The 72,089-nt window shown below is 46.4% G+C and overlaps 1 long non-coding RNA gene across 1 annotated transcript; it reads left to right on the top strand.

Moving 5' to 3' along the window:
* Nucleotides 1–43,342: 43,342 nt before the first annotated feature.
* On the top strand, nucleotides 43,343–48,160 carry LOC129533653 (uncharacterized). The gene is made up of 3 exons (XR_008679950.2): nucleotides 43,343–43,493; nucleotides 46,553–46,609; nucleotides 47,051–48,160. It is a non-coding gene; the product is annotated as an uncharacterized lncRNA (long non-coding RNA).
* Nucleotides 48,161–72,089: the final 23,929 nt, after the last annotated feature.

Below are 72,089 nucleotides of genomic sequence, written 5' to 3'. Positions count from 1 at the left end.
GGGAGAAATGGAACATGAGGGGCTACTGTTTTTGGCTTCATGCAAAGCAGGGTGTAATTTTTCAGAAAAAAATACAATAGTGAAACACGAAGAACATAAGAAGGTCAGTGTCACTTCCTAGTTCACCCTGAGCTAGACTTCAAACAGTGAGTCCTTGTTTTCCATCTTTTCTATGGGGCAAGATGTGATTGCAACTGAAGTACATTGATTAACCCAAAATAACTTTCCCTCAATTTGCTGGATGCCTAGGAATACTCTGGAGACCCTGCTTTTGTTTTGAGTTAGCCATTTGGGAGCTTGGCACCGATCCCCGTGTAGCGATTCAAACTGAGTGAACCAGAAAAATGTCAGGAACTACACAAGGACATATAGTACAGTTTAATTAGTTTAGAGAGAGGGTGGGTCCCCCCCTTCTCCCTAAACATCACTCAAGCAAATTGTTTTCTTTATGGTCTTGTTAAAATAATTTCATGGTTGCAGTTTTGTTCTCATACTAACTAAGCAGGACCGCGTGGGTTATTAAAAAGGGTAGTCAGCCTGGAGAAGGTGGGTGCATTCTGTTTGCTTTTAAAAAACATAGGAGTTTAATCACCTGGCTTGTGCAATGACATATTAAAGAATGTCAGCGCAAGGCTGAAGCTCCTATTAATAATAGTCATTAGCTAGGAAATTCTTCTGCTGACTTTAATCAGGAATTTTCCATAGTAACCAAGGCTGCCCACGGGTAGCCAGGCAGTACGGATTTTCATTCCATCACGCACATTTTTCTGTTCATTGTGATACAGAGAACATTACTTACTGGAACATGTGAGCAGAGCTATGCTCTCTGGGAGTGGAAATCTTTTACTGCTCCTCTTTCTTGGAACGGTTCCTCAAAAAGATTGGAGAACTGTCGTCTTTCAAGGAAGACGAGCCACCTGTTTCAAAATACAGGCCTGTGCAGTTAATTCCAGGCTTCTGCATCTTTCTGGCATTTCTCTCTCTTCTGACATAAATCCTGTAGTCGTGACAAAGATGAGAAATCAGGGCAACCCTTCTACCTTTGGTGGGAACCAGATTCTGATTGCAGAGAGACGTCATTCCCCTGCTGAAGAAACTTCCATAGCTCCCCATGGCCCATGTGATAAAGTTTGGACTTTTTTAGCCTGATGTTCAAGGCTGTTCATAATCTGGCCACAAACAGTTTCTGGCTTTCTTTCCCTTTTCTCGTCCCACCAGGATAGACCTCAGTCACACTAAGCAGCTTTTGGGGCTTCCTTAACGTGGGCTCTTCTCTTCACCTTGGAACATCATTCTCCATGTCTGTTGGACAAAATCCTTCTTATCTTTTGAGGCAAAGCTCAAATGGCATCTCCTATAGGGAGTCTTCCTTAAAGTCTGCGTAGTAGGGACATTGAAGCTGCCTCAACAGCGCCTTGTGTAGCTACTCCCGGCTATGGCATTTAGAGATGGTATGTGTGTTTCTGTGTGTGAGTGTGTAACATAAAACTACTTTTTATGACATCTACCCTTCAGAGAAGATGGTGACTCCCCAGAGTATTGCTGCTCTAAATGAGGTTGACCGCATCAGCTTCCTCTGGGAGCATATTCGAAATGCACAATCTCAGGCCTCACCCCAGATCTACTGAGTCAGAATCTGCATTTCATCAGATCCCCAGGTGAATCCTTTGTGCATTCAAGCTTGAGAAGCACAGATCTACAGGGCCCAAACGTCTTAAGGGTCTTGAATTCCTCCACAGTACATGGCTGCATAGCAAAATCAGCAAGGAATGCTTTCAGTAGCACATCTACTTAGGCCTTCCTTGATTCAGTAGGTCTGGGGTAAGCCCTGTGCACGTTTGTATTTTTAAAGACCACAGGTGATCAAGGTGCACAGCCAAGATGGAGAACCACCGGCTGAGCCCAGTGATCCCTAAACTTGAGTGTTATATTGAAATCACCCAGAAGGCTTGCTAATATAGATTGCTGGGCCCCATCCCTGAGTTTCTGAACCATCAGGTCTGGGGTGGGCCTTAGAATTTGCATGTCTAACAAGCTTCTAACAAGGTGCTTATGTTGCTGATGTGGGGACCATGCTGCAAGCCATTGTCTTAACACATAGGTAGGACATATTTTTTGGATGTGTAAGTGGAAGAGACGATTAGAAAGAAAATTTAGATTCAAAAAAGTCTAGTGTTTTAGTTATCAATCGCTGCATAATGAACCATTCCAAAACACAGGGGCTTAAAACAACTCATGTGTTGTTTCTCCCAATCCTGTGGGTTGCCTGGGCTTAGCTGGTATGGTTCTCTTGTTTCATAAGGGGTAGCTGAGGGCACTAATGGAGCTGCCTTCCACTAGAAGCTTATCTGCAGCTGCAATGCCAAGGATGGCCTCTGATCTTCAAGGCCTCTTTCCACGCCGTCCCCTCCTACCCCTTAGCAGTCTGGCTTAAGCTTCTTTACAGCATGCAGTTGGCTTCAACGTGGGAGAAGGTAGAAGCTGTTGGTCATTTGAAGGCCTAGGCTGGAAAGCCCTAAAATGTCATTTTTGCCACATTCTATTGATATAAACCAAACAAGTCTAAAGGCAACTTTAGATTCAAGGGGAGGGGAAACGGAATTCACCTCTTAATGGGACAAACAGTAAATAATTTGTAGCTCGCTGCATTTAGTTTATTGTAGAGGAAAAAGCAAGGGAGCTAATGAGAAATACCTAAATTCTGCTAATCTGTCATTTGGCCAGATTAGCAAGATCTACTGCAGCCATCTGTTGCTCTCTATGCTGAGCCTCAATGGCTGGGAATTCAGAGGTGGGCGTTAGCTTTGCTTGGTCTTCCTGCTCTCCTTGTCATCTCTTTTTTTGAGGTGGGGGAGATCCAATCCTGTTTCATCTATTTTGCCAAAGATGGAAGGGGCTTGGAAGAATTGCTTTGTGGGTATTAAACAACACTTCACAGAGGGTTCTATAGGGCTCAGAGGCTGAGGTAGTGAAGGTCTCTATAAATAAAACACTGTGATGAATCTGTTTACCCTTGGTCATCAGGTAGATGGTTTTAAAAAAAAGTTTGGGAATGAATGAAAAATGGAATGACGGCAACATAAGACCCTCCCCACTGCCCATTCAATCAGGAGTTTTTATAGTAATGATATTATTATTTAACAACAAATGGCTTTAATAGCTGAACTTTTGGTACAGTCTGCAGAGCCCTTTTTCATGGGCATTTTCACATCTACTCTTTTGCAATCACCTGCCAGTGGATACTATTATCCTCATTCTGAAGATGAGGAAACTGAGTTTCTAAAAGTAGAAGTTGCCCAAGGTCATGAGAACTAAATGGTTGCTGAAATTCAAACCCAGGACTCTAGCCACAAGCCTTTTCCATGATTCTATTTCAGGAGATTCCTTCCTGGAAAAAATTTAACTGAACACCCTGCAGTCATCCTAACAGGTCAGAAGGAACAATAGGGTGATCTAGATCAACATGGCTTAAAGTGTCTGCTCAGACCGGTTAGCATCAACATGATGTGAACACTTCTTTGAAATGCTAGATCTTAGGCCCCAACCCAAATCTACTGAATCAGCACTTGCGTCAGGTTTTCAAAGTGATTTGTATGTACCAAAAAGTTCAAAGCACCAATTAAGGGTACAGTTTTGGAGTGGAACAGGCTAGAGTCAGATCCTGCCTTTGTCACTTACTAGTATTTGCATGACTTGGGCAAGTTATTCTCTAAGCTGCACTCTTACTGTCTGTAAAACAGTGATTTTCAAAAGCACCTGACTTCCCAAAGTTATTTAGAACATTCTACAAGTTAATTCACATAAAATGCTCAGCAGACTGCCTGGTTTATAGTAAATGCTCAGTAAATGTGAGCTTCTGCTATTATTGTTAAAAATAATAACCTTCTTGATCAGCCAGCCAGATGGCTCATGATTTCTTTCTGTGAAGAGCAAAAGCCTATACACACACACACACACACGCATGAGTACACACATACACACACGCACACACTGCAAAAGAAAGACAGTGACTTTGCTTTTGAGTTGGTCTCAGAGCGTTGAGGAAGGAAGGGCAGAATCACAGAAGAACAGACAAGACAGCTTCTCCCTCAGAAGCACCCCGCTGGAGCCCACACTCTCACTGGCTAGATGGGCTGTGTGATGAGATATCCCAAGGAGGAGGAACAGTTCTGGAGCTTGTTAACTAACTGATGAGTCAGGGGCGACAGCAACCGAAGCATGAAGGTGGAAATACACAAACAAGGCTCAGCGTGGCCAGGCCTGCCAGGGCACACTGCCCTCCCTTAGCTCCCCAGCCACTAGTGCACAGAGAGGGCAGGAGGTGGGGGACAAGCCCGGGGATGGCAGGGTAGTGTGCAGTCAGGCTGGTCCTACCTGGGCCCTGAGGGGCTGGCTAAGTCAGGATTTATAGGGGAATGCTGGGCTTCAAATTGCTGGGAGCAAAAAAAGGGATTTCAAATCTGTGGACACCTCTCTGAGATGCATGTGCTATGAGTACTATAAGCTGAAGTGGGCTCGGCATGAGGGGCAAGGTCCTGAGTCAGGATAATAATAAATAATCACAACAGCGTTTATCACGTGCTTGGTGTATGTCAGGATTGTCTATGAATGAACTCACTTCATTCTCACAAGCACAGTCCACACGAAGTGGGTACTATATGCAACAGATGAGAAAACAGAGACATAGAGATGTTAAACTATTTGCCCAAAATCACACAGCTAGTAAGTGGCAGAGCCGGGCAGTTTGGTTTTCAGAACTAGCACTCTGAACTATTAAACTAAGTTGAATCTCCTGAAATAGAATCATGGAAAAGGTTTGTGGTTTTTGTTGGGGGAAGAGATGTGTGGATGGGTCTGTTCAGCTGAAAGAACCTGGGAGAGAAAAAAATTGGGATGACCTGTGATCCTGTCTTTTGAGGAGGTGCCCACCCCAGAGGTGAGCTCACTCTAGTTTTGCTTTGTCTCAAATTTCAGTCCATACAGGGCAGATGCTGACTAAGGACCCATTCTGTGGCACACAGTGAGCCTGACTGTGAGAGAGTGGTTGAGTGAGACCCTGCAGTGGCCCTGAGGAGTTCAGGGCCTCCTGGATGCCTGTGGTGCAATGGAGTCAGATAGGTGCAGACCCTGGAGAGGCAGGAGAGGATGCTGGGGTTCCCACTTTCTTCTCAGACAATGAAACCAAGATGGTGGAAGGGTTGGCACCATCCTCCTGTTTGTAATTTCCTCCATGCCTTGTGTCTTTGTGAGTCTTTTCCCCAAGTTCAATTCATCCATACCATCTCTCAACTTTGCACCTTCTCCCATGTTCCTACATACCTCCTCAAGTCTTCTTGTTTCTGAAGATCATAGATCTGATTCCAAATAAGGAAGATTTGGCCAAATCTCAACTTTTCCAGCATGTGGTTAGAAATGACCCATAGGCCAAGAGAATCCTCTTGTGGGGATTGACTAGGGCCATTTGGTTGTAGAGGCAAATTGCCCTACACAGTGGTAGGAAGAGACTTGGACTCCACTTGAAGGATCTCTGCAAATCTCAGCTCTGACACCTATTAGCAGTAGGATTCTGGGTAGTGACTTACCTTCTTTAAACCTGAGCTTCCCTTTCCTATGTAAAATCCTTCACTTACCCCAGCTGCCTTTAAGGGCCCTGCATAATCTAGGCCCCGTTAACCCCTCCAGTCTCATTCCTCACAATTCCTTCATTAGTTAAGATTCGTGGAGCAAATAACAAAGGAGCAGCGGCTTAAATCGCAAGGATGTCTGTTGTTTCTGTATTGAGAAGTCTGAGGGGTACACCCTTGCAGCAGTAGCTCAGTGTCCAGATATCTGGATGGTCCATTGGGTCCATGTCTCTCCAGTTCTCTTGGTTTTCCCCTTGTTATCTCAAGATGGCTGCCATAGCTCCAGGCATTGCACCCACACGGGACAGTGACAAACTCTCTTCATGTACTTCTTTACTTTGATCTGAGGCTCCCCAGGAGACTTCTTCTGACACTTTTGTAGATGAGACCATATCATGTGGCCGCTCTAGCCGCAAGGGAAGCTGATGAAGCACACATCTTGCTTTTCTTCTGTAAGGTAAGGCTGGTGAGGGAGAAGTGGATTGCAAATGCCTGCTGAGTGGCTGAGCAACATTGGCTGCTACATCCCTAACCAACATCCCGTCCCTCTATCACACAAATCTGCTCAGTGCTCCCCCAAAACAGCATAGAATTTCAGGCCTCTCTATCATTTTATATGATGGTTTTCTCTGCCTATAATGCCCTTCCTTCCCTTCTTCATCTGGTAAACCCCTACTTAACTTCTAAGGTTCAACTCGGAGATGCCTTCTTTTAATATCACCTACACCCTCAAGTGTGTGTTAGATGGACCTCTGCTCTCTGGACAGAAAGTGTCCCTTTCCCAACTTCTGTATCCTATTGTCAAGCATATAACCATATAAAACAGGTGTTCATTAAATGTTCATTGAATAAATGAAGTTAATAGTCACTACCTTGCAGTCATTATGAAGTTGAAAATGAAATAAGAAATAATATACATTTTAATAATAATCGACATACTAATAATAACTTCAACTAGCATTAACTGTGTACTTAGCTAAGTGTCAGCCACTGGTCCAAACATCTAAAACGCCTAACTCATCAGATCCTAACAAAAACCCTATGAAGTAAGCCAATTTGTTGGCATGAGCTAGGTTTTGCTGAAGTAAATACCAAAGGTTTATTTCTCACTCCTGCTCAATATTCTCTGTGAGCTGAGGGGATCTCTCTTCACTGTAATCGCTTGGGAATCCAAGCTGGCCATCCTGTAGTTGCAACACTCAAATCACCTGGCCTGCCTCCTTGGTCAACATGGCAAGGTAGAGAGTGTGGAGAACCCATACCAGCTCTGAATGCTTCTATCTAGAAGTGATGTACACCACTTCCACTTATATTTCCTGGTCAGGGCAAGTCACATAGTCCAAGTTCACAGTCCATGCCCAAGTTCAAAAGATTATGTGTGCTGAAAAAGTTGTTGGTGAGCTCTAGTGTATCTACCACATAGGTGCTCTTATCAGCTTTACTTAACAGATGAAGAAACTGAAGAAGAAAATGAGGGTGAAACCATTTGCCCAAGGTCACATAGCTAGTAAGGGGTTAATGCGGAATTCAAATTTGGCCTTTGTGAATTAGGGCAGAGGTCATCAAACTCTTTCTGTAAAGGGTAGAAGAGTGAATATTTTAGGTTTTGCAAGCCATATGGTCTCTGTCACAGCTACTCAACTCTACTGTTATAGCACAAAAACAGCCACAGACAATATGTATATGAGCGGGTATGGCTATGTTCCAATAAAACTTTATTTACAGAAGTATGGGGTGGGCCAGGTTTGGCCAGTGGGCCATGGTTTGCTGACGCCTGAGTGAGAGTCCTTGCTCATGACCTCAAGGTTACCTTGAGCTCTGCAAATTGTGAGATAATGAACCAATGTGAGTTCTTACATCCATTTTCCACCAAATATCTGCTACAACATGACCTCCCTAGCTGCTCAGAGTTAAACGATTTCACAGACTTTAATGGGTCACTGAGCTTTCATCTAGCCAAGGTTAAGGGTAACCAGCTTCTCTTTGGGGCCTGGTTAATTATTACTGTGCAAGTTTAAAGGGAATGACAGACAGGTAATTTTCTTACTAAAAATGACAACAGGAACCATACCAAGGACCAAGCAAGCCACTATTAAACCCCCATTAGCTGGCGGGGTCATTTCTAATGGCACATTCACCGACGGGACAATCGTTCTGCTGGCCTATGCTAACCAGCAATTGAAATCAATGGGAGGCTCTGGGCACCAAAGCGGGTTTTTTTCTGGGCCACCTAACCCAGACCTTGTTTTTCCAGCTGACACTCTGCCTGTGTCAGCTAATTCCTGCTTTGGAAAATGCATTCCAGGGCTAATAAGGACTTTAAAGTCACACTATTTTCTCACCATGTTATTAAAACCCAAACGGCTTTGCTTATTCCTAACATGACCAGGAGGTTCTCTGGCTAGCTTAGAAATTGCCCGAATGTCACAGAAGCTGGGGTTTCAATTGGGAAGACAAATCATGAGGTTTATTTATTGATTTTATTAAATTAAGAATTTGTTTTTAAATTCTTCAAGTGCTGTAATAGCAAAGCAGTGAGTTAGGTGCCATAAGAGAATCACATGAAGACCACGATTGGACTAGAAGGCTGGTATGTTTGAAAATCTGCAAGGCAGTGTTCACCTGCACCACTTACTTACTTGTTGTAGGAAGCTGGGCAAACCTCTTCACCTCACTGAGCCTCAGTTTCCCCAAGTGTGAAATGGCAACAATGAGACCAATTTCACGGTGTTGTCATTGATGGTGGCAACGTGTAAGTGCCCCTGAGGCCACTCCTGAATTGCAGCTAGCATGGAAGCAGGAAGGTCGTAGGTCTGGCCAAGCCAGAAATAGCTGAGAACTGGCTCTGGAAAACTGGCAGAATCAAACCCAAGCTGTGCTCCCAAGTGCTAATTGGGAATTCATCAGGAGAAACAATGACCAGCCAGAATAATTAGGAGAATGAGCTAATGGAACCTGCCCACCCCAAGCTTTGTTCATTCTAGGATGGCAACCAGTCCTCCCCCAGGCTGGTCCACAGCTGTCTCGAGGGAGGAGGGCTGTGTGGGGGCAGAGGCAGAGTGTGCCTCATTTCAGCATGCCTATCTTTATCTCCACCATCAGTTCTCACGAATGCTGCGCTGAGCTCACCAGATGGGGCAGCCGGGGCCAATCATCCAAGGCTTAGGGAGACCTGTGGATGCCGGCAGCAAGGCAGGGCCATAGGATGCAGACTAGAGTCAGGCGTTTCCCGGGCCCCTGCTCCTCAGTGGTGCAGCCACAAGCAGAATTTTCAGAAGCATGGATGGGATTTCCGAGTTCATCTAGACTTCACATCCGCTTTGTTCAGAAAAGAAAACTCAGGCCCGGAAACGGATAGTTAGTGATTTGCCGAAGGTCGTCTAGACATCAATATTGCTGCCATCCCAGGATCCAGACTCAAATCTCCCTACTGACCTGTCTATCTCAACACCCTTTAGAAAGAGGGCCACCAACACTGGAGCTGGAGAGGCTAGGGGTTTGTTTGAACAGAGAAGGGATAGTGTGAGGTCAAGGATGCAAATTTCTAAAATTCTGAGCTGGGTTAAAAGAAAAATCTTTCTCTACTGTGGTAATATCCACATTGGAACAAGGGACCCTCCTCTCATCCCTTCATCACCAGACTCTATTCAAGTCACGTATCCCCACCCAGAGGGAAAGGTTAGCTGCAGATGAAGAAGATGGAGCACAAACACTATTATTGCCTGATTCACTTTGTGGACGATTTTCTAATCCTGGCCCTGCCATTTCCCGGCTGTGTGTCCTTGGGTAAGTTACTTCTCTGCTCTGAGCTCTGATTTCCCCACCTGCCAAAGTGGGGTAGTGGTAGAACTGAGAATCTTTCGTAAGCTGTAATTTATTAGAAGAATGGAAGGTTTTGACCAAGGGGGTTTTACATGTAAAGCAGACTGAGGCAGAGAATTCTTAGTTCATAGCTGCAGGTGTCCCTGCTCCTTAAAAGAAGGCAAAGAAAAATAATGCCAGGCAGCCACCCTGCAGAGCCTGGAACCTCCTTCCTGTTTTAACAACCTCCCTGTAAACAGTCCAGGGGGTGATAAAGTCTCCTTCACTGAAATTCGGTGGTAAATTGCATTCCAGGCAGACTCACCAATCATTAGCCATGCGATCTTGTTTATCCTGCCCCAGCCTGGAATTTGGCCTCTTACAAAATCCCAGCTACAAAAGGAAAACAGGTTGGACCAAAACTGCTTAGTGAGTAAAGGAAGGCTTCCAAGAGGAAGGCTGGGGGATGTTTACTAAACAGACGCCAGGCCCAGGCCCACGCACCAGACCCTGGCCTGAAAGTTCCAGCTGACCTTCCTGTTGACATTGATTTGAAAGTTTGAGGTATGATCTGGCCCCCAGAGAGGATAGCTCCCAAACTTGGGTAATTGACTAGGCTCTGCCAAAAGTCAGGTCTTCGCTGCCAGTCATGGCCACATTGCCTTCCATTTGCCCAATGGAGGGATCAACATTTGTCGGGTACCTTGTATGGGGCAGGGATTGTGCAGTTCTCATCATTTCCCTCAGAAGTTTTGACAGAAGCATAACTTGAGTCTCTTCTGATCTATTGAGTCATCTGCCCAAGGTCGTAGGGCCGGGAGGGTGAAATAGACAGGGGTGGCTGCTGTTTGTGTCGGCCGACACATTTCCTCCCCTCTCCACTTCTTAGGATAGCAGACCAAGATAGCCTGTCCACGGAGGCTGGGCGCAAGACCCAGGCTGATCCAATCCTAAGACCATATCCTCCTGGCAAAATCAGAGAGGAGTGTGCGACCAAGAGGGGCCATTCAGATGCTGTTTCAAACATTTAACGTATGTAACTACATTTATGCCTCACGCAATGGACTGAATATTTCTGTCTCCCCAGATTTGTATGTTAAAATCCTAACCTCCAATGTGGTGATATTTGGAGATGGGTCCTTTGGGAGACAACTGAGTCATGACAGTGGATCCCTCATGGAAGAGATTAGTGCCCTTGTAAGAGGGACTCCAGAGAGCTCTCTTTCCTCTTTCCACCCTGCAATGACACAATAACAATCTGCAGCCTGCAGCAGGGCCCTGGAGCCAAACCATGCTGGCACCCTGACCTCAGGCTCCCAGCCTCCAGAACTGTGAGAAATAAAGTTCTCTGGTTTATCGTACCTATTAGGTTGGTACAAAAGTAATTGCAGTTTTTGCCATTAGTTGGTTTTTTTTGTTTGTTTGTGTGTTTGTTTTGTTTTGTTTTTCTTTTTTTTTTTTTTTTTTGTGAGATGTAGTCTCACTCTGTCACCCAGGCTGGAGTGCAGTGGCATGATCTCGGCTCACTGCAAGCTCCGCCTCCTGGGTTCATGCCATTCTCCTGCCTCAGCCTCCCGAGTAGCTGGGACCACAGGCACCTGCCACCACGCCTGGCTAATTTTTTGTATTTTTAGTAGAGACGGGGTTTCACCGTGTTACCCGGGATGGTCTCGATCTCCTGACCTCATGATCCGCCCACCTCGGCCTCCCAGAGTGCTGGGATTACAGGCGTGAGCCACCACACCCTGCTTGCCATTAGTTTCAATGACAAGAACTGTAATTACTTTTGCATCAACCATATAGTTATTGCAGCCCAAACTAAGATACCTCTTAGCAACCCAATGATATAGATCCTTACTGTACAGACAAACCGAGTTGTTATGTAACTTACTGGAGCTCACACAGCTAGTTAGTGGGAGGGCTAAGATTCAAACTCCAGAGCCCACACTCTTAGCCACTAGGCTAGCCTGAGCCTAGTGACTGTCCTCTTTTTGTTCCACCACAAAGCTTCTTGCGGCTTTGTTTTTCGTGAGACCTTCTAGTCCCTCCCCAACTCTGCTTTGAGGTGTTATTTAAACAATGTAATCGGGCCAATCTGCTTCTCATAATGCCTGACTCATTCTCCATCTTCTACAGTGTCAAGTCCAAGTAGCATGTCTACTGTTGGGTCCGTGCTGCCTCCCCTCAATGGCTCACCCACACCCCCACACACACATACACACCCACACACACACACCCCACCCATGCTGACAGATCAGGCCACTGATGATTTCTGGAAAATGTCAGCTTCCTAGGGTGGCATCGTCCATACATATAATGCAAGTCACGTATGTAATTTTACATTTTCTAGCAGCTGCATTAAAAAAGTAAAAAGAGGCCAGGCGCACCTGTAATCCTAGCACTTTGGGAGGCCGCGGCAGGCGGATCACGAGGTCAGAAGTTCGAGACCAGCCTGACCAACATGGTGAAACCTCATCTCTACTAAAAATACAAAAATTATCCGGGCATGGTGGCACGCGCCTGTAATCTCAGCTACTCAGGAGGATGAGGCAAGAGGATTGCTTGAACCCGGGAGGCGGAGGTTGCAGTGAGCCGAGATCACACTATTGCACTCCAGCCTGAGCAACAGAGCAAGACTCCATCTCAAAAAAATAAAAAAGTAAAAAGAAACTGGTAAAATCCCTTTAGTAGCATATTAAATACATGTAAAATATTGACATTTCAACATGTAATCAACAGAAAACAAATTAGGAGTGAGTTTCTTGTTTTCGTTCTAAATTTTAGCAATCTGGCATATATCTTAAACTTATGGGCCATCTCAAATTGGAGTAGCTGCATGTTCCTAGTGGCTGCAGTACTGGACAGTGCAATTCACCAAATTTTTTAGGTCAGAGTCCATCTAGGAAATGACCATACTTGTATGGTGTCCCAGGGTAAATAGTCGAGCCTGTTAGGGGCCAGAGGCAACAGGCCAGATGCCCCAAGTTCCCATCGCCCCACGTTCTTCACTGTTCCAAAAGAAACCCCCCTTAAGGGCTGGACATTCAGAGGCTTTATGCATATTAGGAAAAGGCATCCTGTTTGGGGATTTCAGTCCCACTGCTCTTGAAGCTGAAGCTGGACGCCCTTGTTTTGTGCACAGCGTGTACAACTACCTTCAGGCGTCTGCTGAGGGATGAGGGATCCATTTCTGGGCGCACATGTATCTAGCCATGGTAGCACAGGCTGGGAAGCTCTGTGCTGGAAATTGCGAGTTTGTGTGTGTGTGTATGTGTGTGTGTGTATCTGTGTGTGTGTTACCTTTCTTCCTTCTCTTTACTCTCCTTTTCTGCCTTCTGTCAAGCACAGCCTGCCTGTGACCTCACAGCAATAAGTTAGGCCAGTGGTTTTCAAAGTGCAGTTCCCAGAATAGTAACAGCAGCATCACCTGGTTCCTGTTAGAAATGCAAATTCTCAGGCCCCACCCTAGAGCTACTGAATCAGAAACTCTGGGGGTGGGGCCCAGAGCTCTGTGTCTGACAAGCCCTCCCTGTGATCCCGATGCTGTCTACACAGAATAGAAATTCTGTGATAATAACACCACCACCACCTGCCTTTCACTGAGTGCTTTCTGTGAACACTTACTAAATGACTATGACCCTCATAGCCAATCTGATGAGGGTGCCATAACTTGCCCCATGTTACAGAAGGGAAACTGAGGTGTGGAGGCCAGTGGTTTGAACAGACCCCACAGCTGGTGTATGACAGTGCAGACACATGATTTGAATTGAGTTATCTTTACTCGAGCACCCATGGTTGCAACTGTTTGGCTATGCAGCTTCTTTTTCTACTTCAGCCCAACTGATGGCTTGAAGTCTTTGGCTTGGAAATATTCTGTCCTAATCTCTCCTTTGTTCATTCATTTATTCTGGATTGAGCTCCTAATCTGTGCCAGGTCCCATATTAGGCACTGGAGCTGCAAAGATAACTAGGATTTGCTCCTTACTCATAAGAAGCGTATAGAATAGTTAATTTGGGTCTTGGGAAGGCAAAACAAACCAAGAACAGTCCGGATTAAGATGAATTGGGGTCAATTGAATAATTGGAAATTTGGTAGTCATAGTGGTAATTTCTTAGTGGGAAACACATGTGCTTGGATTTTTCGGGATAGTATTGGTTATGATTCAACCCCTCCCCTTTCTCATGTAACCATTTCTTCATCATTGATTTCTCTGGAAGCAGAAATTTTATTTTATTGCTTTAGATAATAACTTGGCCTCACTCTATTTGTCAGCTGAGTTCTAATGGTGCAAAGTGGAATGATTTTCCTGGACCCACTTTTTAGGGGTATGGATGTTGTGACACTTTGGGAAACTAGAAGTGATTCTACATGACAGTTTTGTAGGTCAGAATATACATGCAACCTGGAAGTCCACTGGGACTTCTCTGCTCCTTGGAGATAGATAAGCATTATATCTGTTAGAAATGCCTTTGGATGCAAGTAACTAAAAACAAGGCCCAGTAGTTTACTCTTATTTATAACAAAAAGTCTAGAATGAACAGACTACAGCCTTGGTTCAGCAGCTTGTTAATGCCGGGGCCAGCGACTCTGATTCCCTTGGCCTCTCCCCTCATGCTTGTCTCTCAGAATCACAAGATGCCCTCATAGAACCAGACATCACATCTGTGTTCAAGGCAGGATGAAGCTGTGGGGAAAGTGTTGTTATAGACAGGTTTTCTTTATTTCTTTTATTTTTGCTGGGTGCTATAGTTTGAATGTGTCTTCCAAATTTCATGTGCTGGAAACTTAATCCCTGAATTCATATGTTGATTAGAGATGGGGCTTTTTGGAGGAAACTAGGACTAGATAAGGTCATTAGGGTGGGGCCCCCATGATGGGACTGGTGGCTTTATAAGAAGAGGAAGAGAGACCTGAACATACACGCAGTCTCTTGCCCTCTCTCCATGTGATGCCTTCTGCCACATTTTGACTCAGAACAAGGCCCTCCCCAGGGCCCATGCCATGGTCTTGGACTTCCCATCCTCCAGAACTGTGAGCTACATACATTTCTTTTCTTTATAATTTACTCAGTATGTGGTATTCTGTTATAGCAACAGAAAATGAACTAAGACACCACGTAAGCAAAGCTTTCCCAAAGCCCCCACAATAGGCTTCCTCTTAAGTCCTATTGGTCAAAACTGTGTCATGTGGCCTTAAGGGATGCTGGGAAAATATTTGTCACAATTGGCTCAGACTCATAGTGATTTATCACTGCAGCTGGGCATGGTTCTGTGAGCAAGAAAAAGGGGAGAATGGACAATCTGTAGGAGACTGAGAGTGTGTACTACAATCACCATCTCCACTATGGTTGTCTTCCTTCTTTTTGCCATGCTAGCAAACGATGCTTTTGCCATGTGCTGGCCGCTATAATAATTGTTTTGTAGATGTTTCCTCATCTAATTCTCAGAACAATCGTAGAGATTGTTCTTAGAGATAAAGGAGGGAGATTAAGAAAGGCCACGTGATCTGCCCAATATCACTCAGCTACTAAGTGGAAAAACTGGGATTTGGATCTAGGCTGTATGTTGCCAGAGCCCACATTTTATTATTATTGTTTTTTTGAAATGTAGTCTTGCTCTGTTGCCAGGCTGGAGTGCACTGGTGCAATTTCGGCTCACTGCAAACTCCGCCTCCCGGGTTCAAGAGATTCTCCCTGCCTCAGCCTCTCGAGTAGCTGGGACTACAGGCGCATGCCACCACACCCAGCTAATTTTTTATTTTTAGTAGAGAAGGGGTTTCACCTTGTTGCCCAGGATGGTCTCGATCTCCTGACCTCGTAATCCACCCACCTTGGCTTCCCAAAGTGCTGGGATTACAGGCGTGAGCCACCGTGCCCAGCCCAGAGCCCACATTACTTACTGCTTCAAGAGACTGTGCCCAGAGAGATGGGCATCTCTGGGCTGGAGCAACCCAGGGTTACAGGCTTGAAAGCCACAGCTCCTTTCCATCCTTTTTTGTGATTTCTCCAGGGCCATGTCCTCAAGGTCCCCAGTGTCTCCAGCTTTTCCATGCTGATCTGATGCCTATTTTAGATCCATGTGGGCTGGAAACTGAGGCTTCATTATTAGTTTTTACAAATTATCAACTGACAACAAGCAGTTAGTTGGCTGAGTAGCTTTTACTGAACATTTGGAGGGACCAAGAAAGGAGGATCACCTCAGAGTACACAGCCTTCCACCATCTTGCTGACTCATATTGTCTTTTCCCTTCCAATCTCTGTTACTTCCTCCCTCCTTTCCAGAATTCCTCAGGAATTACAAATTCTTTTCCTTCTGTGATGCCGAGTATTTGGGCGTCTTCTCCCAAATGTGCGTACCAGGAAGTAGCAGTTGGCGTCAGCGTGGATGGGAGCTTATAAGACCAGGAGTCCTCTGTATTATTCCTGGTGTCCATTCTGCTGTGGACTTCCTGTTCTAGTCTGAGGGTGACTGGTCTCAACTGGCCTTTGGGACATCATGTGGTCACCCATCGCTGAAATCCATGGTCCCAATCATTGGCTTCTGGTTCTAAAGTCTACTCACCATCAGCCCTCCTCAGTGTCTGAATGTCCCTCATGGGGAGCCTGGGAACTTGCAGAAAACTTGCATACTGTCTGCTGCCTAAGGCTCATTTACCCAGCAGTTTTCTTCTGAAAAGGCTGTATGTTGTCCCTGCACCTGCTGGACATGGCCTTGTCCACACTCCCTTTCAGCCATGCAGCCTGCTTTCCAGGTCCAGGGGAGCTGCCACAAGCTGCCCACCTCCCCAACCCCGTCCCATGTTCTCAGAATCCTCTTCCCACCTGGATGTTTCCACCACACCTCCTCCAGGCTCCTCCCTGATCTAGGAAAAACAGCTTCACATATGGCTGGTCTCTTCATCCCCCACCACCATCTTCTCTGCAGAACAGTCTCAGGGGAGCAGAAGGACCAGAGCTGCCCTTCCTCCCCTCTTCTCAGCCCAAGACTTCCTCTAAGTGGAACCCTCTTCTCTACCCTAAGGTGGCCTTCATCCTGCCCGCTTCCCTGAGTCCTTGACAGACAGGCTGCAGGCGAATAACAACAGCAACAAACCCAACAAGTTGCCAATCAATGATGGGAGATCCGCAAATGTGATTCTGGTTTTAGTTCCTTTTCCAAACCCTTCAAAGTGCTCAGCAGAATAAAGGGTCCCTATTTAACAGTCGCCACCCTTCTGAAAAGCCAGTCAGGGTTAGAAAAGACAATTTTTTTCCCTGTTACGTGCATTCAGTGGCGATGATTCTGGTGTTAATTATTGATTTAGTCAGTCATGGAAGAGAGGTAAAATACAAGCAATGCAATTAAGAAATGCAACTAGTGTCAGCATGTAGGTCTCCTCTTCCTGCATCTTAGTGAGACAAACCCCTCCCAAATCCACTACCTGCAGTCACAATTTCCTGCACTCTCTTGCCCTTACATCCATCCAAGATATTCATTTTATTCAGTTTTCCCTGCCAAACAACTCATCAAGGAAATGGAAATTAAAACAACATTGAAGTACCGGTTTTACCTGTTCTGACAAAATACATAAAATTATGGTAATATCCAGTGTGTGAACCCTTTGACAACAACTTGGCAGTGAGCTGTGGGAGCTATTAAAAAATGTTCATACCCTTTGACCTAGAATTTATCTTGCAGAAATAATTCCTGAAAGAAAAAACTGTCACATGCATGTTCATTGTAGCAATATCTGTAATAGCTCTAAATTGGTAACCTCAAAATCAAATGACAGGGAAAAGGTGAAGGAAAATACAGTACTTCGAAGCACTGTGATATTATGCAGTCATTAAAAATGACGGGAAGATTATGTAGCAACATCAGAAGTGCTTGTAATTTGATGTTCAGTGTGAAAAAGCAGAATACCAAATTGTGTCTCTGCAAGTTCTCCCAACCACTCACGGCCTGTGTTAACCAAATCCTGACCCGTTTGCTCTTTCCTTTCTATCTTCCTGGCCCAACTCAGTTCAGGCCTCATTGCTGCCAGCACACATGTGATGGGAGTCCTTCGTATACCGCACACTCACTGTCTGCTTATGTCCCCACCTCTGGCCCTAGGTGATGCATTTTTGGAGGACAGGCACTCTGTCTTATCCTCTGCTCTCTGGCACATGATAAAGGCTTGCTAAATGTTTGTTGAATTACAGGATCAATGGAAATAATTTTGGCTACTGTTTATTAAGCACCTACTATGCAGCGGGCACTGTCTTTGGCATTTTCCATATATTATGCCACATTATTTTATTCTGAAATAACCCTATGAAGTAGATACTATTATTACAGCCCTTGTACAAATGAAAACTGAAGTTCAGAGACATTTGTATAACCTAGGCCATGCATTTGTTAAGGTAGAGGGACAAGATTTGAATCCGAGTCTGTCTGACTTCAGAGCCAGTGATCTGCTCATTTCAAGATATATAAATGTGTGTGTGTGTGTGTGTATCTGCCTATGATGATACAAACAGGAGGAAAATATGGAAAAATAAAAAAGGATGATTTATTTGGCTGGTAAGGAGTGAGATGGTGGGTGGGTGAGTTTTTTTCCTGTTTTGTATTTCTTGAAATGTTAAGGTGGGTTGAAAAGAAAGGGATCCACTGAGGTTCCAAGTCCTTCTGAGGTTGTCTCCGGTAGACTGAACATCTTCAAGGGAGGCAAACCATGTTGGTCAGCTAACTCCCTTTCTGTCTCCTTTTCAGGGCCAAGGGGACATTCTGTTCCAGAGACACAATCATATGCAAGACCTGGGCCTGGGGAGCAGAAAATATCTGCTGCAGCGTAGCGTGCTGCGGAGCCAGCCTGGCCCACCTGGCCCGTGGCACAGGGGCAATTATTTTCTCCCCACTCCTGCCGTTCTGCTCTCACTGCCTTTAGGGGAAGTTGCACAGTTGTTGTTCCAGGTCCCAACTCACTGCCGGGGTGTGTGTGCTGGGTTGAGGCAGGGATGCGTGCAGGAGTGGACGGAAGCATAAACCATGGCCGCCATAGCAGTGGAAATCCTAACATTTAGAAGGCAGATATTATCTCTAAATGAATTGAGACCAAATTCAAAGAAGATATTCATCACACTGGTTTAAGCTTGCGTCACATTCCTGTATCACTCTGGCTGTGCGTTACGAATTAATACTTTTAATAAATCCTGTAATTATCTTGTGAATAGTGCATAATTATGGTGCTTTGTATTTTTTTCAGTGTTGAAAGCATACATTTGGTAAATGGAAATATTTAAAATATAGCTCAATTTTTCTAAATTTTGTTTCAGCATGTCTTCATTTGAAATATATATACTCAAATAAACTACAAAAAAAATTGAAGTGGCCCAGGTCCCTTTCACTCTCTGAGAAATCCAGGCCCCTGATGTCCGAACATGTGTGGGACAGAGGCAAGCTCTTCTGTCTCACTGCATTTTGGAGTATTCAATGTGCTTGGAGAAAGAACCTATTATTTATATTAAAAACAAACGAAATGGGGAAAAATCAGGAAATAAGATGAAAAGAGCAAAATCTGTCTTTTAAAAAGGGCACTGGGGAACTTGCATTTTAAAATGAAAATTACACTCATTCATTTATATCTGCTTCTTCCTCAAACCGCACTAAAATGACAATGATAATGGAAAAAGAAAGGTTTAAGTTTACAAAGACAAGGAGAATAGGAGATTAGGCAGGTCAATTACTCTTTTACTAAAAAAATTTGTGTGTGTGTGTGTGTGTGTGTGTGTGTGTGGTGGAGGGGTGAGCTTAAATAACATTTATTTCTTGCAGCTCTGGAAGCCAGAGGCCCAAGATCAAGATGTAGGCAGGGTTGGTTCCTTTCGAGGCCTCTCTCCTCGGTTTGCAGATGGCCACCTTCTCGCTGTCCCCTCTTATGGCCTGTCCTCTGTGTGTGAGCATTCCTGGTGCTTCTCTGTGTCTAAATTTCCTCTTCTTATAAGAACACCCGTCAAAGTGGATTAGGGCCTACCCTAACAACCTCATTTTAACTTAATTACCTCTTTAAAGGCTCTATTTCCAAATATAGTCACATTCTAAGGTAGTAGAGTTTGAGGTTTCAATATATGAATTTGGCAAGGGGTGTGGGATACACAAAATTTAGCCCCCAACACAAGCCTACCCTGAACCAGTGACTGCAGAATGTGCTGATTGACATACACACTCCCGCTCTGAAGCTAAGGGCGGGTGAGAGCCCTCCAATAACATAGAAATAAATGTTATTTAAGACACACACACACACACACACACACACACACACAGGTTGTGTGGGGTGGAGAGAACACTGGGTCCTACTGGGATGGAGGAAGTGAGAAATGGGACACTGGAGAGTCATCCAACAATGGCTGAAATAACTATTGCAGGCTCAAAGCTGACCCAGGGAACCCATAGTATTTCTCTGACTAAAAGCAGCAGAAACAAGGTACAAAATGAGTCTTCTACCTAGGAATGCAGGTGAAGGAGCTGTAGGGGATAGTGAAAAGGGTGGGGCTTCCATCAAATGAAGAAAGGTTTACCTGGCAGAAAAATTTCTCTCCTCTACTTACTGTCTCTTCCAAGTTGAATCTTCTTCCTTTTTTTTCCTGTTAAATTGTTTTTTTTCTCCTGTTTAAACTGTTATTTTTAGCTTGAGGGTACATGTGCAGGTTTGTTGCATGGGTATATTGCATGATGCTGAGGTTTGGGATACGAATTGTCTCATTAGCCAAGTTGTAAGCATAGGACCCAACAGTTAATTTTTCAACCTTCGACCCCTCCCTCCTTGCTCTATCAAGTAGTCCCCACTGTCTATTGTTCTCATCTTTATCCCCATGAATACCTAACGTTTAGCTCCCACTTATAAGTGAAAACATGCGGTATTTGGTTTTCTGTTTCTGTGTTAATTCACTTAGGATAATGGCTCCAGCTGCACCCATGTTGCTGCAAAGGAGATGATTTCATTCTTTTTATGGCTGTGTAGTACCCCGCGGTGTATATGTGCCACATTTTCTTTATCCAGTCCACTGTTGATGGACAGTAGGGTTGATTTTATGTTTTTGCTATTGTGAGAAGTGCTGTGATGAACATGTGAGTGAATGTGTCTTTTTGATAGAATGATTTGTTTTCTTTTGGATATATACCCAGTAATGGGATTGCTGGGTCAAATGGTAGTTCTAAGTTCTTTGAGAAATCTCTAAATTGCTTTCCACAATGGCTAAGCTAATTTACATTCCCACCAACAATGTGTTAGCATTCCCTTTTTCCACAGCCTCACCAACATCTGCTGTTTTTTGACTTTTTATTAATAGCCATTCTGACTGGTGTGAGTATCTCATTGTGGTTTAGATTTGCATTTCTCTGATGATTAGTGATGTAGAATATTTTTTTCTGTTTATTGGCCACTTGTATGTCTTCTTTTGAGAAGTGTCTGGTTATGTCTTTTGCCCATTTTTAATGAGGTTGTTTGGTTTTTTTCCTGTTAAATGGTTCACGTTCCTTGTAGATTCTGGATATCAGCCCTTTGTCAGATGCAAAGTTTGTAAATATTTTCTTCTAGTCTGTTTCTTCTGTGGATAGCTTCTTTTGCTGTGCAGAAGCTCTTTAGTTTAATTAGGTCCCAATTGTCAAATTGTTGTTTTTGTTGCAATTGCTTTTGAGGACTTAGTCATAAATTATTTCCCAAGACCAATGCCTAGAATGGTATTTCCTGGGTTTTTCCCTAGGATTCTTGCAGTTTGAGGTCTTACATTTAAATCTTTAACCCATCTTGAGTTAATTTTTGTATATAGTGAAAGGTAGTGCTCCAGTTTTATTCTTCTGCATATGGCTAGCCAATTGTCCCAGCACCATTTATTGAGTAGGAAGTCCTTTTCCCATTGCTTATTTTTGTCAACTTATTCAAGGATCAGATGGCTGTAAGTGTGAGGCTTCTTTTCTAGGTTCTCTATTCTGTTCCATGTGGTCTATGTGTCTGTTTTTGTACCAGTACCATGCTGTTTTGGTTACTGTAGCCTTATAGGGTAGTTTGAAGTAGGGTAACGTGATGCCTCTGGCTTTGGTCTTTTTGCTTACGTAGCTCTGTCTATTCAGGTTCTCTTTTGGTTCCATTTGAATTTTAAAATAATTTTTTCCAATTCTATGAAAAATGACATTGGTAGTTCAATACAGATAGCGTTGAATCTGTAGATTGCTTTGGACAGTATGGCCATTTTAACAATATTGATTCTTTCAATCCACGAGCATGGGCTGTTTTTTTTTAATTTGTTTGTGTCATCTATGATTTCTTTCAGCAGTGTTTTGTAGTTCTCCTTGCAGACCTTTCACCTTTTTGGTAAGGTGTATTCTCAGGTATTTTATTTTTTGTATGTGGCTATTTTAAATTAGATTGTGTTCTTGATTTGGCTCTCAGCTTGAACATTATTGGTGTATAGAAATACTACAAATTTTTGTACATTGATTTTAACCTGAAACTTTACTGAAGCCATCAATTAATTTTTAGAAAAATGAAAGCAGATGGGTGAATACTAATTCCTTTGGCAACTGGAGAAAGCACATAAGAGAGAAAGCAGAGGACCCTGAAACATCTCAGGAATTAGAGATATCAGGTGGCTCTGTGGTAGAGTGAGGAGTAGAACTGAAAACAGTAGGAGTCATTAAAGCAAAAGATAGCACCATCGATGTATTAGTCCATCCTCACATTGCCATAAAGAAATACCTGAGACTGGGTAATTTATAAAGGAAAGAGGTCGAATTGGCTCATGGTTCTGCAGGCTGTATAGGAAGCATCGTAGCAACTGCTTGGCTTCTGGGGAGGCCTCAGAAAACTTAAAATCATGGCAGAAGGCAAATGGGGAGCCAGCACTTCATGTGGCCAGAGCAGGAGGAAGAGAGAGAAGCCAGAGAGGTGCTACACACTTTTGAAACAACTAGATTTTATGATAACTCACTCATTCACTATCACGAGAATGGCACTGAAAGGATGATACTAAACCATTCATGAGGACTCCGCCCCCATGATCCAATCACCTCCCACCAGGCCCCACCTCCCATATTGGGGATTACAGTTGGACATGAGATTTGGATGGGTACACAGTTCCAGACTATATCATTCACTATCACTACTAGTGTCATCAACAGCACCACCACAACCAACACCACCTCCACCACCACTGTCACCACTACCACTTCCAACACCATCACCAACCACTATCACCACCTTCACCATCACCACCACCACCTCCACCACCATCACCACCACCACCACCATGACCATCATCACCTCCATCACTATCAACACTGCCACCACTACCATCACCATCACCACCTCCACCACCATTACCACCACCACCATCATCACAGTGACTATTGCCACCTCCATCACTATCACCACTGCCACTGCCACCATCACCATCACCACCTCCATCACTATCACCACTGCCACCACTACCATCACCACCACCACCTCCACCACCATAACCACCACCACCACCATCACCATCACCACCTCCACCACCATTACCACCACAATGATCACCACCATGACCATTGCCACCTCCATCACTATCACCACTGCCACCACCATCACCATCTTCACCACCATTACCACCACCACCACAACCACCACCATGACCATCGCCACCTCCATCACTATCACCATTGCCACTACCACCATCACCATCACCACCTCCACCACCGTTACCACCACCACCACCATGACCATCGCCACCTCCAGCACCATTACCACCACCACCACCATGACCATCATCACCTCCATCACTATCACCACTGCCACTGCCACCGTCACCATCACCACCTCCACCACCATTACCACCACCACCATCACCACAATGACTATTGCCACCTCCATCACTATCACCACTGCCACTGCCACCATCACCATCACCACCTCCATCACTATCACCACTGCCACCACTACCATCACCACCTCCACCTCCATTACCACCACAACCACCACCACAGTGACCATTGTCACCTCCATCACTATCACCACTGCCACTGCCACCATCACCATCACCACCTCCACCACCGTTACCACCACCACCACCATGACCATCATCACCCCCACCACCATTACCACCACCACCACCATGACCATCATCACCTCCATCACTATCACCACTGCCACTGTCACCGTCACCATCACCACCTCCGCCACCATTACCACCACCACCACAACCACCACCATGACCATCATCACCTCCATCACTATCACCACTGCCACCACTACCATCACCATCCGTTGATAGTGCCTCCACCACCATTACCACCACAACTATCACCACCATCATTACCACCACCATCATCACTTCTACACTGCTACTACCAGCATCACCACACCATCACCATCATCACCCTCACTCCTTCCCCAAACAGTGAATCCAAGAAAATGTTCCTCCTCTATCATAATAAAATACTGGATGCTTTTATTTGGTGGAAGATAAACCAGAAAAGACACGGGGCTCCACTGAGGACAGGGGCAAAAGTCTATTTTAGAGGGATATTAAATGAAAGTTTCATATTGAATAGTGAGACCCACACTGGCTCCCAGAGTAATAGCTCCCAAGCAGCAGACTGGAGAAGCACTTTCTAGGGAAGTTGACCAACCTAAGAGCAAAATCACTAACTTTTCATCCAATAGTAAAGCTCATCAGTCAACAAGATTATTCATGAGCTTCTAAACAGCTTTTTGGCTCTTAGATACGAACATCAGCCACAGTCACTGGGCAATCAAACAAAGCCTCTGGAACAAAACAGAGAAAAAGGAGCCCAAAGGTGATAGAGACATTACTGGGAGCAGAAGAAAACTGTGAACGATGGCTAAGAAGAACAATAACAGTATTAAGCTCAGAAAGAGTGGATATTACAGAGGCCAGGCATGGTGGCTCACGCCTATAATCCCAGCACTTTGGGAGGCCAGGGCAGGCGGATCACTTGAGGTCAGAGTTTGAGACAGCCTGGCCAACATGGTGAAACCCTGTCTCTACTAAAAATACAAAAAAATTAACCGGGCGTGATGGCTCATGCCTGTAATCCCAGCTACTCAGGAGGCTGAGGCACGAGAATCGCTTGAACCTGGGAAGTGGAGGTTACAGTGAGCCAAGATCATGCCACTGCACTCCAGCCTGGGTGACAGAGTGAGACTCCCTCTCAAAAAAAAAGAAAAGAAAAAGAAAGAAGAAAGAAAGGAAGAAAGGAAGGAAGGAAGGAAGGAAGAAAAAATTACATCCCTAAGATTAGACTAAGAGGTGATAAAAATGAAAGGTCAGAGAATAAGAAAGAGCTCTTGTGAAAAGAAAGAATAAAACAGAGAAATTCTAAAGCACTTTGACCCTTCCAGAATCTAGGGAGGGGAACACATTGGAAAATTAAGCAACCAGATTGGAGAGCAGAGAACCTCATTCCCATCAATCTGTGGCAAAGAGATACATTTGAAAACCAGTGGGTTTAGCTATCAGATTTGGTCCTGGCATTTGTTAGATACTTAATCTCCAAAACAGTCCTGCTAGATATAGATTAATATCTTCATTTTATACACAAACTCTCAAAAAGGTATGTATTAGATTGAACCACATGAAATAGTTTTGTACGTCAGAGATGGTTGAGTGCCTGCCATTTCAATGATTCAACCTAATATACGGCCCAAGGTCACACTGCAACTTTTTTGGCCAAAGATATGAAATGTTAAAAGATAAGTCATTATCATCTGGGGCCTTGAACATGCTGTTTTCATGTGTCATTCTTTTTTTTTTGAGACAGAGTCTCACTCTGTCGCTGAGGCTGGAGTGCAGGGGTGCGATCTCGGCTCACTGCAGCCTTGACATCCCAGGCTCAGGCGATCCTCCCACCTCAGCCTCTGGAGTAGCTGAGAGTACAAGCACATGCCGGTATGCCTGGCTAATTTTTGCAAATTTCTTTTTTTTTTTTTTTGGAGAGAGGGGGTTTTGCCATGTTGCTCAGGCTGGTCTCAAACTCCTGGGCTCAAGCAATTCTCCCACCTCACCCTCCCAAAGTGCTGGCATTACAGGCATGAGCCACCGTGCCCAACCTTCATGTATTATTCTTGAATTTAAAAGGAAAAAAGAATATGTATTTTTGTAGTGATTGCTGGAGCCCTCTTTCCTAGGTTGGCTGTGGTCAGTTTGCAGCACAGTCCTAATGTTAATGGTGAGTGTGTGTGGGCGGGGGGGTTGCGGGGCGGGGATGGGTGTGGGTGTGTGTTTTCAGTGAAGAAATCAAATTATTGTGTCACCCAAAGTCGCAAGGAGCCTGAGCATACATATTGGTGAGAGTGTGGGTTGGAAACAGGAATCTCGTTGCTGGATCTTTCTGCCAGGCGACTGTGTAAGTAGGTGTAGCGCTTCACAGAAAAGCGGAACTCCTCAGGTTCCAGGCGCCAAGGAACTTCATTTCTCCTTATGACTGTCCTCACAAACCGCCAGCTGGACTCGGGCTCCCTGACCCCTGGGACAAAAATCTTTGAGGGGTAGAAACTCAGCCACAATTTCTCTGATCACTCATCTTAAACAATAAGTCCTCTAGGGAGGCCAGCGAGGCTATGGAGGGAGCCTTGTGTGGTGCAGCAAGTGGGGCCGGGGGACAACTGATGGTTTAGCATTTGCAGATGAGTTCCCTATGAGCACGTGTAGTCCAAGTACACACTCCACATGCAGAAACACACAAATGTGCATGCATGCACCATGCCCTTATGTAGAGATCATGTGTACAACTGCAGAGATCATTTCCACACACCATGCACACAGGTGCATATCTATGCATTTACATCCCAGCCTCATATTCTCTCCACAGGCACAAAGACTCATACACCAGCACCTTCTTCCAATATATCACACCTACCAAGCACATACTTGCATATGTAGTACATTGATATAGCAATATACCCACAGAAAACATTTCTGTGGTAATTTTGCAAAGATGCCAAGAAGCTGAAAACAAACATTAGGTAGCATATTCTCTGTCCATTCTAAAGTGAGGAGCTTGGGCTCTCACCAGCTTGAGAATCCCGGCATAGCCAGGCCATGTGAAGTAGCGGGCACGCTGTGAGGGACAAGAGATTACAGCGAGCTCAGAAGTAGAGCAAGGTATTTATCTTCCCCCTCCCCATTGAGTAGAACTAGAACAAGGATTTGATTTTGCCTTAAAGCAAAAAGCCTCTCTTTTGGTTTTGCCTCTTAGCTGAATGCAAGGGGGAAAAGCGGGAGAGATTCCTGCCAAGATGATCGCATTTGTGAATCGAGGCTACTTCCCCCTCATCTTTGCTCATGGGCCGCATGAGCAGCCCACGTGAGTCTTAAGTACCTGCCATGTGACCCACTCATTCTCGTGTCTGCGGTGTCACAGGGCAATCAGAACGATCGCATCAAGGTCACTGTGTGTGTATGTGTGCGTGTGTGTGCACGCGTGTGTGTGTATGTATGTTTGGGCCCTTGGAGAGGACAATCAGGTGTGTGAATGAATGTCACTGGAATATGTCTTGGAGTCCAGTGGTCCATTTCCGTGGCAACGCAAAACGAAAGCCTGGGAATCGGGGAAATGCTGCCAGTTGCTATGGCCAAGGCCTGGCTCACTACAGGGGAGGAAGGAAAAATCCCAGCTCAAGTGGGGAGGTTTGCGGAGAGGTTTGTTCTCTGCTTGTAAAGAACGTGCTGTTCTTTCTGCTGCGTGTGACCGGCAAATCCAGTGTCTGGGGGACCAGCATTTGCACTTCTACTGACCTTTTCTCAGAGGATCCAGGACCCCACCCCGGTACCCTGGACAAACCCAGCCCTGTTAGTAAAGGTGCTAGCTGAAGGGGCTAGTTGCTGGGCAGGCTCTTCAGGAGATCGCTGAAGAAATGGGGAAAAGATCTACTTCTGCAGTTTGGGCCAATGCCATGCAATTACCCAGTAAATCCACCGAGCACAGTTGATTGTGAGGCAATTGCAACAGCAATGCCCTTTCCTCTAGGAAAGATGCAACACAGAGAGTCTCGGCCATTCATTGACTCTTACAGCTGGAAAACTCACGCAGGTCACAGCCTCTTTGCAGACGGGCACACTGATTCACTGGATACGTATTTACTGAAGATCTACCATGTGCTTGGCACTGGGCTCTCGAGAAACATCAGTGCAAGAGTCAGGCAAGGTCCCTGACCCCATAGAGCTGACATTTTAGGGAGTCAATAGACAATGTAAAAGAACAGTCAGTGAGACGTATAGTGTATCAGATGGTGATAGACAAATATAGTAAGGTAAAGGGTAGACAAGGAGGTAGATCAGTGGAGGGATATGACTCCTCATAGACGGGGCACAAATGTCTCTCCAATAATATGGTCTGTGAGTAGAGATCTGCACAAATGGAGGAAGCATACCATGGTTATATCAGCAGGAAGAGGGGCCCTGGAGAGGGAGTGCAAAGGCCCTGGGGCAAGGGCCTGCAAGCATATGCAAACAACTGCAGGAAGGCGGAGAAGCTGGAGCAGGGTGAGCCAATGGGACCATGGTAGCAGTTAAAGTCTCAGATATGACAGTGCCAGAGTATGTGGACTTACAGGCACTGCAAGGACTTTGCTTTCACCCTGAGTGAAAAATGAGGCCATAGGATGTTTTGATGGGAGAAAGGATATGATCTTCAGTTTTTAAAGGATCACTCCGTTTGCTGTGTCAGGAATACATTGTTGAGAAGGGGGTTCAAGATAAATGCAAGGAGATCACTGACAAGTCAATAACAGTAATCCAGGCAAAGGGTTTTGGGCTTGGAATGAGATGATAGCAGTGGAATGAAGTGGGTAGATTCTGAAGGCTGAACAGATGGGATTTACCGATAGCTCGAATGGGGGACATGGGAGAAAGAGAGAAGGTAAGGATGATTCCCAGATTTTTGGTCTAAACAATTGGAAGTGGAGTTATCGTTTACTGAGATAGGATTCTTTTCAGATGTACTAAATTGGATGTCTTCTATTTGTTTATTAAAATGTTGAGTTAGACATTCAAGTGGAAGCATCAAGGAGGGAGTGGATATATAATGGTCTGGATTTCAGGGGAGAGGTGCAAGGTGGAGAGCTGTATTATGTATGTATCTATGGTATTAATGTATGCATTAATGGGATATGGAGCCATGAGTCTGGCTGAGGCCTCCTACAGAGTAAGTACAGATAGAAAAGGGAAGAGAAGGAATCACTGGGTCCCAAGCACATTAGCACTGACGGGTCAGGAAGCTGAGGAGGACCAGCAAAGGAGATTGAGACGTTGAGGGTGGGGAGGTACAAGGAGAACCAAAAGAGAGTCCTGTCCCTGAAGCCAGGTGAAGAAAAGGTTTCAGGAAGAAAAGAAGGAACAACTGCAACAAAGGCCACCGACAGTCAAGATGGGACTCCTGGATTTAGCACTGGAGAGGCCCAACAATAGCTCCCAACACAAAGCCTCCTTTGAAGAGTGAGTGCTGTTACCTTTTTAAACATTTGTTTCATTCATTTATTTCAACCGACGTTTATTGAGCATTCAGGATAATACAAGCAAAGATATAGCATTTGTTAAGTACATACCACACATCAGGCACTGGATTTTACATTAGTATCGCATGCAAGACTCAGGTTCACCCCAAGAGACTGGTAACGTTGTTCTTTCCATTTACATCAGAGTTCAGGTTGTAACCCAGGCCTCTCTTCTCAAAAGTCCAGATTCTTTTTCTTTTTTAAAATTGTAGTTTAAAAAAAAACACATAACATGAAATTCACCATCGTAACCATTTTTGAGTGTACAGCTCAGTGGTGTTAAGCATATCCACATTGTTGTGCGACCCACTTCCAGAACTCTTACATCTTGCAAAACTGAAACATGTGTATTAAACAACTCTCCACGTCCCCTCGCCCAGCCCTGGCAACCACCATTCTACTTTCTGTCTCTTTGAGTTTGACTACTTATATAAGTGGAATCATACAACATTTGTCTTTTTGTGACTGACTTATCGTAGTACCCGAGATTGCACTACACTCAGCGTAGTACCCTCAATTTTCATCCATGTTGCAGCACGTATCAGAATTTTCTTCCTTTTTAAGGCTAAATAATATTCCATTGTATGGATATACCACATGCTGTTTATCGACTCATCTGTCAATAGACAAGTGGGTTGCTTCCTCCTTCTGGCTATTGTGAAGAGTGTTGCTATGATCATTTGTGTACAAGTATCTGTTTGAGTCCTTTCTTTCAGTTATTTTGGATATGCAGTCAGTCCTTGGTATCCATAGTTTCTGCATTCGTGGATTCAACCAACTGTGGATGTAAAATATTCAGGAAAAAAGTGTGTCTGTACTGAACATGAGCAGACACTTTTCCTTGTGATTATTCCCTAAACAATATAACAACTATTTATACAGAACTTATATTTATTAGGTATTATAACTAATCTAGAGATGATCTAAAGTATACAGGAGAGGTTGGGCATGGTGGCTCACACCTGTAATCCCAGCACTTTGGGATGCCTAGGCGGGCAGATCACCTGAGGTCAGGAGTTCCAGACCAGCAACATGACAAAACCTCATCTCTACTAAAAATACAAAAAAAAAAAAAAAAAAAAAAATTAGCTGGGCACGGTAGCATGCTCCTATAATCCCAGCTACTCGGGAGGCTGAGGAACGAGAATTGCTTGAACCTGGAAGGCGAAGGTTGCAGTGAGCCGACATTGCACCACTGCACTCCAGCCTGGGTCACAGAGCAAGACTCCATCTTAAAAAAAAAAAAAAAATAGTAAAAAGAGTATACCGGAGAATGTGCCTAGGTTATAAGCAAATACCAAACCATTTTATATCAGGACTTGAGCATCCTTGAATTTTGGTATCTGAAAGAGAGTCTAGAACCAATATCCTACAGATCAATACCAACGGATGACTATATACTGAAGTCTGGATTTTATTTATTTATTTATTTTGAGACAGGATCTCACTCTGTCACCCAGGCTGCAGTGCAGTGGTGTGATCTTGGCTCACTGCAGCTTCAAACCCCTGGGGCCCAAGTGATCCTGCCACCTCAGCCTCCCAAGTTGCTGGGACTATAGACACATGCCAACATGCCTGGCTAATATTTAATTTTTTTGTGGAGATGGGGTCTCCCTATGTTACCCTGGCTGGTCTCAAACTCCTAGGCTCAAGCAATACTCCCTCCTAGCCCTCCCAAAGTGCTGGGATGACAGGTGTGAGCCACTGCACCTGGCCAAGTCTGGATTCTTAACCTGTCCACTATTAACACAACGATGGCCAAGGGAGGGGTGGTCCCACCTAAATAGAGCACCTCTGGCAGGAAACACAGACACCGAACAGGTAACTCCAGGAATTCTGAATGCTATCCACAAAAATGAAGGTGCAGAGTCACCACAGACAGGAATGCCTATTGTGTGACTTGAAGGAGAAGAGAATGATGAAGAAGATCCAAACACTGCCCCCAAAATGCTCCCAGAGTATTAAATGGTAGCCAACCTCACTAATCAAAGGGACTTACAAGTTCAGATGGGAAGGTCTTATGATCTTAATGTGCCTGGGGCAGATGGAGTAAATATTTTAGATCTAGAATAGTAAAATAATGATGATGATAATGATGATAACTATCCTTTACTGAGAGTTTATCCTGAGCTGGATACAGTGTTAAAAGCTTAAGATGCATTATCCTGTTGAACCCTTACAATGACCTTGCAATGTAAGAACTGTTATTATCCTCCTTTTACAGATGGAGAAACTGAGACTGAGGGAGGTGAGCTCCTTCCTTCAAGGCGTGCCACTGGCATCAGAGTTGGGGTTGAGCCAGCTCTGCTGACCCTCAGGCCAATGCCCTTGGAAACCACCACCCTGCCCACCCTTGGCCCCTGCCCACAGACCCCTGTGCCAGTATCTCCCATGGCAAGCTGAGTGAATGAGGCTTAGGTCCAAGGGGCAGCATGGGCCACACCCCATTCCCCAACAGGGCAGAGCCTTTGCCATGCACAGACACAGTGGATTTCAACACTCTCATTTCCTCATCTTCCTTTCCCAACGTGTGACCTGCTGATCCAACATGTGACCAGGCAGGGGCAAATGGGCTGAGATATGAGAAGGGGACAGGCCTCACTTCTTTCCTGGACTCCCACACTCACCTCCCCACAGCTCCCGTGGATTCCAGTGTCTTCCCTGGCAATCTCTGCTCCACAGCAGCTCGAGGGAGCTTGTATTTTATTTTATTTTTATTTTTATTTTTTTGAGACAAAGTCTCACTCTGTCTCTCAGGCTGGAGTGCAGTGGCGCGATCTCAGCTCACTGCAAGCTCCGCCTCCCGGGTTCAAGCGATTCTCCTGCCTCAGCCTCCCGAGTAGCGAGGATTACAGGCATGAGCCACCATACCCTGCTAATTTTTTTAATTTTAGTAGAGATGGGGTTTTGCCATGTTGGCCAGCCTGCTCTCGAACTCCTGGCCTCAAGTGATCTGCCTGCCTTGGCCTCCCAAAGTGCTGGGATTACAGGCGTGAGCCACCAAGCCTGGCCTGAAGGAGCTTTTAAAAGTGTCACTTTGATTATGTCACCCCGCAGCTACATTTTTTTGTAATTTGTCTGCTGCTTAGAATAAGAGTCACACTCCCTGCTCTGGCCTCGAGGCCCCACATGCAACTGCCTCCCCCCAACCTAGCTCTCCTGCCTGACCTCTCTCCACTCTGCTCCAATGTCCCTTCCCAATGAGGCCTTCCACAGCCATCTCAAGTGCATTCACTCACTCTCCATCTCCACCCAGTTACTCTCTAGCACATAACCTTTTTTTAAAAAAGTCATTTTTTTAGCTGGGCACGGTGGCTCATGCATGTAATCCCAGCACTTTGGGAGGCTGAGGCGGGTGGATCACAAGTTCAGGAGTTCGAGCCCAGCCTGGCCAACATGGTGAAACCCCCGTCTCTACTAAAAATACAAAATTAGCCAGGCATGGTGGCGGGCACCTGTAGTCCCAGCTACTCAGGAGGCTGAGGCAGAAGAATTGCTTGAACCCAGGAGGCAGAGGTTGCAGCGAGCTGAGATCATGCCACTGCACTCCAGCTTAAGCAACAAAGGGAGAACCCATCTCAAAAAAAAAAAAAAAGTCGTTTTTTTGGTGGTAAAGCATACATATATAAAATGTATCTTTTTAGCCACTTTTAAGTATATGCTTCAGTGGCAGTAAGTTCATTCCCATTGTTGTGTGACCATCACCACCATTTGTCTCCAGTCGTTTTCTTCATGCCAAAGAGAAACTCTATACTCATTGAACAATAATTCTCCAGCCCCTGGTAACTTCTACTCTACTTTCTATCTCTGTGAATTTCACTACTCTGGGAATCTCATATAAGTGGAATTACATGGTTTGTGTCCTTTTGTCACTGGCTTATTTCCCTTAACATAGTATCCTCAAAGTCCATGCATGTTGTAGCATGTGTCAGAATTTCCTTTCTTATTAAAGGTGAATGTAGACACCCACATTTTGTGCTGTTCATCTGCTGATGAACAGGAAGGTTGTTTCCACCTTTGGGCTATTGTGAATAGTGCTGTATGCACTTGTGAACAAGTGTCTGTTTGAGTCCCTGCTTTTAATCCTTTGGGGTGTTGCACAAGCTTTTGTATTGTGTCTCTAACACATCACTGCTTAAAATGATTTTGCTCATTGCTTTGTTTGCTGACTTGTTTTCCGTCTCCCTCCGGTCATCTCCTTGGATACAGGAGCCTTGCCTGTTTGGCATTCAATTGTCATTACAGGCCCATAATGGTGTCCTGCTCATGCTAGGTGCTCAACAAATATTTCCTTTTTTTTAATAAAGACAGAATCTCACTCTGTTGCCCAGGCTGGAATGCAGTGGTGCGATCTCGGCTCATTGCAACCTCTGTCTCTTGGGTTCAAGTGATTCTCCTGCCGTAGCCTCCTGAATAGCTGGGACTACAGGTGTGCACCACCATGCCCGGCTAAGTTTTGTATTTTTTGTAGCACTGGCATTTTGCCATGTTGACCAGGCTGGTCTTGAACTCCTGACCTCAGGTGATCCGTCCAGCTCGGCCTCCCAAAGTGCTGGGATTATAGGCATGAGCCACTGCACCCGGCCTCAATAAACATTTTTGAATGAAGGATGAATAACACTGCAGATGGCCCAGCCTGTTGGGCACAGGCCTAATCACCATTTCTAAGTGAGTACGTGTCTGAAACACTAAAATGCTCACAGGCATTCACAGGCAGCATTTTAAAAATTTCATTTATTTGTCAAATTTAATACAACATTTCCAAAAGTAACATGTACCCTGTGGTCCATGGAAACGAAAGGTGTGTGTGCAATCAACAAAACTACAGGGACTGAGAGAGCAAGGTTAAATGTAGGAATCCAAGGAGTATTCCACACATCCACCAGAGCGTGTCTGTGCTGCTTAAGTCAGATAAGGCGAAGGTTTGGAATGTCCTGAGACAAGGAAGTGGTATTCGCCTCCCTCATAAAAACTCACCACCATGTTTTGGGCACATGTTCTTTGCCAGTGTCTGATTATCTGGGACTGCTGTGAATAGGAAGATCGTTTCAGGGGAGGAAGCAGCCCCTTAAGCACCAATGAAACAACAGCATCATCATGCCCAAAACTCTTTCCTCAGCATAGCAGTGTCAGAAATAGCAGCCAGGACTCCTGCATTCAGCCTGCTTTGCCACCCTTGGTTGGGACTGGATGGGTGTTACTTGTCCTTTTTGCTATTCATGGCTTCTCGCTTTTTCTGAGCCAACCGATCTCCCATATATCCTTTTCCTCGCATGTGTGTATGTGAAAGTGTGTGAGACAGAGTGCCTGTGTGTATGTATGAGTGTGTGAGTATGTGTGAGACTGTGAAGGGATGTGGGGTGGAAGGGTGTATAGAAGTGTATATATGGGCTGGGCGCGGTGGCTGACGCCTGTAATCCCAGCACTTTGGGAGGCTGAGGTGGGTGGATTACCTGAGGTCGGAAGTACGAGACCAGCCTGACCAACATGGAGAAACCCCGTCTCTAATAAAAATACAAAAAAATTAGCTGGACGTGGTGGCACATGCCTGTAATCCCAGCTACTTGGTGGGCTGAGGCGGGAGAATCGCTTGAACAGGGGAGGCGAGGTTGTGGTGAGCCAAGATCATGCCTTTGCACTCCAGCCTGGGCAAGAAGAGTGAAACTCTGTCTCAAAAATAATTAATTAATTAATTAATTAAAAAATAAGTGTATATATGTACTGTGTGTGGATGTGTGTGTGTGTGTGTGTGTTTTAACTGCAGTGACATTGGATAAGTCACTTAAACTCTTTGAGCCTCTTTTTTGTTGTTCATAAAAACAGACAAATGAAAAAAGCTCCTCCCTACCCGGGGATGTGTGAACTCAGTGGGTAACATCTGTGGGCATTCCACATGGTGCTGGGCACATGGCAAGTGTTAATAAATGATACCTGTCACTTTCAGACTCTCTATCACTCAATCTCCTGACCAAGAATATAGCTGTCAGTCACCTCTTAAGCTACATAAACTACACTCTGCTTTTATTCAGCTGGGGGTAGAGTGCAAAGGGGATATTTGTTGAAGGAATGGAAGAGACAGTTTTCTATGCTGAGAGCATATCAGAGTGGCACATTTTCTCACTTCACTTTGTGTTTTATGTCCATTTTCTCACTGGATCCTCACTTCAGCCCTGTGAAGTTGCTTTAGTGATAACCAATTTACAGATGGGAAGCTTGAGGCTCAGAGAACAACAGATCACACATCCAGCAAGTAGCAGAGCAGGCATTTGACTCCAGACCTGGGCACCTCAAAGCCACCGTTCCCTCTACTCTCCAACACTGAAGGATGGCTCTGGAGTCAGCCAAAATGCCTGCTGGGGAGGTTGTGTGCCAGGCAGGGGACAGAGGATAACCAAAGGCCAGGAGAAGAGAGAAATAATATGTATGTGATTCTGGAGCCCAAGGAGAATGTGAGGAGAGAAAGGGTGAGGCTTGAATTTAGGGTGAGGTTGAATTTTGCAGAGCCTTGAAGACTGCATTGAGATGTTTGGGATTTATTTCAACAGAGAACCTAGACCAGATTTGAGTTTAAGCAAAGTGATTTTGACACATCCAATAAAAATGATCATAGAGCTACCCCCAAGGAAGAATCCTGGAGAAATAGCAGTGGCCTGGGCTGGGGCAGCTCTCGGAGAAGCTGGCTGGGAAAGCCACCACCTGCCAGGATCCTGCTGGAGCCTCATGCTGACCACCCGGCTCTAGGGCCCAGTTGCTCCCTCTCCATCTCTCACTGCTGGGAGCAAATGGATCTTGTGCTGCAGGCAATAACTTCAGGAACCCACTCAAATGTCAGTGGGGGATCTATGTTCCATGGCCACAGGGGCCTGCTGGAAAAGAGAGGTTTCCAGAAGCAGTGGGTACTGTGGCCAGTAGGAACATCCTAGCTGATTGCCATGATGACCAGTGGGGTGTTGCCTTTCCTTTCTGTGCTCCTATACTCCCTCTTCCTTCCTCCAGTACAAACTAGCCCCATGCTACTAGAAGGTACTCAATGACAGGCTGCCTCCTCTGGCTTTGAGTAAAAGCCTGAACTTGAGTTATTATGCTGCAGGGGAGGGAGAGAGCCAAGTGCCTTTGAGTGCAATGAGACAGAGGGAGACTGACCAGGACTGGGTGGGGCTGGAAACTTCAGTGACCAATGGAAGTGGCTGAGTGGCACATTTAATTTAGGGAGGCTAGACCCTGGCACAGCAGTACAATAGATGCCTACCTATAGGGGACCCCACAGAAGGGATGAGGAGAAGATCAGCAGTAGCCAAGTCTGCAAGGTTGGACTGAAGACTCATTTCAGGTGGGAGCTTCACAGATGGCGCATTGCCCTGAAGAAGAGGGGTCCTGGGCCAGGCACAGGTGGCTCACGCCTGTAATCCCACCACTTTGGGAGGCTCAGGAGGGGGATCACTTGAGCTCAGGAGTTCATAACCAGCCTGGCCAACATGGCGAAACCCTGTCTCTACTAAAAAATACAAAAATTAGCTGGGTGTGGTGGCACACACCTGTAGTCCCAAGCTACTCCACTTTGGATTTTATGTCCATTTTGTCACTGGATCCTCACAAGAGGCAATAGAATCCCTTGAACCTGGGAGGCAGAGGTTGCAGTGACCTGAGATGGCACCACTGCACCCAGCCTGGGTGGCAGAGTGAGACTCTGTCTCAAAAAAATATAAAATAAGAGAGGTCCCCCCCATCTCATCTCACAACTGAGATCAATTTTTCAGCTACCTCAGCAAGAACGTGGAGTCGGGGTCAGATTTAATTAGACCTCAAGGAAATAAAATAATGTAACATTCCTTGTGCAGTCAAGTTTATGGAGTAGGATGCATATCCCAGGATCTTAATTAATAGGACATAGACATCGTCATAACAGTGAGGTCTTTATCAGGGACTATCTGGTCGCTAGAAATGACCTTTTACTAAGAAAAGTTTACATAAATGGGAACTAGCCATCAAGATTCAAAGCAATCTCACAACTGAGGCTGCAGAAAGTGGGCGGGGCTTCCAGAGAGCTAAAGTGTCCTCCCCATGTCTCGCTGGGGCTCCTGGGGTGCTGTCCTGCTTCTCTCCAACCACATGCTCCATCACCGTCTCTGCAGATCCGCATTGTCTGTAGGTTTTTTCTTCTTGCATTTCCAGAAGTTCAGCCCACCTGGGATTTTAATGTACAGGGCTCAGATCTGGTCCAGCTCTCAGCCACCTCTGGGGGAGGCAGGAAAGTCAACTGATAAAGACCCAGGTCATATTCTATCTATGGGACTTTGTTACTGCAGGTGCCAGTGGAGTAGCATTGCAGCCAAATTGCAGCAATGCAGACAAACTACATCCACATCCCTCCTTTCCCCACCGATCTATCCCGTGTGTCCACGTTGCTGAGAAGAGGCCCATGCTGAAAACGTCAACCAACAGATGCTAATGGTAGATATAGGCTCAAAAGATCTCAGGGAATGCCCTTCCCAATATATAAAACCCATGTTCACTTCACGCCTTAAATTCTTTATCTGCTGTGTCCGTTCCAAGAAATGTTTTGTTTCAGAGTTAGTAGAACTTATTCGGAATTTCCTATTGGAATTTCAGTCCATGGTATATAGTATTTACATAAACAAAATAATATAGGTTCCTCTAGAGATATCTTACAATTATTTTTAGTATATACTATATATACTAAAAATGGAAATATTTAGCTTTTGGTATATTTTTAGTATATATAATATGTACTATACTCAACTATACTAAATATGTATATTAATATATACTAAGCTATACTAAAATATTCTAAAAGCTAAATATTTTGATTTTTGCTTTAAATTTTTTTCTTGGAGAATTGGGATGCATCGTAACCAGCTACATGCCATAATCTGACAAACATGGTCCTTCATTAAACTTAATTTCCTCATCTATAAAATGGGTATACAAACAGAGCTTACTTTGCAGGGTTGATGTGAGAACAAAATAAAGCTCAGCAAACACTAGTCTTTCTCCTCCTTATAAACTTGCATCTAAGGGCTAACACTATCTAATTGATCCAGGGCCTGGATCTCTTGGTTTAAATTCTCCAAAGGATTCATCTGATTGGCTGTGAAGTGTGTCTCTCCAAGGTCAGGAATCTTCCAGAGCCAGGGTGGAGGAGAAGGATCACGTGAAGCAAGCATGAGCGCACAAGCTAACCTTGCGGCTGGTGGGGAGGGTGATTGCTGAGAAGCCAGGATAGGCAGGACTGCCACGGCAGATGCAGAATTGACAATAAGAAGATTCTAGAGTCCCAGAGCTGGAAAGGCAATTGAGACCATCTGGCCCAGTCTCTCCAGTTTTCCATGTTTAGAAACCAAGGCTCTGAGAAACATAGTGACCTACTTGAGTATTGACCTACACAGTGAATCAGAGGCAGGAGCTCTGCTCTTCCCACCCTGCATCCTATCTAAAGGGGCAGGAGGACTGCCAGGCAGGGAGGCCAGCCCATCACTGACCCTCCTACCTCACCATCTCAGAGCTCTGAGTTAGCTGGTGTTGCACCCTCCTCCTGTCAACACCCTGGAATCCAGGCTGGAGGAAGTGCTCAGTCTTCTGGCCTTCTGCTGCCCAGCCCTGGCCACCTGTACAACCAGGTTCCACCCATTCCTTCCAGCTAAGCAGGTTTGATGGCCACATGCATGCCTCCCTCCATACCTTTGCTCAGGTAGTTCCCTTACCTGGAATGCCCACCTTCCACTCCCCACCCTCCTGAGTTCCACAGACTCTGCTGGAGGCCACACCCTCTGAGAGGTCTTCCCTGACGCATATCCCTACCCTACTCCAACCTAACAATTTCTGTGTCTTTTTCTCTCTCTGCACTCTGTCAACTGCCACCTGCCCCATCCAGGGGGCACATAGTCACTTATTGCCTGCCCATTTTAATTCAATTATAAGTTCTCTGTTGAGGTTCAAAACCTTGTCTTAATCATTGCAACAACAAAGCACTCAGTGCTGTGCTGGGTGCCTGGAAGGTGGTCAGTAAACATTTGTTGAAGGAGTGAGTGAATGGAGTGAGTGAACAAAGTGAGCGACTGAGTAATTGTCAGTTGGGAATTGGACCAGCAGGAGCCTTCCTGCTCCAGGATGTCCCGGGAAGGGTGGTGAGGTCCCTGCTTAGAGCAGTCCCGGCAAGTCGTTCACAGGGGCTGAATGCAAGCTCCGTATCACCTGCTGCTCACCACAGCTCACAACAGCCCCATTATGAGGACACTGAGGCTCAGAGATGAAAGTGATTTGCCGGGGGCCGCCGGGGCAGTGTGCACCTGAATGGGGATCAGGCTGCCATCAGGCTGACTCCTTGACTTGGGCTCTGACCACCTACCCCATGCACAGATGCAAATGAGCAGGACACACTCTTGACCTTCAGGAGCACCTGGGGTGGGGGTTGTGGGGCTGGCAGAGTGTGGCTGGAGGCCAGCCCTGAAGAAACCATTGAAACCCAGGGGCCCACACACCCCTGGGAAGGAAGCAAAACCAGGGGCAAGTGACCTCTCTCTCGGCATAGCAAAATCTCTGGGTTCCCTTTGACCTTCAAAACCTCCCTATAATACAGGCAGGACGAGGATCATTAAATCTGATTCACAGGATGGCAAAATGAGGGTCAGAGAAGTTGGTGGGTGGCCTTGGGAGCCACTCACAAAGACTAGATGGGGAACCAACTTTCCCAGCCTCCTTCCTAACCACCCTTCTCCCCACTGTCCTGTGGGGGAAACCCTGTTCCAGAGGGTCAGTCAACACTTGGTTCCCAAACACACTCTTCGTTATCCAGCTGCCTGGCCTCTGTTACCCCTGCCTGAATGCCCTTTCCCCACCCCAAACTCCGCTACTGCAAGGCCCAGCCCAGATCTCACCTCCTCTCCAAACTTTCCCAGGTCTCATCTGAGCGAATTGCTCCATCGACCCCAAAGTCTTTCTCTCTATATCATACTATGATTTAGTACCTTTTAAAATAGGAACGCAAGTGCCTGGCACAATGCCTGGCCCATCGTAGAGCCCGAGGCAGTATTCTCTGGAATGAAGTGGTACTCAACAAAGTTTGGTGTAAAGAACGTGTGAATGAATGAATGAACAAATCAATGGGTCTCTTGCCTACATTTCACTGCTGTTAAGGGGATTCATTTCCGTGAAGTAACCTCCAAAGCTCCCAGCACAGAGCTGGGCACAGAGTGGGTGGCTAGTCAGTGCTCGCTGGCATGAGTCGGTTTGAGGCAATGCTGTCTTCTAGGCCACACCTAGCCTAGACTTCCTGACTGGGCCAAATGCCAGCATGAAGGCCCCAGCAGGCATAGCACCGGGGAGCTGCCTACGGATCTCCCAAAAGGAGCAAAGTCTGCGGCCCTGCCCACCTGCCCACCCCGTCCTGCTAGCTCAGATGCAGTCCATACTGCCCCAGCCTCCTTCCTGGGCATGCAGTCTGGGGAAGAAAAAGGAGGAGGAAAAATCAGGTTAAACCATATGGCAAAGCTGTTCTTTTAATCAGCAGTCGTGGAGCCCTGGAGCAGGGGCCAGGAGACATGGTTGTGAAGCAGGCCACAACGGCTAGTGGACAGGGGCAAAGGCCCTGGCGTCTTCGGGATCTGGGTTCAAATCCTAGCCTGTGGGCTTCAGCTGTCGTGATGCTGGACAAAGCCCACTCCCTCTCTGAGGCTCGGATTCCTCACCTGTAAAATGCAATAACAGTAACTTGCCACATGCTGGTCTGCAGACAAAAACTGCCTTGGGACAGGTTCTTATCCTATGCAACATAAACTAATGACAAATTACTGTATCTCCATATGTATGTGTATATATGTCAACATAATAGGTCACGAATTGCCCTCCCTTAAGAAGGATTGGCCCTTATTCTGTGATTATATTCTTTCTATTATTATTCTATTTTTTTTACAGAAACAGGGTCTCACTCTGTTGCCCAGACTGGAGTGCAGTGGCATAATCACAGCTCACTGCAGCCTTGAACTCCTGAGCTCAAGCGATCCTCCCGCCTCAGCCTGTAGCTGGGACCATAGGCACACACCGCCATGCCTGGCTAATTTATGCTTTTTAGAGACAGTCTTGAACTCCTGGCCTCAAGCAATCCTCCTGCCTCGGCCTCCCAGTGCTGGGATTGTAGGCATGTGCCACCTCACCTGGCCCCTTCTTTGATGATTATTTTTTCAGTGGAAAGGACTAAGGGCCTTGGAGCTGTTGTTCCCTCTGCCTAGAGTCCTCCCCCACCCACCCCCACCCACAAGACTCACTGCCTCACTAGCTTCAGAACTTAACTCACACGTCTCCTTCTCAAGGACACCTTCCCTGATCACCCTATTGGAAATTGCCATCCACCCACAGTGTGCCTTTCCCCCTTGCCTGACCTGTTTTTCCTCCATAGCACTTAGCCCATCTGACCTATGATTTAGTTCCTGCTTGGGCCACTGTCTGACTCTTCCCAAGAGGGCAGGGATTTTTGTCTGTCTTGTTCACAGCTGTATCCCAAGGCTTGAAAGAATGCCTCGCACAGAGTAGACCCTCAATAAGTATTTGTCAACTGAATAAACAATTGAGTGGATATTTGCTTTATAATGTCTTTCCATGGCAAAATAAAAAGTGAGCAGCCCTATGTCACCTCCCAAAATTGAGGTCTTGGAAAGGAGAGGATTTCACTGGTCTATGAGGTCCTTACATTACTGAGAAAATGGAGGTAAAAAAAAATGCAACATGGACAGGCGCGATGGCTCACGCCTGTAATCCCAGCACTTTGGGAGGCCAAGGCGTGTGGATCACAAGGTCAGGAGATCGAAACCAACCTGGCCAACAGGGTGAAACCCCACCTCTATTAAAAATACGAAAAAAGAAAAAAAAAACTAGCTGGGCATGGTGCTGCACACCTGTAGTCCCAGCTACTGGGGAGGCTGAGGAAGGAGAATCATTTGAACCTGGGAGGCAGAGGTTGCAGTGAGCCAAGATCGCACCATTGCATTCCAGCCTGGTGACAGAGCGAGATTTAATCTACACAAAAAAAAGCAACACATATTATGGCACCTGGAAAAACTCACTGAACAGTAATAATTATTCCCCTGCTCCTCTGGTCCCCTTCCCCTCCCCACATTCAGTGTAAGGCCTTATCTGTCTCCAAACACTGCAGAACTTACAGGCCCATATCAGCTTTTCCCTGCACTAAGCCAGCAGCCCTCCGTCCTCTCATTTTGCTTCATTCATTGATTTTCTTTAAAGATCCTGATGACAGACCTGGCTTGGGAGAGCCAGCCAGATCTGTGAATGGGTCTGATGGAGGCCTGTCCTGCCTGGAAGACCTGGACACTGGTATAGGTGAGCCTGGTCAGGACTCCACAGCGTTCATGATCCCAGGTCACAGGTGAAAGAAATAAAAGGTTTGCATGCGTTTGCTTGCTTTTCAGTTCCAGGCCTGCTGCTGAGGGAAGTCCAGGTGTCAAATACTAAGGCTAACTGTAGCCCTGGAGGTGCTGGCACCAGGCAGAAAGGTTTTACAAAGCTGATGACCCATATCCACTGGCCTTAGGAAGGGCAGGACCAGCTTTAGGACCCTGGGCCAGAGCCAGAAGGAAGCGCAGAGACTAAATTGGTTGACTGGGAAAGACTAAGGGCCAGAAACGTTGTGGGCCTTACTTCAGATCTCACTTGGAGATAGCAAAATAAAAAAGCTGATTTCCTGCCGAGTGTGGTGGCTCACACCTATAATGCCAGCACTTTGGGAGGCTGAGGCAGGCAGGTCATTGCAGGTGAGGCGTTCAAGACCAGCCTGTCCAGCATGGTGAAAGCTCATCTCTACTAAAAGTACAAAAAAAAAAAAAAAATTAGCAGGGTGTGGTGGCGTGTACCTGTAATCCCAGCTACTCAGGAGGCTGAGGCAGGAGAATCATTTGAACCCAGAGGCAGAGGTTGCAGCGAGCCAAGATTTTGCCACTGCACTCAGCCTGGGTGACAGAGCTAGACTCAGTCTCAAAAAATAAATAAATAAATAAATTAATTAATTAATTAAAACCCTGATATTCTTGCATCTCCAATTCCCTGTCCAGCACTCTCTGATCAGGGTAAGAGGGGCTCCAGCCCTGGGCCCTGCATTTTAGAAGGTCTTGCTCAGACACCGCCCCTCCCTGCGAGTGAGGAGTCTTGGGGAACAAAGGGCTGTGCCCAGTTGGAACTCACATGCCTCCCTTCCAGAGGACGCTCTGGATTCCCAGGACCCTGGGGTTCCCCGTCCAAATGACCAGGCCCACTTCTGAGGCCTTCTGGACCTCTCTCATTTTCCCTAGTGTGGACCACATGGCCAGTGGGTGCTCCAGCCCTGAAGGCTGGACAAAGGGCAGCTGCTTTGTGGGACCTGGGTAGAGCTTGGCCACGTGGGCTGAGTGCCCGGTTTCTGTTTTTCTCCCGGTGCAGGAAAACATGAAGAACGGGGAAAGTAGCTGCCACATGCCAATGTGAAACTCCAAGGAATCTAGCCATTCTGATCTGGCCTTCCAGGTCATTAGGAGGCTCTGCCATCATGTGAGGAGGTATGATATATTTTATCTAGCAGTTTGTTAGCTTGCTTTAAAACTTTTAATACTTAGACATTTGGTTTGTGACCCTGCCAGGGAAAGCCTGCTGTCTGGAGAGCACACTGGTCTCCAGCGTGGGGAGAGAGAGCACTTTCAGGCTTTGCTGAGGGGGGTCTTCAGAAAAAAGAGTAAGTGGGCATCTCCTCGCACAGGTGCTTGGCTTGCTAGACCTAGGGGCATTCTCACATCACCTTTTCAGCTGAGGAAACTGAAAGTCCCAAGGTCACGCAGCTGGGAATATATGACCAAACGGCCTTCACCTTCCCCTAAATGATGTTTCAAATGACAAAATAAGGGGACAAGGAGAGATGGTTTTGTCTTTCTTCTGGGGGCGCCTTCAGCACCTGCAGGCTTTCCTATCTGCGCGTCTGCCCGGCCACTTTGTCCAGCCAGCCCAGGTGTGCAGGGGCTGCGTGTCTTTCCACCTGGCGGCTGCAACAGTCCAAACCTCCACTGTTGATTTGACTTCCTAGAAACGAGCCTGATTTGGGGGCTCTGGGGTGAGAATGCAGGAAATATTGGGATGTGGTTTCCCAGAAAGTCACACATCCCTTTAGCTTTCCCAGAAAGTGCCGAGTCCTTGCTAAGACGATTTCCTATGGAGGGAGACACTGGGTCTGCATGAGTTTCTGTTTAATTGTTTTAGAGAAAATGATCTGGACCAGAGGGAATGAGTCTGGACCAGACCTCGACACTGCCCCAATTAAAGAACTTGAGAACACTGGTCCCATCTTCCCCTCTAATCTCCCCTCTTTCCATCACCTCTCCCGGTGCCCTGGGCTCCACTTACAGGGCCCTGAGCAACCACTGCATTTTTGCACATGCTGCTTCCACCTAGGATGGATGGCTTTTCCCTCTTTTCTTCACCCCACCAGCTTTCTCCTTCAGGTGCCAGCTTAGTCCCTGGCTCCTTGGGTCCCTCCCACTTGTCTCCCGGCTGTACCTTTTATGCCTCCTCTGTACTTCCCAAGCTCTAGAGTGTCCTTCTATAAACAGACTCTGCGTACCGTACTGTGGGCTGATTGCTACCTGTCTCTTGTCATTGCTGGCAAGCAATTTGGGGTAGCGATTACGTTTTATTCACCTCTCTGTTCCAGTGTGCAGCTCGGACATGGAGGGCAGAAGGTGCTCAGGAAGGATCTTCTGCATGCAGGAGCCTCCTCTCTCAAAGGGTGTTCTCCAATCATGAGCTTATTTGCTGTTTACATGCCCGAGGAGGACTGACCTTAGCAGCTATGATGACCTCATTTATCACTGTGGATAAGCACTTGGCCAGGGTCTCGGCCAGCACCCCGGGCCCAGCCTCCTGGTCTACTCGTTTCTGGGGGTGGGGGCATCTGCCCACTGTCCTGAACTTTCCTCTGCTTGGGTAGGGACAGGGAGCCCCAGCAGCACTTGTTCCAGGATGACCCAGCAAATTGCAAGGTGGCATTTGGCCTTTTTCTCAGCAATTGCCAGACTTTGTCCCAGGGTGAGGAGGAAGCCAATGGAAGAGCTGGGGTGAGGAGATCAAAGACCTTTCCAGAGATTCAGGCAGGGGCCCAAACCAAGGGCATTTCCAGGCGGGCACTGGGACCAGCCCCAGGGACACGCCAACGCACTGCTGGGGCCAAGGGGAAAGGTTGGTTTCAAAACCACATGTGCGGCAGCCTCACCACTGAGTCATGCTTGTGAGGCCTGCTGGAGACCAAAGACAGGGGCTACAAGCTCAAAACCGCCTGGTTAGTGCTGACTCTATTGATTTCCTGGCCTTCCACTTTCAAACCTTCCTTGGATGGCTAAACTCCTTCTGGAAGACACACCTGTTTTTTATATTTGCCTGGTATACCTCACTTCTTTGAGTGACAGCACCCCAGAGATCCCCTTCTCCACTCTCACTCCGTGTAGTTAAGGTGAGGTTGGATTCTCTCCTCTCTGCCCCCCCCAACCCCCCTACCCCCAGCACTAAGGACCCAGGCTCAGCCAATCAGAATATCTCTCATGCCCATCATGGGCTCTAGGATGGGAGCATGATGGAAGAGTGGCCATTGAGGCTCAGTTCCAAGACGTTTGTGAGAAATGTTGGGGAAGAGACCCTCTCTTTTCCTATAGGGATTGCTCACTGTGCAAATATGCCAGCCTGGAACAGCTGGGGCCTCCATGTGCACAGTGGAGAATCAGAGAATCAGGTCACCCCACAGGAAAGCAGGACCATAATGGGGTAGTAGGCAGAGACCCAGCCTCCTGGCCATGCACCTCTGAGCTGTGTGGACTGATTCTTTTTTGCTTAAGCATGCTTTTGTTTTCATTTCATTTATTTATTTATTTTCAGACACAGTCTTGCTCTGTTGTCCAAGCTGGAGTGCAGTGGTGTGATTTCAATCTCAGCTCACTGCAACCTCTGCCTCCCCGGTTCAAGTGATTCTTCTGCCTCAGCCTACTGAGTAGCTGAAACTACAGGCATGCACCACCACGCCAGGCTAATTTTTGTATTTTTAGTAGAGATAGGGTTTCACCATATTGGCCAAGCTGGTCTCAAACTCCTGACCTTGTGATCCACCCGCCTCAGCCTCCCAAAGTGCTGGGATTACAGGTGTGAGCCACCACGCCCAGTGAAGCATGCTTTCAAGTGGGGTTTCTGTCAATTGCAAACAGAAGATTTCTGACTAATATTCCCTGGATAATATTTATTCTATCTTCCTCTCCATTCTTACTCTCTGCCATAGCTTAAGCCTCATCATCCACTTCCACATCTCCTACCTTAGATGATTTTAGCAGACTACCAACTCAGAATTACAATGGAATCACTGCAGTAGATGACTAACTGCTATTTGCATGCATGTTTTATTTGTGAATGTGACCTTACAAATCGATTTTCATGTCTCACTGATGAAGGCACCAAGCGTCAGGGAGACAAGGGACTTGTGTGCAGCCAGTAAGTAGCAGAGCTAAAATTTGAGCTCAGATCGTCTGACTCCAAAATGCATGCTCTTTCTCCACAGCTCACCATCATGTCTTGCTTCTTTCAACTCTAGGTACTGCCAACAAGAAGGCCCAATCATGATCCTCCCACAACAAGAGCAGACTGTGAGGTAAGAACACTTTGATCCCTTGGGAACACAGAGCCATGAGTGTGGCCAGACTCTCTCAAATATCTTAGACTTCATGGCTATAAGGCACAAATTCTAGTTTTGGTTTATCCTTTTCCTCCTGCCCTCATCTCCCCTCCACTCAATTTCCAAGCTCATCTTTAATTTTGTTGCCATGATCTCATGGGCCAGGCTTGGGTGACATGCCCATCACTGAGCAATCTCTCAGGTCAGGGGATGCGCTGTCCAATGGGGTTGCCTTGGGTCATATGCCCTGCCCTGCATTTCGGTCAGTCCTATTCAAGCCAGATGGATGGAAAGTGGGGAAGATGGTTCTCCAGAGGCAAATAAGGCGCTGTTACCAGGAAGGGTGGCCACTCCTTCTCACTCCCTTGCCTAAGACCTCAGCCACCCAAAGCAACACTCGTCTATTTGGTTCTATAGCGTGGCAAGCTCTATGCTGAGCACTGGAAGGACAAAAAGAGATTGGGCACAGACTTCTCACTGATCCAGGTGATGAGGAGCTCACATCTGAGAGGATGTGACCATGGATGACCCACCAGAATGTCATGGGATCCAGCTACAGCCAAGGAAGCACAGAGCACCGTGGGAGCGATTTATTGTGCGTGGGGATGGGGAAGGGGACATGGGAGGAGCCATATTGAGAAAGTAACATGGGTACTTGGCTTCACAGAGTGTGGCAGCTTTCATCAGGAAGCGATGGTGGGGGAACAGCGTCTCTGGCGGAGGGAAGCAGCAGGTGCAGAGGTGCAGAGGTGTGAGGAATCTGTCACATTCTAGGAAGGGAGTATGGTTGGGTGACAATGCAAGACAGAGAAAGCAAGGAGGGAAGGAGGGGCCTAGCCTGAGGAATAAAGAATAATAAAAGCAGGAAAACAATTGCTAAGAGTTTGGATACCTTTTTCTGCCCTTTCATCTAAGCTTTGCTAGCCAGCCAAGAGAAACCTGGCACTTCCCCTCCCCGAGCTTCCCTTGAAAGAGGAAGGGTTAATTCAGAACAAGACAAAGAAATGTCTGGGGACCTAAGTGTGAAAAGGAGAGACAGAGTCAGCCTGAAACCTGAAACTTGAGCAAGTAAAGGGGGCTGGAGAGGAGAAGAGCAAGCCAAGGAAGGGACAAGTCAGTAGCTGAATCCAATAAAAACTGCCACGTCTAGCCCTGCACTGGGCCTTGGGGCTATGGAGACAATAAGACAGGGCTCCTGGCCCTATGGCTCATAGGCTGCCTGGAGAGGCGCACAAGGACCCAGGCAAAGACAAACGAGTGGGCTGCGTTCAGTGGCAGCAGAAGGCCAACGGGCTTAGGGAGCACCAGGAGCATCTGCTCCAACACAGGGTCTGGGAAAAGCCCTCCTAGAAGAGGGGACATTGGAGCTGGGCCTTAAAAAATGAATTGGAGTTTGCTACTTAGACACTGCGGAGCTCTTAATTCCCTGTATCCCACCTTGCATTGTGACTGGCCACACTGTACTGCCGGCCTACGTCTCTCCTTTCTGCTGAGCTCCATTGGGTGGAAACTGCAGCTGGCTGGTTCATTGAGTTATCTCCCATGCCTAAAAGGGCACCTGACATATAGAAGATGCTCAATTAATGCATGTGAGAGAACAGCCTGTGCAAAGGCCCAGCAGAGGGTGTAGACATGGAGCTTGGTACAAGGTGGGTGGAGCAGGTAGTGTCCAGGGCAGGAATGACCATTTGCCTATCTGAGTAGTTTGGATTTTATCTTCTGAAAGGGGAGGAAGGTGATCAAATCTGCATTCATTCATTTATTTGACAAACACTTATCAAACACCTGCTATGAGCCAGGTATTGTATTAGGCCTTACGGATAACATGGGAACAAGACCAACTCCTTCTCCACGTGGAGCTTACATTCTCATGGGAAAATAGAGACCAACTTGTGAGCAATTCAAAAGTCATACCTTGTCAGCCAGTGATGAAGTACTAGGTAGAAAAATAAAGACTGGTAAGAAGCTAAAGTGATGGTGGAAGACAAGGGAGGCTCAGTGGTAGGTGGGAGTGTCTCAGATAGCATTGTCAGCTGCAGGGAACAGAAAACCTGCTCACAGACGCCCAACATGTAGCAGGTTATTTATATCTTGCAACAGGAAGCCCGAGAAGTAAGCAGTCCCAGGCTGGCTGGAGACTCCGTGGTGATATCAAGAAACCCGGCTCCTCCTTCCTGGTCCACCTCCTCAGCGTTATCTCTGATGCTTTAACTCTTTTTTCTTTGAAATTGACAAATAATAATTATACATATTCATGGGGTACATAGTGATGTTTTGATACATATAATATATAGTGATCAGATCAGGGTAATTAGCATATCCATCGTCTCAAACCTTTATCATATCTTTGTGTTGGGAGCATTCAATATCCTCCATCTAGCTATTTGAAAGTATATACTATATTATATATTAACTATAGTCATCCTGCAATGCTATAGAACACTACAACTTCTTCGTCCTATCTAGCCATCTAGTAATTTTGTATCCTTTGACAAATCTCTCTCTATCCTTTCCTTCTCCCTATTTTTTAATGAAGAGAATGAATCCATGTATGTTATAGTTAAAAGTATATAATTGAAAACACTGAAGTTGATATCTTGCTGACATGTGAATTTCTCCATCCAGAAATATTCGGAAAAGCCTGATGCTCACAAAAATAACCAGCATGACCCTTCTTGTGTGAAAAATAGGGGAAAGGGGCCAAAGCCACATCTGGGTGGATGTGATGTGTGATTGGATGGCACCTGATAGGTATATGTGTGTGCGTGCTTGTGTGTGTGTGTGTGCACACATCCGTGCAAGGTGACTGATTCCTATACTAAACTAATTCAGTGGAAGCAAGCCAGAAACGACCATGAGAATATAGCTCCCATCTCTACTCATCTCCCACAGAGAAACATGGAAACGTTTTAGGAAGAGCATCTGGCTTCCTAAATCTCATAGAATGGGAGCCGTGGGACAAGTCAACAGCTGCTGAGACATGGTTCTCAAAAGGATTGCTCTGGGACAGTGGGGAAGATGGATTTGGAAAGCAAAGTCTATAGGCAGGGAAATAAAACAGGCCTGGGAGAGATGGGGAAGCCTGGACTAGGGCAGGTGATGGGGATGAAGAAGAGGAGGCAGTTTTGAGAACGATGGGGGGAAAATGCTGGAACGGTGGCAGCTGAACAAACATAGAAGTGAAGGAGGGCCACGGGGGTAATGGGACCCAAATGCAGCAGCAAGACTTGGCAAAGCTGCTTCTAGTCACCGATAATGTCAGGCTCTCCGTCAGAGAGTTGCTTCTAAGAGGCAAGCCCCAAGAGTTCTCCAAGGAGTCCCTGCAGGGGCCTGAACTTCTTTTGTTGGTGACGCCAGCCAATGGTGGAATCCAAATACTCAGTACTTGGCACTCATTACTGCCTTGGGAGCCAATGGCACATTTGTCAAAAAATAAAAACACATAGCAGCAGCTCTTTGGGGAGTTTGGGGAAAGGCATATCAAGCAACCTAGGTCGCTGGACACTTGAGTGAGTGGGTCATGGTTAGTGCAGACTCCTTTGGGAGATGGTGTAAATCACTCTAAAAAACTTAGGGCTATAACTATACCTTAGCAAGAAAGGGAGGTGGATTAGCTCCAGAAAGGTTTCTTTCCCGTGCCTGCCTGCCTTTCTTTCTTTCCTTTCTTTCCTTTCTCTCTCTCTTCCTTCCTTCCTTCCTTCCTTCCTTTCTTTCTTTCCTTTCTTTCTTTCTTTCTTTCTTTCTTTCTTTCTTTCTTTCTTTCTTTCTTTCTTTCTTTCTTTATTGCTTTCTTTCTTTCTTTTGACAGTGTCTTGCTCTGTCATCCAGGCTGAAGTGCAGTGGCATGAACATGGCTAACTGTAGCCTTGACATCCTGGGCTCAAGGGATCCTCCCGCTCCAGGCTCCCATGTAACTGGGACCACAGACATGCGCCACCACACCTGGCTAATTTTTTTATTTTTTTGCAGAGACAGGGTCTTGCTTTGTTGCCCAGGCAGGTCTTGAACTCCTTGGCTCAAGCGATACTCCCACCTCAGCCTCTCAAATTGCTGAGATTACAGGCATGAGCCTCTGTGCCTCACTGCATTTATTTTTCTTTAATGTAGCTAGTTAAACTGATTTCAACTGATCAAATATCCACCCTTCCTGGGCCAGGCACTGTTCTCAGTCCTGGGGAACAAAACAGGCAAAAATCTTTCCTCTCGGAATTTAGATTTCTAGTAGGAGGAGACACCCCAAATCAAAAATAAACACTGTAGTCTATTTATAGTATGCTGGTTCCTTTTGTTTTTCTGTGTTAAGCAGGGCTCTTAGAACATATTAGAGCTAAATGTTGTGCACATACATTCTTTATTACATAATAAAGGATGTAATAAATAAGGATTTACACTTATAAATTATTCTACTTGTTTCTTCTTTAACCACAAAATCAAAAGGAGATTTGGCCTATGACACATGCCAGTCAATCAGTAATAGGCAACGTTTTGGGCTTCTGTTGCTCCTATATTTTTCATTCAAGCATTTGAGAGAATTCAAGATGGATGCATTGAGGGCTCAGAAGCGAAATGTGCAAAGATCAGTCCATTGACAAACAAGACCCACGGATCTCAAATCATAGACTCAGGTGGTACACATTCTCCACTACCTGCCTGAAACTACCTGTTCTATGCTCCAGACAAAGCTGGTTGCCATGGGTACACACGCATACGTCTCATGGAAAAGATATCATGAAGTGTACAGCTCTCTGTAGGTGACAAAGCATTTTTGCGTTTGTTATCTGACTCCACACTCCACATAAGATTGCCAGATTTAACAAATAAAGTCAGGAGACACACAGTTAAATTTGAGCAATATTTGGGACATGCGTACTGAAAAAAATCATCATTTATCTGACATTCAAATGTAACTGGACTTTCTGTATTTTATCTGGCAACCCTAACTCTACAACCCTCAGAAGTAGACAATATTAGCGTCCCCATTTGATCACTGGGGCTGAGAAAGTAAATTGCCTAAAGTCAATAAAGGATCAAAGGGTGAAAGAACTGCCCCTTTGCCCGTTCACTGGTTGCTGGGAGAATGATCACTCCTGGATCTCATCTTCAGGCATCAGATGTGCTGGGGCCAAGTGTGGGGATCTCGGGGCAAGGAGGGAGGGGAGCCATGGAGGGACTGGCCATCATGAGTAGTGGACTACAAAGTCTCCATAACAGAGGGCAGGGGCAGGGAGGCGTTGATGCTTTGTTGCAACTTAGTTTTGGTTTGCTTACTTTACCAGGGCCTGGGCACCCCAGCCAACAAGGCTGGAAATGCAGGAAGCCATCTGGAGCCATGTGCTGAGTCACAGGGCCCAGAGAAAAACAAGAACATCATGACGTCAGAGCAGGGGTGGGGAGAAATCTCCCTCGAGATCTCCCTGGGCACCGGAAATAGAAACTGCTCCCTTTGAAGCATCTATTAGAAGATCCAAGTCTCTGACAGATCACCATGAGATTTCAATTCAGTTCCTATTAAGCACCAACTGAACGCATGTGAGAATGTCAGGGAATCAGTTGGTGAAGGGGCAACCGTTTTAATTTAATTTTATTTATTTGAACAGAGTAAGCCTCTCTTCAATCCTGACTCATCTTCTTTCTTCTCTTACTACCCATTTGCCCTTGAGCAGTTCACTTAAACTTTCTGACCCCATTTCCTCTTCGGTAATAATAATTCTTGTCTCATTGAGATAGTGTGAGGGCTTAAAGGGAATTACATTTTTCAAAAGCATCTTGCACAGATCTGGCACAGTCAGTGGCAGGTCTTCTTAGCATAAGGATATAAAAAGATCTTTCTGTGAGGTTGGTGTGGGGATTAAATTGGATGACATATCTTTACTTTCAAGCAAGCTCTGGACGAGCTCTTACTAAGGGTTCAGCTAAGGAGAGAGATTTCTTTCCTCCTCTCTAGACACTGGGGTAACTGGTTCTGGTCCCCCAGGGTCCTGGTTAGTAGAACTAAATACATAGACGCACAATGAATGTTTACACAACATCCGCTCATTCCATTCCACAAATATTTCTTTTAACATTGTACACATTACTGGCTCAGCCTTTGTAGAGGTCTAGAAAAACAAAATTAGGATGAATATCCCCATTTTGTTGCTGTTTTTTTGTTTTTGTTTTTGTTTTTTAAGACGGAGTTTCACTCTGTCACCCAGGCTGGAGTGCAGTGGTGCCATCTCGGCTCACTGCAAGCTCCACGTCTCGGGTTCCAGCAATTCTCCTGCCTCAGCCTCCCAAATAGCTGGGACCACAGGGGCACACCATCTCGGGTGGCTAATTTTTTTGTATTTTAGTAGAGACGATGTTTCACCATGTTTCCAAAGCTAATCACGAACTCCTGAGCTTAGGCGATCTGCCCGCCTCAGCCTCCCAAAGTGCTGGGATTGCAGGCATGAGCCACCGCTCCCGGCCTGCTGCTGATTTTTTAATAATCATTCTGTGGGAGGCACTATGCTAAGTATTTTGCATGCATCAAATTCTTGGAGTAATCTTTTCAAATTCGTGCTATAGTAACCCCCATTTTATAGATGGAGCAACTGAGGCTCAGAAGAGTTGACTGTGCTGCCCAAAGGCACAGAACTAGTGGGTGGCAGAGTTGAGGCTCAATCCCAGCCCTGATTCTCTCAAAGGTTCTGACTGTCACACTATGCGTGAGCTCCCAGAGAGAGAAAAACACTCAGTTGAAAATTTAGAGTTACTCATGCACAAAGGTATATAAACAACACAAAGTGGTTAGATGGGCAAATGTTGATGGAGAGGCTGGTAATCAGAGTTACGGGCAGTTCTGGGCCGGGAGATCTCCCTGAGAGCTGTACTATGAAAAGGGGCTTTCTAGAAGGTGACAGTTTAGGTGGGGAGCAAAGCTAGACCTTGAAAAATGATGTGGAACAGGTCACAAAGCAAAGGCACGTTGAGCAGAGGCCCAGATGGTTTGGCCAAATATGGGCTGAGCTTAGTGAAGGTCAGGTGACCAAGGCAAGGTGTGCGTTGGAGAACAAAAGGAGGAAGGTTGAGCTGGCACAGGCTGGCTGGCTGGTATTAGCTTCTTGAATGATAAGCTCCTCAGCCTGGCTGGAGTGACTTCTAACTTCGGAACATCACTGCTTAGGGGATTCCTGTGTATCACACATTGGGCCTGAGCAGCAGAGCTAGGAGTTGTTCCTGTTATTGGAAAGGGAGGAAGTTTCTGCAGAGTAAGTGGGCATGATCTGTCTTGCCGGAGGGCCTCAACCTTTACTCTCCTGGGTAAGAGGAGACAATGATATTTCCATGGTCTTCAGAGCATTCTACTGAGAAGCCCACAAGCTAAGGGTCATTACAGCAAACTCAGAGATGATACAACCTTTCTGCAGACCATGGTAATATATATGAAGAGGATTAAAACGATGTAACCCTTTGTTCCCTCAATTTTACTGCTAGGAATTAATCCAAGGGAAGTGGTCATGGAGAGATGAGAAAATGTGTGTATGGACAAAGATGGTCACTGTAGAATGTAGTATTAACTTACAAACACAAGAATCAGAAATGTCCCACCTAGTCAGTAATGGGGGCTTAGTTAAAAATTATGATCCAGGCCAGGCGCAGTGGCTCATGGCTGTAATCCCAGCACTTTTGGAGGCTGAGGCAGGCAGATCACCTGAGGTCAGGAATTCGAGCCAAGATGGTGAAACCCCGTCTCTACTAAAAATACAAAAATTAGCTTGGCATGATGGTATGTGCCTATAATCCCAGCTACTCAGGAGGCTGAGGCACAAGAATCTCTTGAACCTGGGAGGTGGAGGTTGCAGTGAGCAGAGATCGTGCCACTGCACTCCAGCCTGGGTGATAGAGTGAGATTCAGTCTCAAAAAAAAAAAAAAAAAGAAAAGAAAAGAAAAGAAATTTTGATCCACCCATGCAAGGGAATGCTACACTTCCATTCAAAGTCAAGGTGGCCACACCATAGCAGGGAAAAATCAGTTATAAAAACATTAAACATAGTATGATCCTAGCTCACAAGTACATTAATCCAATTCATTCACTTATTAACTATGTAATGAAGATGTGCTGTACGCCAAGCACCATTCTGGGTACTGGGAATATGGACAGGAACAAGCTCCGGGTGGGAAGTTGTTTAGGGGAAGATAGGTAATACATATATGGACTTAAGAACACACAAGATAATTTCTGAGCACGGCACACAATGCCATGAAGAAAGGCATGCAAGATGGACTAGTTTAGTGTGCGTGAAGATGGAGGGACTATCCAAGGAGGTGACATTTCGGCCATGACTTGCGCGCTGAAAAAAAAAAAAAAATCCAGTCATGATTTCCAGAGTCATGAAATCCAGAGCATTTCAGGCAAAGAGGCGAAGGCCTTGAGGGGAAATGCCATTGGTGTATTAGGAGGGAAAAAGAAAGAGAAATAATGTGTGAGTAGAGAGAGAAGAGGTAGGAGAGGCAAGCAGGGCCAGATCACACAGACTGAAAGTCAAGGTGAAGTGTTGATAAGGAGTGTGGATTTCCTTCCAAGTGCTGTAGAAAGCTATCGGGTTCTATGTAGGCAATCATCATAGTGTTGACCTCCAAACAACACAGGTTTGAACTGTACAGGTCCACTTACAGGTGACTTTTCTTCCACCTCTGCCACCCCTGAGAGAGCAGGACCAACCACTCCTTTTCCTCCTCCTCAGCCTACTCAAGTTGATGATGACAAGGGTGAAGACCTTTATGCTGAGCCACTTCTGCGTAGTGAACGTAAATATGCTTTCTCTCCTTATGATTTTCTCAGTAACATTTTCTTTACTCTAGCTTCCTTTACTGTAAGAATGCAGTATACAACACATACAACATACAAAATATGTTAATTGACTGTTTATGTTCTCGGCAAGGCTTGCAGTCAACAGTAGGCTATCTGTAGTTTTTTGGGGAGTCAAAAGTTGTATGCAGATTTTCAACTCTGAGGGGGGTCAACACCCCAACTTCCATATCGTTTAGGGTTCAACTCTCTTTAACTTTATGTATCCGGAAGGAAATACACCAACAGGTTAGTAGAGATTATTAACAAGTAGTGGGGTAATAAACCGTGTTTAAAAATCTGTGTGCTATTCTGTAACTCCTGAACTTTTGTAATTAGAAATAAACAGTAATTTCTATTTTTAAAGAACTCACCAGAGAGCAACATCGACAGATGACAACCATCACCCGGAGCTCCAGTTTGAAGAGGCTTTTCCCTGAGCAATCTCTTTTGATTTTCACGATAACCCTGTGAGTGAAGCCAGACCATTGTCATTAAGACCTCCATTTTGGAGGTGAGGCAATTGAGGCTGGGAGCTGCAAAGAGGCTGAGGCAGGAAATGACAAAACTGGGACAGGAATCAAGGTTCCACAGCGCTGGTCCAAGCTTCCTGATTTTGTGGCCCAGCCAGGCTAATGGCTGAGTCTGCATCAAATTCACCCAGAGACCCCAGGGCCCTAACAGGAAGTCTACAAGGTTACTCTCCTGCTTGGGGGAGGGCAGGGATGGACCTAGAGCCCCCAGCTGCCGATGACTGGAACAAAAAGAGGGTCTTTCCCACATAGTAGATGCTCAACAAACATTTGTTGAATTAATGCAATAGCTTGCTTTTGGGGGAAATGCCACCTTGGGGAGGATGGTTTTGCTGACTTTACAATTTAGTAGCTGTGCATCCTCCTCTGTCACTCCCCTCCACAAAGCTGGAGTGTAGGCACTGGAGCCGGAATGTCTGGGCTTGAATCTGCCTCTACCACTGACCACCAGCTGTGACCTACCCTTTCCACCTCAGTTTTCTGATCTGTAAAGTGGGAGTAATAATGATGGTCTCCTTGGGTTACTGTTTGGATTAAATGAATGAATGAATGCTTTGAAGAGGTGTTGGCATACAGTGTGTGCTCCATAAGCGTCAGAGGTTACTAGCGTCAGCATGAAAGGGCTGTTGAAAGGGTGAGGTGAGGCTCCTGGCAGCACAGGCAGAGCTGAGCATGGTCTCGATGGGTGATGGCTACTGCGGCTGTCCTTCTACCCCCATGACTCCCCTTGCTGGTACCTCAGTGGTTATTCACAGGAAACATACAGAAATGCACTGCACATCATTTTTTAGAGAAGGGACACCCCTATCCACCAGAAGGGTCCTTTGCCAAGTCAAATAATAGACCTGCACTCTCTCATCTCAGGAGGTTTCTGTCTGTTCAAGGTCACCTGAAGAATTTCCTGGCACTTTCCAGTGTCTCTGACTCTAATTCATTTAAAGAGCCACCTTTTAAATTTCAGGCTTGACATTTGCTTAATAACATGTGCGGAGCCTGCTCTGGTGGGCGGCCCCAGGGTCACCAGCCCATCCCTCTGTCCTCCACTCCTGCTTTCAAACTTCAATGGTTTAAGGTCCACTGATAATTTTGCTATCACTGCATACCATGTGGTCTAGTCTTTCCCTCATTATTTTTCCTCAACTTGTCTCCCATTTAAAACTTAAAATACATTTCTTCAAAAGGAAAACTTACTACCATAGATGGAAAGCCAATCCCACCTGCTACAAATAGAAGCTATCCATAAAAAGATATACCACGAAAATAAAACGATATTATGAAACTCTAGAATATTTAATTCTAGAGGAATAGGGTTGCCTGTGGAAGACTCTGGGCTTGAGGCCTGTTTGATTCCCATTTGAAAGGGAGATTTGGAGAGGTGTTAAAGTTTGAGGGAGGCGTTAAAGACCTATTAGTACCAAAGTGAGATTTTCTTCTTGGTGTAATGACAAGGATTGAAAGAGAATTTTCACAGGAGAAAAACTTTCAATACAAGACTGGGTTGGGGGCAGGCAGACAAAAACACTGTCGATAGCAGCTGCACATAAACGTGTTCTCATTTGCTCAGCAACAGAGTTGAAACCTATCAAGAGGATGGCCCCGTGGCATGGGTTGTGTAGCTGAATCTTCCTAAGGAGTAAAGACGTAGGATCCATCACATACCCACAAATAAATTCACGTTTCCTGGGGGTGGATTTTCTGCTTGTTGAACTGAGCAGATGGCTGTGCTTGAGACGAAAAAGGAAGTTGCTAAACCCCTCTCTCTGCCCAGTGCAGAATTTGGAAAGAAACAACCAAATAACCTGCTCACTTCAGGTTCTGTCCCCTGTTTCAGTAGCCCTTGCGGATTCCTCCTGCAGTGTTTTCCTTATCAGAGTCCCCGGAGGCGCTGCCAATGCATCATTCCTAAACTACTATGTTTTCGTATCTCCTCCCTTCTCCTAAATCAGAGGGGACCTCCCTCATCTGGGTGCTGCATGCAGGTTTCTTAGCCTGATGCTCAAGACCTCATGCAGTGTGATTTCAACCTACAATCCTATGGCAGCCCTGGCTGCTGGGATTTCCTTCCTTGAATCTTCTGCTTCTGACAAACTGGTTACCTGGCACACAGCAGGCATGAAGAAATGTTTTTGCATGAAAGAATACGCCTTCTGCTGTGCTGCAGTTTGCCTCCGTTCATCTCAACATATATTCCTTGAGTGACCGGGACAACTGGTGCTTGAAGACTTCCTATATGCCAGACACTGGTAGGGTGGGCACTGCTCCAATTTGCCCTGGACTTTCCTGATTTTAGCCCTGGAAGTCATGTCTCAGGAATCCCCCCCACCCCCACCCCAGGCAAATTGGGACAGTTGGTCTTCCTAATAAATTGGGCCCTATGCATTCTATTCTCATGGGACTTCCAACATAGTGAGAGTAGATGACATTAAACAAATTATCCCACAAAGAAATGCATAATTATAAACCATGGCAGGTGCAGAGGAGAAGTCAACCCTGAGCTGGGCACTGTGGATATGAAGAGAAAAAGACACAGTCAGGCCTTGGCAAAGCACCCTGCTTGTAACTAGGAGAGAGAGGGACACACAGCTTATTTAATGTAAAGTGGTGAGCACAGTGAATCAGAAACCTACACTCTCTTATCCCTGTTCACATTATACTGTTTCTATTTTAATTGGGGTTTCAAACATTGGAAACCCACTCTGGTGAATTAAACAGAGGTGTATTAAAAGGGCTTTGGAAGGAAAAGCTGAAAAATAGGCCTTGGAAGAGAGAGAAACAATTGCTTCTTTGGGAGTTGAGATAGTCAAAAAATCATGCCGGAACAAAAGAACATGCTTTGTTCCACTTCCATTAGAAAAATTGACTCTAGCCATTCAATGCCCTTGGGTTTCTCTGGCCGATATCCTGATTCCAGGAAGAAAGTATATGGTGGCCAAGCTTGGGTCTCATGCCAGCCCCTTGGCCAGTCTAGCAGGGCACCATGATTAGAAATTCCACCAAAACCGTGTGCAGCTGGGCATGGGGACAGGCAGTTGCTATGGGCAATGGGGGGGCGGGAGCTGGGAAGGTGAAGGCCACAGCTGCCTGCTCTCTCCTCTTCAAAAAGGGGCCCAGACATTGCCTTCTCCAGCATCTTTTTCACCATGGCCACTGCCCTTGGAGTGCCTCTCTGCTTGCTTTTGGTCCAGAATATTCTGTTACCATGGATAGCATCAGGCTGACAGCTGTTGTGTCTTATCCAGCCACCCCGACTATTATCACCTTGAAGCATGTGCTGTGTCCTTGGGCACAGCTAGTACAATGCCTGGCACAGCAAAGGGACTCCATGAATATTGCTGAGTACTTTCTGGAGAGTTTCACAGAGCAAGTGGCCGTGATGATCCTGCCATCCTTCCCTGGCCCATTGCCCTCCAGCCAAACCAGCCTTCTTCCTGGATCTCAAACACTTTGAGCAACTTTGCAGCCCGCCTGGCTATTCCTTCATCCCATGTTGTCTGCTTTGCCAGTCTGGTGACTCAGGGGATCTCAACTGGAGGTGGTTTTGCCCTCCAGGGGAACACCTGGCAATGTCTGGGGGCATTTTTTGGTTGTCACCCTGGAAAATGGGATGCTACTGGCATCTCGTGGGTAAAGGCCAGGGATGCTGCTAAACATCTTATAATGCATAGGGCAATCCCCCAACAAAGAATTATGGGATCCACAATGTCCACAGTGCCAAGGTCGGGAAAGCCTACAGCAAGGCTCAATCCCCTCAGCCCAGAGACCCTCCCGTTCAGGAAGGCTTCCCTGAGCATCGCCCGTTTCTTTCTCTTTTTTTTTTTTTCTTTGAGACAGAGCCTCGCTCTGTCACCCAGGCTGGAGGGCAGTGGCGCAATCTCGGCTCACTGCAAGCTCCGCCTCCTGGGTTCACACCATTCTCCTGCCTCAGCCTCCCGAGTAGCTGGGACTACAGGCGCCCGCCACCACGTCTGGCTAATTTTTTTTTGTACTTTTAGTACAGACGGGGTTTCACCGTGTTAGCCAGGATGGTCTCAATCTCCTGACCTCGTGATCCACCCACCTTGGCCTCCCAAAGTGCTGGGATTACAGGCTTGAGCCACCGCACCTGGCCTCATGCCCCCCACTGTATTTCCTTCATGACACCTTGTCACAGCCTAAAATGATCCTGCCTGCTTGTTCAGTTGCTGACTTGGTGCCTGTCTTGTGGACTAGATCGGTCCTATGAGAGCGACCCCCATGGGCCTTGCTCGTGGGGCGCTCCCCTACATGGAGAGTGGCACATGGCATATGGCAGGCTGCTCAGTAAAACGTGTTGCAGGAATGTTGAATAAAGAAATATGACCTCAACTTTTCTTTTACTTTACTTTTTTATTTTTTGAGACAAGGTCTCACTATCCACCAGGCTGGAGTACAGTGGTGCAATCATAGCTCACTGCAGCCTCAACCTCCCGGGCTCAAGCGATCTTCCTGTCTCAGCCTCCTGAGTAGTTGGGACTACAGGTGTGCACTACCATGCCTGGCTAATTTAAAAATATATATATATTTGTAGAGACAGGGTCTCTGAGTCTTTCTATGTTGCCCAGGCTGGTCTTGAACTCCTGGGCTCAAGCAATCCTCCTATCTCAGCCTCCCAATGTGCTGGAGTTACAGGCATGAGCCACTGTGCCCAGCCTCAACTTTTCAAAGATCAGCAGTCAGAGAGCTTGGCTGTGAAGTCCAGCTTCTTTCAGGCTGGCTATCTTTGTGTGTCTGTGTTCATTTCCGCAGCCAGTTCACATTCAGTCTCTGTTGTTGGCTGGCTGTGCGGGCCTTTGGCAAATTTCTGAAGCCTCCCAGGCCTCAGTCTCTGCATCTCTAAAGTGGGGCTATTATGATCAGCCCCTTCATCACAGAGATGTAGTGGGAAGTAAATAAATGAATCTACAGCACTTAAGAAAATGCCTGACTCAGAAAGGCCTCTGTAAACGTCATCTATCAGCAGCAGCATCATGTTTTGGCTGGGGCAGGCAGGGGGGCGACAGAACGAGCTCTGGGGCCCTACCAGAAGATTAGGGGATGAACGCAGCTTGCAAGGCCAAAGCTGTCCCCATTTGGTTTTGCCAGCTCTTGCTCCATCCATGAAATAAACCGGATGAAGCCTTTATCCAGCCCTTGTTTTGAGAAGGAGGCAAGCAGAGAGCGTGGATTTAATGTGGCAGATGGTGCTGTCCTTGAATTATGAAACCAAAGGAGGAAATTAAAGTGCTCCATTGCAACAGATATGGGCCAGCCGGGGCAGAAGGCAGGAGGTGGGGCAGAAAGGAGGGCAGGAAGGAGGTGCTGTATCAACTGGGCAATGGCTATTTTCAAGGGTAGCTGGAGTCCTAAGATAATAGAATTCCGTAGCCCCATATAATTTTAGAATCTTCATCTTACATAGGCAAATGAGGCTCAGAGAGGGAAAGTGACTGTGAAGGTCGCACAGCCAGTTAGTGGCAGAGCAACTCACACGTCCTGATTCCTTGAACAGTATTATTTTCTGCTGCCCCAAGCCAAGGCCAGTGGCAGACCCTGTCTCAGGGCTTCCTGATTTTGGGCAGCTCTGCTTTTCAGAGGACTTCTCTGGACAGGCACCCAGTGTCCAGAGAGAACCCAGGGTCAGGCAGCACAATCCCAGGGGCTTCTCTGCAGCTGCTCTCCTCCCAGCACACAGAGAGACACCAGCCACCGTCCCGGAGCCATTCGGCCTGGGTCTGAAGCCCAGCAACCCTAGGTAAGTTTTTTACTGTCCTGGAACGTCAGTTTCCTTATCCGTAAAACTGGAAAAATAATAGGCTCTTCCTTATGGAGTTGCTGTGAGAATTTGATGAGCCATCATCACATACAGTTTTCGGTCCTCGGCTTGGCACATAGTAAATGTTCAATAAAAATGTTAGTTCTCTTTGCAGCCCAGAATCGACTTCAGAGTCTAACGGCCCCCTAGGCTGTAAGCCCCTCAAGGCAGCTGTGTATGGCACAGCTTTTGTTCTCTGTGCCTTGTACAGCACCTGCCACCTGCTAGGGGCTCGGGAAATGGCGGTGGCCAATGCCAGGTCCCCTCGAGGACACCCATTTCTCAGTGGGCACCGTGGAGCACCGGGAAATGCTGCCAGCGATGCATGTGACTCTGTCACTCGTTTAGACTTTAATCCTAAACGGATAAAGCAACCTTTCCGTCCAATGGTGAACCAGCCTCGTGATGAGGACTGTGTTTGTTTTTCCAGCCTTTCTCTGTAGCAAGGCGCCTTTCCCCAACGACACCGTAGGCTATTTGCATTTAAATTGGTTTTCTCTCATTATAGAAATCTCTTAGGTCAGCTGGAGTTTCCATTTTCCTCCCAGTCAGTTTGGAGCCTCCATTTCTCGCTTGAGGGTCCCTCGTGCTTTCCTCCCTCTCCCTGGCAGTGAGATGTGATCACGTATTCTCACTGTGGAGACCAGATATCCTGAGAAAGGCATCTGCATCCCATACGAGCTTGGAGTGTGTCTCACAGGAGAAGGGGGAAGGGAGGGAGGCGGGGAACGGAATATCCTGGCCCCTGCAGTTGCGGGAGGAGACCCCGTGGGCCTTCAGCTTCAGGATTTAGAACTCTTTTTCTCATTTATTCCAGAAACATCTACGAAGCATATTGCTGGGTGCTTGGAATGCAGAGATAAATAAAACACACTTGCTGCCTTCCAGGAGCTCCCTGTCTAGTGGAAGAGAGAGAAAAGCAAAATTTAAAAAATATATATGTTCAAATAGTTGCTTTAGTATGGGTCAGAATATATTCCAGCCAGACTAGAGGCTTTCAGATAATGTTTATCATAGAGTCTCTCTCTCTTTCTCTCTCCCCTCTCTTTCTCTCTCCCCTCTCTTTCTCTCTCCCCCCTCCCCTCTCTCTCTCCTCTCTCTCTGTCTCCCCTCTCTCTCTCTCCCCTCTCTCCACACACGCACACATCACTGTACATACGTGCACACACACGCACACACACGTGTGCATACATACTAGCTAACATGGTTATAGCACTGCCTAAGTAAACAGGTAGTCTTGTAAGATATATAGATATAGATATAAATATGCACACACACATACATACACACACATATATTCACACATTCACATATGTATGATATAAATTATATGCTTATATATTAATGTAATATACATTATTCACTTAATCTTCATGAGAAACTATGAAGAAAGTACTGTCATTATCATTGTTTTACAGATGAGGAACTTGAGACACAGAGAGATTAAGTCACTTACTAAGGTCATTGCTAATATTAGGTTGGTGCAAAAGTAATGGCGGTTTTTGCCATTACTTTTTAAAAATGGCTAAAACCGCCATTACTTTTGCACCACCCTATAACTATAGAGCCAGACTGGAACCCAGGCAGTCTGGCTTCAGAGCCAGTGTTCTTCATCCTATGCTAGAACCACACAATAAAGAGCGATGTGCTCTTGCATTTTCTCATCTAGCTCATCTTTCAAAAGGTGCTGGCCAAGATCCATGACCCCAATTTTCTGACCCGTTTATGGGCTGTGAGCCATGGTTTGTGGAGACTAAAGTGAACCCTGGAAGGAGTGCTCAAGTTCTCCCAGAGAATCAGGAAGAGTGTCACAGGGAGGAGATGCTTGTGTTGGGGCTTCAAGGATGACTTGGAATTTGGCAGATGAAGAAGAAGAAGGGCAGAATAATTCATGAAGAACAAGCATATGCCAATCCCCAAAGTATGAGCAAGCATGGAGGCCTAGGGTCTAGGGATCCCCCATTGTAGAGCAGTGCTCAGGTGTGGTGGAGGCTGAGCAGGTGGTGAGACATGAGACTGGCAAAGACCAGATCACAACAGGCCTTGAATGTCACACACAAAAGCATGGGCTTTTCCTGAGGGCAGTGGGCATGAATGAATTTGAGCAGGAGAGGGACATGGCCTGTTAGGAAGATCACTGTAGCTCTAGGGTGGATGGCCGCCTGGACAGGGAGAAACTCAAGGCTAGGAGACAGTGTAATCAATAAACCTGGCCAATGGTTGCAAAGGCTGTCATTCACTGGGCATAATCAACAGGGTTTGGGGCTTTTGCCCAGCACACCAGTGTGTGACATGGAGCTTCATCTACCTAGAGGGATGTCTTTGTCTCATTCACCCACAGACGCCTTACAGGATGGTGGTGGTCCTGACTTGTGCTAGTCAATGGGAGTTGGGACAGGGCTGAACTGAGCAGTGGTATTTGAGGAAGCGATGGGAGATTAGTCGCATGAGATAGAATGAGGCAAAGTAATCTGATGGCCAACCAGCGTCAGGGCTGAGGGAGAGCAGAGAGGTGGGAATGGTGCTCAGATTTCTGTCTTGCTCAACGAAATAAACCTTTAATCCTTTACTTTTACACAAGGGGTTGGCAAACTTTTTCTATAAAGAGCCAGATAGAAAATACTTTAGGCTTTTCAAGCTCTGTGGTCTCTGTCATAGCGACTCCACACTGCCATTTTATTGCTAAAGCAGCCAGAGACAACACATAAATGAACTGTGTTCTAACAAAACTTTATTTAACAAAACAGGCAAGGGGCCAGATTTGGCCCTAGGGCTGTCATTTGTTGACCCCTGTACTATACCGTGAGGTAAGCAAAGTGCCAAGTAGACTGCCAACTAGGTGTGCCAGGTTGCTATTAAGTGAGAGAAAGGCAAGAACCCTTCTCAGACACAGAGGAACTATCTATCTCTCCTTGAGGGTGCTTACATGATCATAAAAAGATCCATCTGAAATTGTAGAGTAATTCCAACATCTAGCCCTGGGAAACCAGCTCTGGCAGGATGGAGGCAGGGTGTCTAGCCAGACGCTCAGTCTCTGTTACAGTCAGAGTGGAGGTCCTGGTCTGATACTACCATCGGGTACAAATGCAACACAATAGTAACGCTAGCGAAACTTCATTAAATATTCTTTCTACACCAGCAACTGATCTCATTTAATTCCAACAAAAACCAGCAGGGCAAGTGGTTACTATTACACATCCCCGTTTTACAGATGAGTAGACTGAGGCACAAAGAGGCTCAATACCTCACCCACATCATATGGCTAGCAAGTGGCAGAACTGAGGCTTGCAACTCAGGCAGTCCAATCCCAGAGCCTGAGTTGCCAACCACTCTCCAAAACGGAGGCCGTGAAGCCACATGGATGCCCACTGCCATCACGGCAAACCCACATGCTAGACCTGACACTCAGGCTGAAGCTACTCAAGGACTTGGGAATCTTTTGTCCTCTGGCCTGCATGGTGCAGTTGCTGAAAACAAGCAGATGCAGGGAGACAGACCCATCTGCTTCAAAACCAACATCAGCAGCCACAGAGGAGGCACAGCTCTCTGAAATCTCTTCTATTAAGCCAAATGGTTGTCAGAATTAGTTCAGATGAACTGAATATATTTATATGTGAAGGTATTGCTGGAGGGGTGGGGGCAGAAAACGAATGATCTCTGCGTGCTTGCTCTGCAAACATCCACCGAGGACTGCTGGATACCCTGTCCCTGACCTCCTGGAGGGCACCCTCTGGGAGGGAGCCAGGCACAGAAGCAGACGGTTCAAATGCCCTGGACATCATGCATGGTGGGGTGAATCCAGGGTGCACTGGGGACACAGAGCAGGGATATCTGCCTTAGCCTGGGCACAGGAACCTGGATCCGAGCCCAGATTGGCTGAAGGGTCGAGTGGCAGCCAAGGATATTCCAGGCAGGGGGAACAGCATCTTCAAAGACAAGGCGGATTTGAGGTTTTGCTGAAGGTGAAGACATCATGTAGAAAGGATCCAGTTGGAAAGACTGGGGACAGGTACTAGGGAAGTCTGCCATGCAGCCAGCTGGCCTGGACCACTGTGGGCTAGAGGCCACCTTGTTCTCAGCTCCTCTCTGCAACTAGAACAGCCTCTGTGTTCTAGATGAAATGCAAGGTGCTTGCCAAGAATGTGGTAATGCCAAGAACACTCTGCTGAGGTTGCATCTTGAAATAGTAAAAACGAGATAGTAAATCACTGCTGTCACACTATGCATTCATTATACCTGCGCTTGCAGAGGTTTAATTTGCTACACTCACTGAAAGTGTGAAAGTGGGCAGACATTAATATTGCTGTCAGCCCCTTTGTAGCATTAAAAATGTTAACAGCTCCCGTTTTAGGGGCCCTCACATTGGCCAGCACATTGCCTTAGTGCTTTATATATGATGCTATCCTATTTAACAGAGGGACAATCTGAGGCTCAGAGAGGTCCAGGAACTTGCTCAGTGTCGTATGTTGAGGAAAGGAAGAAGTCAGGGCCCAAACCCACATCTCCCTGACATCTGAGCCCAGGGTCCTCCCTCTGGGCCCCCTTGCCTTGACATCCTATGATTTAAGGACTTTGTGGATTTCTGAAAACGTTTTCATCTATTGTTATATTTGCCCCTCCAAGGAACCTTCTCTTAAGGTAAGGAATCTTGGCTCAGAGAGCTAAACTGTCTTCTCCAAGGTCACACAGCTTTTGAAGGGGCAGACTGGAGACTTGAACCAAGCTCTCACCACTGCAAAGCCAAAGCTGTCTCTTTACCACGGCTCCCAAGTTCACAGCAAAGAAAATGGACAGCTAACATTCCATGCAGCTATGATTTTTTTTTTTGGTTTTTTTTGAGACAGGTCTTGCTCTGTCGCCCAGGCTGGAGTGCAGTGGCACGATCTCGGCTCACTGCAAGCTCTGCCTCCCGGGGTCACACCATTCTCCTGCCTCAGCCTCCCGAGTAGCTGGGACTACAGGCGCCCACCACCATGCCCAGCTAATTTTTTTTGTATTTTTAGTAGAGACGGGGTTTCACCGTTTTAGCCAGGATGGTCTCGATCTCCTGACCTCGTGATCCGCCCACCTCGGCCCCCCAAAGTGCTGGGATTACAGGCATGAGCCACCGCGCCCAGCCGCAGCTATGATTCTTTAAAAAAAAAAAAAAACCCACACTCGTGTTCTCTTGATCTTTGGCAGGTATTCGTTAAGCAATCAAAAGACAAATACCTAGGAGAGCGGAATGTGCAGGTCACAGCCAGAATGACATCATAAGGAGCAGACTGTGCCAAGTACATTTCATTTCCTCTGACAGGATGGCAGGCTGGGAGATAAAGCCCAAGCCACTGACGTTGTCAGTTCCCGTTGTTCTGAAGGACAAGCTAGATCAGCTCCACAGAAACGACTGAGGACAGAAAAGGAGACAAGTCATGCCACACACCCACAGAGGCACACCCACATAGACCTTCACAGACACACCAACACACACTCACAGGCACAGAGAGACACGCAGACAGGTAGACACACTGAAAGACATATCAAAAGGCACAGGTGTATAGAAACACACAAAACACCCACACATCCCCAAAGACACACGTGCAGACTCACAGATACACACACACAAATACACACACAGACACACAGTCATTCCAACACACCTGCCTCTCTTCCATGTGTAGTCATGCAAATATACAGACAGGCGCAGATACACAGACATTTTACACACTCACAGAAATGGGTGCAGACACACATACACACAGACACACATACATGCATATATCCACATCACCCCTTGCTGCCTACTCAAACCCCCTCCTCAGTAGTCCCGGAATTATATTCTTCCCACATTGGAGACTTGGGAAAAGGAATACCTCTGGTATTTGTGCATTTTCTTGCCCCTTTCTTGCCTGATGTCTTTATCTCAAAGCTTGAGAAATGCACCCTGGTAGATATGCATTGTTAAGAAAGGACACAGCCCCTCACTAGCTGTGGGAGACTTGGGGAAGTCTCTCCACCTTTCTGAGCCTCAGTTTTCTCATCTGTAGAAGGGGCCAATAATAACTGTGATGAGCCTGCTGGACTGGAACCCTTCGAAGCTTTGGCAGTCAGCGAGGGAGGAGCTGCCTATACTACTTATTTGTAGTTTTTTGAATGTCTGTCTCCCTTGCCAGCCTGGGAGCCTAGCACAGTGTCTGTCAAGCACGTAGTAGGTGCTCAGCAAATATCTGTGAAATGAATGAATCAAACAAGTCTATATCCTTTGTGTTTAGCACAAGACTTGGCACAAAATATGTGCTCAACTAAAGTGTGTCAAAAAAAGTAATACATGATTATGTATTATGTATGATTATGAACCACATTCTGTTATATGCCAGGCACCTCTATGACTTCATTTTATCCTCTCCAGACCAAGAAATAGACACCAATTTCTAGACTAGGAAAATGAGACCCAAGGAAGTTAAATAAGTTACCCAAGTTTCCCAGATTCCTGGGGAAGCCATTCAAAGCCAGGCCTCTGATTGCTAAACTGACACTCAAAACAACAACTGTAGACTCTACGAAGAAATGGATGAATGAATTTTTCCGTGTGACACAACTCAGTGATGACCTCCACAGCCGGCTGTGACTTATCCAGGTGTGAGGTAACTCTGGAGAATGAACCGTCACGTTGTCTTCAATCCCAGGGTGACGGCTCAGTCTCCAGCCTCTGTCTAGAACCTTCCATGGGATTGTATTTTGAACATATTACATTACATTTACAGATACATATAGTGGATATCCAAAAGCTGCTGATGTTTGCATTTCTGCCTGCTTCCTCTCAGCTTACACACACACACACACGCGCAAAGCACATATATGTTATATATATGTTTGTGTATTATATATACTATATATCTGAACATTTGTCGTTTGAGGCCCATTCTAGCCCCAGATGTTTTTCTTCTATGTTTGTGTAAACCACACAGCCCCACCCAGAATCTGTCAAATATTTTCATTTCCTTTGCCTTGGTACAATCCGTGGGTTTAAAACTCAACCAACCTGTAGGCCAATTAAGCTACTTTGCATAACAGCCGCTTTTGGCAGTGATGGATGGTGCCTGGTTGAGCATCTTGCGAATCCCGAAAGGCTCCTACCTCTGTATTATCTGTGCTTCTGCATGCCTGAGACCTGCTCAGATTCCCCTCTTTTGCCCCCTCAGCCCCGCAGTTTCCCTGAAAAAAGGAGGGCTGTGCAGAGAACCTTTGCCTCTGTCTGGGGCAGGCAGAATATGGATAGAGACACAGAGCACAGAGGTCAGACTCTTTCCCCACAAAGGAAAATAAAAATGTCCGGAGGTAGTGGCCTCCTGGTAGGCAGGGGGCCAGGGCAGGCGGTGGTGACTCATCAGCACGCCAGGCGGCCTGACTCAAGGCAGAGCAGGAGAGTGTCTCCTGCTCCTGTAATGAGCTCCACACTTACTCATAGCTTTGCCAGGCTAAGCATGGAGACATCTGAGGGCAAGGGAGGCTCTATTTCTGATAGCTTGACCCCAAAGATGACGTAGGTTGTTGTCTATCACTTTCTTTAAAATAGTCACTCTGTTGTGGCCGGGCACAGTGGCTCACGTCTGTAATCCCAGCACTTTGGGAGGCCGAGGCGGACAGATCACCTGAGGTCAGGAGTTTGAGACCAGCCTGACCAACATGGAGAAACCCCGTCTCTACTAAAAATACAAAAATTAGCCGCGTTTGGTGGTGGGTGCCTGTAATCCCAGCTACTCAGGAGGCTGAGGCAGGAGAATTGCTTGAACCTGGGAGACAGACATTGTGGTAAGCCGAGATCATGCCACTGCACTCCAGCCTGGGCAACAAGAGTGAAAGTCCATCTCAAAAAAAAAAAAAAAATCACTCTGTCGCTTCCCAATTGCACACTCTATTCATTGGGGAGCCCTGCATGAACAGAGCAGAGTTTTAAACACTGCTTTAAAAGCAGTGGCCAAGTAGCCCATATTTTCCCTACCTTAGCCACCTCAAATGCCTCTCCCCACCAGCAGCTACCTGAAATTCCCCATTAGGAGTTCACTTCATGAGACTGAACTTAGCCCTCTCCTGGGGTTGTTCTTTAAACTATACCCTCATGAGGAGTGAGATGAGATGGAGGGAAAGGGTGGTAACAAAATAAAGGAGAGAGCTACTGCTGGCCTAAGCCAGACACTTGACAAAATCATCTTCTGGACACCCACGGTCCCTAAATCTCATTTTCAGAGATACTGCAAGGGACAGAAAGAGGACGCGACCTCCTGAACATTCACAGAAAGGCTAGATTCAAATGCAGGTGTATGTGGCCCCAGTATACTCTTTCCACATATCCCTGCTGACTCCCAAATGCTTTACAGTCCTACGAAAAGACGGCAAGGCACCACACTGTGTCTGCATCGGGATTACAGATAAGAGTCCACTCAAGTGTCAAAGCTAATACACTGGTAGGACCCAGAAAAATGTAATGCTTCAGGGAACACTGGTCTATTTCATGGAAATATTGAAATTTAGAACACACCACCCATCTTGCTAGCAAGGAGACCAAAAGCCCGCAGCAAAGGATGGCAGAGCAGAAGGAAAGAAAGAACGTGGGTCTCCTGATGGGATAGTGAGCTGCTGACTCCAGCCCTGGAACTCTCTTCTTCAGCGAGTCTTAATGCCTTATTTATTTGGGCCACTGTCAGCTGCACTTTTTTTTTCCTCTCTGTTGAAAACATCCTAATTGACTACCACTCATGGCAACTATGGCAAAGTACTAGAGTTCCACAGCTGCCTCTTGCATGTACTTCCAATCTGGGCTTTTCTGCTCCAGAACCTTCTGCTAAGGTTCAGAACTGCAACACTGAGAGGTTTCTTATCCACGGGATCCTGACTCCTTCCTGGACTTCAGACTAAACCAACCCTCTCCTCCTCCCCAACCCTTTTTTTTTTTTTCCAGACGGTTTCGCTCTGTCACCCAGGCACCCAGCCTGGAGTGCAATGGTGCAATCAGGGCTCACAGCAACCTCGACCTCCCGGCCTCAGGCGATCCTTCCAGGTAGCTGCGACCACAGGGGTGTGCCACCATGCCTGGCTAATTTGTTTAAAAAAAATTAGTTATATAGATGGTTAGAAGTAATTTTGTCCAGGTTGGTCTCAAACTCCTGGGCTCAAACAATTCTCCTACCTCAGCCTCCCAAAGTGCGGAGATTACAGGCTTGAGCCACTCCATCTGAACCTCAACCTCTATCTCTTTGGGTGTCCGTCCTGTCAACTTGGCAAATGGCACCATTAGAGGGCTTGGAGTTGCCCTGGATACCCACATCCCCTCAGATACCCAGTCTTGCCAGCCCTACCCTCCAATCTGGGAATTTATCCCCTGCACGTCCCATCCATCTTCCCAGCGCAAGCTTCAGGTTGCCTTGCCGGTATGGCTGTCCCAGGCTCCTCACTAATACCCTATCTCCAGCCCATCCTCTACCCTGGCCCAGGAAGAAAACACTTTCTAAACACAAAGCCTGCCATATCACCACATGCTTAAAACTTCTCCCATGAGTCTACATTTCCTGAAGATAAAATCCAAATGCCTCAGCCTGACATCCAAGACATCTTGTTACCTGATTCCTACCCACTTCTCTCCAACCTTATCTGCAGCCATTCCTGGAGACACAACCTGTGTTCCCTTCAAAGAGACACACCCACACCACTGACTGTTCAGAGGCTGTCTTCCTACCACCCCCCCGCAACCTTCGGACGTACTCCTATCTCTGCTGAACTCCCCTTTCCTTGATTCTATAACTCCAGTCCATCTGTCAAGCTCCCAGAGGGTCAGCCTGCACGGAGTGCCTCCTCTGGCGTCTCTTATCACACTATGCCTGTCAATCTGTTTACAAGCCTGACCCCCACTTTTCCTCATTAGGCTGCAACTTCTGAGGACTGGTGCTAGGTGTTTATTTTGTTTTATTTTTATTTATTTATTTATTTTTTGAGATGGAGTCTCACTCTGTCACCCAGGGTGGAGTGCAGTGGTGCCACCTCGGCTCACCGCAACCTCTGCCTCCTGGGTTCAAGCAATTCTCCTGCCTCAGCCTCCCAAGTAGCTGGGACTACAGGCATGCGCCATCACACCAAGCTAATTTCCGTACTTTTTATAGAGATAGGATTTTACCATGTTGGCCAGGCTGGTCCCGAACTCCTGGCTTCAGGTGATCTGCCCACCTCGGCCTCCCAAAATGCTGGGATGAACCAGTGTGTCCAGCCTTGGTGCTGAGTGTTTTACTGTTTTTGTCCTTAGCACCCAGAACAGTGACTGACCCATGGCA

This window comes from Gorilla gorilla, chromosome 4, assembly GCF_029281585.2.
Source record: "Gorilla gorilla gorilla isolate KB3781 chromosome 4, NHGRI_mGorGor1-v2.1_pri, whole genome shotgun sequence".
Taxonomy (NCBI): domain Eukaryota; kingdom Metazoa; phylum Chordata; class Mammalia; order Primates; family Hominidae; genus Gorilla; species Gorilla gorilla.
Note: the sequence above shows the minus strand (reverse complement) of the source record. Positions and strands in the feature narration are given on the sequence as shown.